Source organism: Megalopta genalis, chromosome 11, assembly GCF_051020955.1.
Source record: "Megalopta genalis isolate 19385.01 chromosome 11, iyMegGena1_principal, whole genome shotgun sequence".
NCBI classification, from domain to species: domain Eukaryota; kingdom Metazoa; phylum Arthropoda; class Insecta; order Hymenoptera; family Halictidae; genus Megalopta; species Megalopta genalis.
The window spans coordinates 2,978,260-3,050,348 of NC_135023.1; the positions used below are offsets into that span (position 1 = coordinate 2,978,260).

At 49.8% G+C, this 72,089-nt stretch overlaps 3 protein-coding genes across 3 annotated transcripts; 2 read left to right on the forward strand and 1 right to left on the reverse strand.

Moving 5' to 3' along the window:
• The first annotated feature begins 21,999 nt into the window (after positions 1–21,999).
• On the forward strand, positions 22,000–23,016 carry LOC143260291 (uncharacterized). The gene has a single exon (XM_076525304.1). The coding sequence runs from the start codon at positions 22,168–22,170 to the stop codon at positions 23,014–23,016; it is 849 nt and encodes a 282-aa protein (XP_076381419.1). The 5' UTR covers positions 22,000–22,167.
• Positions 23,017–23,171: 155 nt separating this feature from the next.
• Positions 23,172–24,130, forward strand: LOC143260259 (uncharacterized). Its single transcript, XM_076525174.1, has 2 exons — positions 23,172–23,307; positions 23,391–24,130. Exons 1-2 carry the CDS (start codon positions 23,243–23,245, stop codon positions 24,019–24,021), a joined length of 696 nt encoding a protein of 231 aa, XP_076381289.1. The 5' UTR covers positions 23,172–23,242; the 3' UTR covers positions 24,022–24,130.
• Positions 24,131–28,110: 3,980 nt separating this feature from the next.
• Positions 28,111–32,848, reverse strand: LOC143260258 (uncharacterized). The gene is made up of 2 exons (XM_076525173.1): positions 32,808–32,848; positions 28,111–32,739 (listed from the first exon to the last, which is right to left on the reverse strand). The coding sequence occupies exon 2, from the start codon at positions 29,279–29,281 to the stop codon at positions 28,112–28,114; it is 1,170 nt and encodes a 389-aa protein (XP_076381288.1). The 5' UTR covers positions 29,282–32,739; positions 32,808–32,848; the 3' UTR covers position 28,111.
• Positions 32,849–72,089: the final 39,241 nt, after the last annotated feature.

Sequence of the window (72,089 nt, forward strand, 5' to 3'; positions counted from 1 at the left end):
TCACCCCACGAGAAACGTTCAACGAGGAAGCGTGGATTAATTACCTTCACGAAGCCTCATTTTGGAAACAGCGGAGAAATAAAATCTATATCACCATCTCCGAACAGTTCACGCCGCGAGAGCAAGACCGCCTGTTTGCGATGCTGCAATTCACGGCTGAAGAAAAGAAGAAAACCGCTGTCCCAACCAAGCGAAACACAAGGCTCACATCAGAAGAAAAGCAACTGATCATCTCAGAAAATCATGGTACGCCGACAAGTGGACACTTTGGGGAAACAAGGACACTTCGAAGAATCAAAATGAACTACAATTGGAGAGGAATGGACGAGGACGTAAAGCGATACATTACGACCTGCGACGTGTGTCAACGCAACAAAACACAACGTACGCCATTCGCACATCCCGCCATTATTACAGATACACCACTACAACCTAATGACAAAATCGCTATGGATATATTCGGACCACTGCCAGTCACACAGAGAAACAACCGACATATCGTCAGCATCCAGGATAAGCTCACGAAATACCTCATACTCGTTCCCCTCACTGCGACCAGAGCAGAAGACGTGGTCAACAGGTTACTCGAAAACTATGTATACACATTTTCAACACCAAAAGCTATACTCACCGATCAAGGTGCAAACTTTATCGGCCAGGTAATGCAAGAGTTTGAGGAAAATCTCGGGATACAACATATCCAGACAACCTCTTGGCACCCACAAAGCAACGGATCGCTTGAACGAGCTCATGCAGTGATTCAAGATCTCCTAAAAACAGCCACAGCGGAGCACACAGAACTCGAATGAGACGAAGTTATAAAGCCCATCACACTCGCCTACAACACTAGTGTCCACGAATCTACCGGACGGACACCTTTCGAACTGACGTTTGGACGAACGGCTAACGTACCATCAGCAGTTAGCTCCACTCCAGGCACAACCTATGAAATCTTGGTAACCAAATGGAGGAAACGACACGACCAGTTGATTCAGGCCGCTAGAGAAAGATTAGAGGAGAGCAAGAGATGCAGTAAAGAACGTCATGATTCTAAGCGTGTACGTACACACCTGGTATACCGCCAGGGAGATCAAGTGTTGATCAAAGGCCATATGGCAAGAACAATAACGTCACCTTGGAAGTCAATGAACGATTACAGAAGGCACATACGGATAACATACGGCCTTACTTTTCTGTTTCAGATGCTACTAGCTCTGATTCAATTGACTAGCCTCTCCCTGGTAGAAGCCGAGATTCGTATCGAGTCACTGAACGACTCGACGATTTACGTAGAACTGCTGGGGCCGGCTAGAATATACCACGAGACATGGAATATCATCACGATATTTGACACCAACGAACTCAGAAAGGACTACGAGAAGGTAGAAGGCCAGCTATCATCACTAAGAACCAGATGCGGAAACTGTAAAGAGATGAGAGAACTCAATCAATTGAGGTAGATAGGCGAGCGCGTCCCTGGGGCTCTCCTGCCGCACTTCACCTCGTGGCGGGAGAGGCGGTTTGGCAGGCTCTCCTACCGTCCCCCCCGTGTCCGCTACCTTGTCGTGGTGGAGGGGCTTCGTGCCCTAATGATCCTCAAGGCTGTGCCGGCGGGGATTTTATTCCCTGGCAGGTTCTACCTAGCCGGAGTAGCTTGAGGTGAGGGGCCAACTAAAGTCGGACATATACCGTAAACCTGTGGTCATGTTTTACAGGAACGGGGGTCTTGCCTTAACCGGCCGGACCGCGAGGATGACAACCTCTCTGAAAAATCCCTAGCCCCAAGCAGTGTTGCGCGGTGAAGAGGGCGTAGCTGGAGTAAGCGCCAGCTATGGTTGGTGGGTGCACCAATCGTTAGCGGACAACCCCGGGGTACCTGGCGACCCCCCGGGCGTATTAGCCTTCCCCGGGTATGGCGGCTCTACCCGGGGTGACCTCCTTTCCGACCACACTCGTGGGATGAACTATGGATTCTTATTTTTCAAAACAACCGGGGAGGGGGGTAACGAGCGAGAGGGAGAGGCGTGCGAGCCAATCGTGCGCCTAGAACGATATGTAGAGCCGGTGTCGCGGAGGCTTTCTGCCACACGCGGCACAAAGAGGCCTGCGGAGGGCCTTGGCAACTGCGACGGGGGGGAGGAGTCGGACTTCTCCGTCTCCTCCCACCACTCGTCGCAGAGCGTCCCGGGCACCTCCAGGAGGAAACGGGGCCGGCCACCGACGACCGGGGAATACGTTGGCCTCCAAGAGGCCAAACGCAGACAGGCTGAGGCTGATAGAAGCCTCATAGCGGGCATTTTCGACCCGGCTGCCCCGGGGCCGAGGCCTGCGAGATCCAGCGACCCGCTGCCGGATGAGGTTGAGGTCGCTGCGGATTTCCGGGGCCGCCCGACGCGTGACGTTGCGGCAGCAGTAATGGAGTGCCTGGGCGATGTGGCCAGAATCTCCAGTGCTGCGACGGGACTGAAGGCCAGTGCGGTGCGGTCCCTCCGGGCGGCGGCCCTGAGCAGCCGGGTGGGCGTTGCGGAGCTGGCAGTTCGGTCGGCTCCCAGCGCCACCCGGCTGTTGGAAGCCGAGAATGCCCAATTCAGGGAGCAGTTGGCGGAGTTGCGGGCTGAAGTCGACCGACTCCGTCAAGCGGTGGAGGCGGGGCCGGCTGTTGCCGGGATGGCTCCGCCGCTGCCCTCTTGTGGGGGCAAGGGATTGCTGCCGGATATCGGCGCTCGGGGGCCCCAGTCCCCTGGGCGAGGAGGGTCCTCGCCCCCACCCGCGGCTGTGCCAGCAGATTTGCTGGCACAGATCGGCTCCCTTATCGATGCCAAATTGGCATCGTTCAGAAGGGAGCTGGTCCCGCGGGTGCGAGGCCCACGATCGGCGGCACCCGTGCCGTCCGCCCCACCCCTGCCGATGGACAGGAGGGGGGGAAAGAAAAAGGGTGGCAGTGGGGGAGGGACTGTGGTCGCTAAGGCGACACAAATGCAGCCCGCCCCTACTGTTGCGCCGCCCTCCACCACACCTCCAACTGAGGTGTGGTCAAAGGTAGTTGGCCGGAAGGCCAAAAGGGCGGCTGCCGCAGATAAACCTGCGGCAGCTGCCAAGGCTGCTTTGACCCAGAGGGCGGCGAGGCGGGTGGCACCGGCTGCTCCCAAAAGGGCTCCCCTGTCGCCGCGTCCGCCCCGCACTGCTGCCGTTACTCTAACGGTACCGGCCGGCGGGGCGATGAGTTACGCCGAGGCGATGGCCACTGCCAGTTCCAAAATAGACCTGGCAGAAATTGGCATCGTCTCGCTGAAGCCGAGGAGAGCGGTGACGGGGGCAATAATTTTAGAGGTCCCCGGAGCTGATGGAGCAGCCAAGGCCACTGCCCTGGCCTCTAAGATGGCTGATGCGCTGGCAGGGACCGGCGTGAAGGTCGCGCGCCCAATCAAAAAGGCCGACCTTAGGGTGCGCGGCCTGGTCGACTCGACCACGCCGGTGGAGGTCGCCGCAGCTGTCGCCCGTGTGGGAGGGTGCGACCGGGGGGATGTGAGGACCGGCGAAATCCGGTCTTCCCCCTCTGGTTTGGGCACCCTCTGGGTCCAGTGCCCTGCTGCGGCCGCACGCAAAGTTGCGATCGCCGGCAAACTGACAGTGGGCTGGACCCAGGCGACAGTGGAGGCCCTCAGCGCCCGGCCCTTGCAGTACTACCGCTGCTTTGGCTTAGGCCACACGAGGCAGCGGTGCACTGCGGCCGAGGATCGGTCCGGCTGCTGTTTCGGGTGCGGCAGTCAGGACCATAAGGTGGCTGGCTGCACTGAAAAGCCAAAGTGCCCGCTTTGCACGGGTGCTGGCAAGCCGGCCGGCCACCGCCTCGGCAGCCGGGCGTGCCCTGCCAGCGCGAGACGCGGCAGAGGAAGCAGGGGGAGGAGAACCACGACGGCCAAGGCGGCAGCCGCCGTGGCAGCTCCTAATAAAAAGGATTCGGCACCCAAGGATGCCACCGTCGCGCCCGCGGGGGCGGTTGGGGCTGATAAAACCCCAGACGCCACCGCTCCCGCGGCGGCGATGGAGATAGAGGCACCGGAGTAATGGGGCCTACTGGCCCTATTATTCAGGCCAACCTGAACCGCTCGGTCAGGGCACAAGACCTTTTTGTGCAATTCCTGGCCGAGCGGGGTGCCGGGTTGGCCGTAGCGGCGGAGCCGTACCGGGTCCCCGACCATCCACATTGGATGGGGGACTTGGACGGCTCCGCCGTTATAATATGGGCAGGCCGGCCGGGGTCCCCGGCGTGCTCCGTTATCGAGCGCGGCCGGGGATACCTGGCCGTTGACTGGGGCGGCACCGTGGTTGTGGCGATCTACGCACCTCCGAGGTGGTCCCTCGAGGAGTATGAACAGTATCTGGACGTGGTGGGGAGATGCGTCTCTCGCTGCCAGCCACGTCCGGTGCTGGTCCTGGGGGACTTCAACGCCAAGTCTTCAGCTTGGGGTTCCCCCAGGACGGACCCGAGGGGCCGGGAGGTGCTTGATTGGGCGGCGGGACTCGGGCTCTGTCTCCTAAACACGGGATCGGTCCATACGTGCGTGCGGTATAACGGGGGGTCCATCGTTGACCTGTCATGGGCAACGCCCCCGGCCGTGGGCCGTATTACGGGGTGGAGGGTGGCGGAGGAGGTCGAGACGCTGTCCGACCACAGATACATCGTTCTCGGCCTCTCCGCCGCCCCGACGTCGCCCCGCTGATGAGGGATCGCCTCAGCCGCGGTGGGCGCTGAAGCGCCTCGACCAGGACGCTCTGATGGCGGCAGCCCACGTCGTGGCCTGGCCGGCAACACCGGCCGGGCCAGTCGACGGGACAAGGGAGGCCCATTGGTTCCAGGGCGCAATGACGTCGATTTGCGACGTCGCCATGCCCCGGGCCAGGGTCTTCCCGAGGAAGGCGGTGTACTGGTGGTCGCGCGCGATAGCGGATTTACGCACAGAGTGCGTCCGCGCGCGACACCAGTACGCCCGCGCCCGTCGACGACGACGTTCCGACGTGGAGCTGGCTATCCAGCTGTATGGGCGATACAGGGAGAAGGTGGTCGCCCTGCAGCTGGCCATCAGGCAGGCGAAGAGCCAGGCCTGGCGCGACTTTCTCGGGTCTCTGAACCGAGATCCGTGGGGGCGCCCATACAAAATGGCGATGGGACGTTTACGTCCCTGGGCGCCCCCTCTGACGGAAAGCCTGGATCCGGGGATGCTCGGACGGGTCGTGGACGCGCTATTCCCCGTCAGCGGGGAGGCGTCCCGGCCCGTCCCTCAGCTAGAGGGACATGAGTGGTCCCCGGATCTGGAGGTCGCGCCGGAGGAAATGGCCGGGGTTGTCAAATGGCTTCGGGGCAAGAATACTGCCCCGGGGCCGGACGGTATCCCCGGCCGGGTCTGGTTGCTTGCCATGAGCGTCCTGGGCGGGAGGCTCAGAAGCTCCGGGGTGTTCCCGGACCTCTGGAGGAGAAGTCGGATGGTCCTATTAAGGAAGGATGGGAGGCCTGCGGATTCTCCCTCCGCGTACCGGCCCATTTGCCTCCTGGACGAGGTGGGCAAGATCTTTGAGAAGATCATTGCTGCCCGCCTCGCCAGGCACCTGTCCCGCGTTGGCCCCGATCTGGCGGACTGCCAGTTCGGCTTCCGGGAGGGACGATCGACGGTCGACGCAATCGACCGTCTAAAGTCCCTCTCGGACAATGCCGTGGCACGGGGCGGGGTGTGCTTGGCGGTGTCGATCGACATCGTCAATGCGTTCAACACCCTGCCCTGGTCCGCCATTAGGGAGGCCCTGGTTGAACACCAGGTGCCTCCCTATCTGAGGCGGGTGATCGGGGCCTACCTGCGGGACAGGTGGGTGGAATACCCGGGCCGGTACGGGACGATACGGAGGGAAGTGGACTGCGGGGTCCCACAGGGGTCCGTGTTAGGACCACTCCTGTGGGACCTGGGATATAACGCAGTCCTGGAGAAGGCCTCCCTGCCCGACGGTGCCACCCTTGTCTGCTATGCGGACGACACGTTGGTGGTCACCGTCGGGGACACCTTCGAGAGGACCATCCGACGAGCGGAGGTTGCGGTGGCAGCCGTCGTCGCGAAGATCCACGATCTGGGGCTGAAGATGGACCCGGAGAAGGCCGAGGCCGTCTGGTTTGGACGGCCTCGGTCGCGGCCACCGACCGGATCGTGGATCTGGGTTGGAGGAGCCTGCGTCGAGGTGAAGTCCGAGATCAAGTATCTCGGACTGATCCTCGACAGCCACTGGAGATTCGGGGCGCATTTCGGCCGCCTCGTCCCCCGGGTTGAGAGGGCGGCGGCCTCGCTCGGCCGCCTGTTGCCCAATCTCGGGGGACCGGATAACATGGTGCGTCGCCTATACCTAGGCGTGGTGCGGTCCATGGCCTTGTACGGCGCCCCGATCTGGGCGCCGTCCGCGAGGGCAAGCCGGCGCATCACTTTGTTGTTGCGCCGGCTTCAGAGGCAAATGGCCCTTCGCCTCATACGGGGTTACCGCACCAGGTCTACCGTGGCGGCGCTTGCTCTGGCGGGAGAAATTCCCTTCGAGCTGCAGGCGGCGATGCGCGCCTATGTTTATAGGCGCATATGCATCGCTGGCCGGGCTCGGTGGGACCCGCCGGAGCAGGAGGCGGTCCAGTGCTTCGAGCTCCAGGCTCGGGGACTTGCGCTCGCCAGATGGCATGCGGAGCTTTGTTCCCATGCCGGCAAGCGCGTCCCTGGGGCTCTCCTGCCGCACTTCACCTCGTGGCGGGAGAGGCGGTTTGGCAGGCTCTCCTACCGTGCGACGCAGGTATTCACCGGGCATGGCTGCTTCGGTGTCTACCTGTGTCGCATCGGTCGGGAAGCGACGACGGTGTGCCACCACTGTGGCGCGGAGGAGGACTCGGCGCAGCATACACTGGAGGTGTGCCTCACCTTTTCAGTGCTGCGCCGAGTCCTAAGACGGGAAGTTGGTCGCGACCTCGCTCTCTCCAGCTTAGTTGGGGCCATGCTGGAGAGCCCGAGAAAATGGGCGGCAGCCATCGCCTTTTGCGAAGAGGTGATGCTGCAGAAGGAGGCTGCCGAGCGGGGTCGCCGTGAGCGGGGGGTGCGGCGTGTGCGCCCACGCCTAGAGCCCCCCTCCCCGAGCAGATGAGAATAGGCGGGCGGCGGGTGTACCAAATTACTGGTTTAATTGCCCGCCGCCCGCCACCCCACCCCCCCCCCCAACTGAAGCTGTCCTCCCCATAGTGGGAGTGACGAGGCGGTGTGGGGTGCGGTCCCCGCACCGCCGAAGCAAGATGATTCATGGGGGGAGTGTTCTTTGAGAGTTCCCGTGGCTCCCCCGCTACTCGCCAGCGCCCTAGGCCGCCGTGGGGGTTTTAGCGGGTCGAACCCCGCACTACCCCCGTCCCACCCCCCCGGGCGCGACGGGGGTGTCTGACCAGCAGATTTCCCCCACGTTAATAAAAAAAAAAGATGGTGCGGGCCTTGGAAACCATGATTCCCATAACGCAAGGATTGCGAGACGACACCTCCACACTCCTGACTGCTATCACCATGGGTAAGCATGGAATCATAGATACGCAACTTTTAACACCTGAAATACTAGCGCAGGGTATCAACGGAGTTCAAAGCCAGAGACCTGGCGCCCCGATGCTGGACGACCGACGGGACTACGTGTTGCTGCTCGACATCGCCGACGTTGCGATTTCCTTAACGCGAGGGCATCTCATGTACCACCTCTCGATACCCATCATGGAGAAACCGATATTTCAGCTACAACACCTCATCGCCATTCCACAACGAATCGGAAAACATCATATTGTGATCATCCCCGAATCAGAATGGATCGCAATAGACGCAACCAAGCGCAGCTACTTACAGACCGAACAACAGTGGATAAGCAACTGTAAGACACACGCAAACACACGATACTGCAAACGCGCGCAACCCACTTACCTTATCAACACTATTGACACATGCGACAGCAAACTGATTAGAGAAAAGACAATTGATACAAACGACAAAATGTCGACCAATAGCTTATTCAAAATTCACGTTATAGCTATCATCGCGATAAAAGACGGATACATTCTTATACCAGAACGCGAACTCGTGTTACATGCAATATGCGATAAGAAGACCACACGCATCAAAATACGACGACCGACCATACACCGCTCTACACAAGACTACTCACTCCTGGGCGATCAGTTCTCACACCATTTGACAAAAACATACGAGTTCGAACAAACAGTAGTTTACAGACCCAACGTTACGTTACCATTTTCAACATCTGACATGCAGTTAATTCCTGACAAAATACCTACACTCCACGGCACACTAAACATCGACACATACAGAACACTCAGTACCAATTTAGACCAGATCGAACAAAATATCGAACAAGTTAAGCAGAACTATAGGCATAAGAGTTGGATTGAAATCGTAACAAAATCTACAAATTATTTAGGCTATACAGCTCTCACAATATGCATACTCTACATTTTTTACCGTTGTGGACTTTTTTCACTATTAGGCAAACTCGTTCCCAGAAACATATGTATCGAAATCTTCAGCCCCAAAATCACACACTGTGTAAATTTAGAACCCCAGGTACTTTATAACGCGAAGGCAACAGCTCAAGAACTGCTGAACGCGCCACCGGGATATGAACCACCCTCAAAAGAAAGGAACCCTACGGTAAAACTAACACCTCGCAGGAGCAAGCTGGGTCTAGGACGGGGGGTGTAACGATGATCCTTCCTCCCCCACTCTTAATCTCCAAAAGAGACAAGACACAGGTATTGTAACGATGACCGTTCCTCCCCCACTCTTAAAGAGATAAGACACAGGTATGTATAGGCCATTAATTATGCGTGCGGGCAGTGACATTCTTATAATCGGCCCGGAACATCGATCACAGTGTAAAAGTTCCCACTCTAAATGTATCAATTTTATGAAACTGTTATAAAATAAACATACGCTGAAAAGCCATAGCTTTCCAGCTCCTTTTAAAAAGCGAAGTCATTCAAATACTGCGTAACAACGGCGGCCGCACAAAGATGTTCCCAGGGCCACCGCCCTGAGCACGACGGCCGCCGGGGGGCGACGAGTCACCTCAAAGAAGAGGTGAGTCGTCACCACCCCCCCCCCAAATCCCAACACGGGAGGACCTCTTCTATCACTGAAACACTTCCGGTCCCGTTCACCCCGAGAAGTAAATGTTTCAGACTGTTAACCAAATTCAGGACAGTATGGTATGAAAGATCCAAAAGCAATCCTCAAATCCTTGCTCCAAAAGTACGTCGAAATTCAGATCAATGTGGACTTACTTTTCTTGTTGGTTACTTCCACAATAGCGCCATACAGTCTCCCAGAGAACCAGTCCTCTGGATATCTGTTGAACACTGACGTGAATCTTGACATGAAAACTGCATCACTCAATTTCCATGTTGATCCAATCGGTTTTTGTTGACAGTAAAAACCGTAAATCATCAAGCAAGCAAATTCCTGCTCTCTGTATTTCCACTTCAATACTTACTAGGAATCGTGCATTCTTGCTATTTTTTAATTGTGATTAATATTTGTTACCAGTTTACTAAGAATGTATACACTTTTTTTTTTTTTTTTTTTTTTTTTTTTTTTTTTTAACGTGGGGGAAATCTGCAGGTCAGACACCCCCGCTCCGCCCGAAGGGCGGAGGGGGGGTAGTGCGGGGTTCGACCCGCTAAAACCCCCACGGCGGCCTAGGGCGCTGGCGATTAACGGGGGAGCCACGGGAACTCTTCAAGAACACGACCGCAGCTCCCCCTCGCCTGGCCGGCCACCAGGATGGAGCGGTGGCCGGCCGCGTCCCGGGGGGAGATTAATCCTCCCCCCCATGAATCATCTTGATTCGGCGGTGCGGGGGACCGCACCCCACACCGCCTCTTCACGACGGCCGCACCAGCGGCCGTCGGGGGCGACGGTTTTGTCGCCCCCACTTTAAAATAGGGCATCCTCGGTTGGCGGGCGGCGGGCAATTAAACCGGCATGGTCCGGTACACCCGCCGCCCGCCTAGTATCAGCTACTCGGGGGGGGGGGGCTCTAGGCGTGGGCGCACACGCCGCACCCCCCGCTCACGGCGACCCCGCTCGGCAGCCTCCTTCTGCAACATTACCTGTTCGCAGAAGGCTATGGCTGCCGCCCATTTTGTCGGGCTCTCCAGCATGGCCCCAACTAAGCTGGAGAGAGCGAGGTCGCCACCAACTTCCCTAGTTAGGACTCGGCGCAGCACTGAAAAGGCGGGGCACACCTCCAGTGTATGCTGCGCCGAGTCCTCCTCCGCGCCACAGTGGTGGCACACCGTCGTCGCTTCCCGACCGATGCGACACAGGTAGACACCGAAGCAGCCATGCCCGGTGAATACCTGCGTCGCACGGTAGGAGAGCCTGCCAAACCGCCTCTCCCGCCACGTGGTGAAGTGCGGCAGGAGAGCCCCGGGGACGCGCTCGGCGGCATGGGAACAAAGCTCCGCATGCCACCTGGCGAGCGCTAGTCCCCGGGCCTGGAGCTCGAAGCCCTCGACCGCCTCTTGCTCCGGCGGGTCCCCCCGAGCCCGGCCAGCGATGCATATGCGCCTATAGACATAGGCGCGCATCGCCGCCTGCAGCTCGAAGGGAATTTCTCCCGCCAGAGCAAGCGCCGCCACGGTAGACGTGGTGCGGTACCCCCGTATGAGGCGAAGGGCCATTTGCCTCTGAAGCCGGCGCAACAACAATGTGCTGCGCCGGCTTGCCCTCACGGACGGCGCCCAAATCGGGGCGCCGTATAATACCATTGACCGCACCACGCCTAGGTATAGGCGGCGCACCATATCGCCCGGTCCCCCGATATTGGGCAACAGGCGGCCTAACGCGGCCGCCGCCCTCTCAACTCGGGGGACGAGGCGGCCGAAATGTGCTCCGAACCTCCAGTGGCTGTCGAGGATCAGTCCGAGATACTTGATCTCGGACTTCACCTCGACGCAGGCTCCTCCAACCCAGATCCACGATCTGGCCCGTGGCCGAGACCAAGGCCGTCCAAACCAGACGGCCTCGGCCTTCTCCGGGGCCACCTTCAGCCCCAGACCGTGGATCCTCGCGACGACGGCTGCCACCGCAACCTCCGCTCGTCGGATGGTCCTCTCGAAGGTGTCCCCGACGGCGACCACCAATGTGTCATCTGCATAGCAGATGAGGGTGGCACCGTCGGGTAGGGAGGCCTTCAGGACAGCGTTATATCCCAGGTCCCACAGGAGTGGTCCTAACACGGACCCCTGTGGGACCCCGCAGTCCACTTCCCTCCGTATCGTCCCGTACCGGCCCGGGTATTCCACCCACCTGCCCCGCAGGTAGGCCCCGATTACCCGCCTCAGATAGGGAGGCACCTTGTGTTCAACCAGGGCCTCCCTAATGGCGGACCAGGGCAGGGTGTTAAACGCATTGACGATGTCTATCGACACCGCCAAGCACACCCCGCCCCGTGCCACGGCATTGTCCGAGAGGGACTTTAGACGGTCGATTGCATCGACCGTCGATCGCCCCTCCCGGAAGCCGAACTGGCAGTCCGCCAGATCGGGGCCAACGCGGGACAGGTGCCTGGCGAGGCGGGCAGCAATGATCTTTTCAAAGATCTTGCCCACCTCGTCCAGGAGGCAAATGGGCCGGTACGCGGAGGGAGAATCCGCAGGCCTCCCATCCTTCCTTAAGAGGACCATCCGACTTCTCCTCCAGAGGTCCGGGAACACCCCGGACCTCAGGAGCCCGGAGTAGAGGCCTCTAAGCCTCTCGCCCAGGACGCCCATGGCAAGCAGCCAGACCCGGCCGGGGATACCGTCCGGCCCCGGGGCAGTATTCTTGCCCCGGAGCCATTTGACTACCCCGGCCATTTCCTCCGGCGCGACCTCCAGATCCGGGGACCACTCGTGTCCCTCTAGCTGAGGGACGGGCCGGGACGCCTCCCCGCTGACGGGGAATAGCGCGTCCACGACCCGTCCGAGCATCCCCGGATCCAGGCTCTCCGTCAGAGGGGGCGCCCAGGGACGTAATCGTCCCATCGCCATTTTATATGGGCGCCCCCATGGATCTCGGTTCATAGTGCCGAGGAGGTCGCGCCAGGCCTGGCTCTTTGCTTGCCTGATGGCCAGCTGCAGGGCGACCACCTTCTCCCTGTATCGCCCATACAGCTGGATAGCCAGCTCCACGTCGGAACGCCGTCGTCGACGGGCGCGGGCGTACTGGCGTCGCGCGCGAACGCACTCTGTGCGCAAATCCGCTATCGCGCGCGACCACCAGTACACCGCCTACCTCGGGAAAACCCTGGCCCGGGGCATGGCGACGTCGCAAATGGACGTCATTGCGCCCCGGAACCATTGGGCCTCCCTTGTCCGGTCGACTGGCCCGGCCGGTGTTGCTGGCCAGGCCACGACGTGGGCTGCCGCCATCAGGGCGTCCTGGTCGAGGCGCTTTAGCGCCCACCGCGGCTGAGGCGATCCCTCATCAGCGGGGCGACGTCGGGGTGTCGATGGGGCGGCGGAGAGGCCGAGAACAATGTACCTGTGGTCAGACAGTGTCTCGACCTCCTCCGCCACCCTCCACCCCGTAATACGGCGCGCGGCGGGGGGCGTTGCCCATGAAAGGTCAACGATGGACCCCCCATTATGCCGCACGCACGTATGGACCGAGCCCGTGTTTAAAAGACGGAGCTCGAGTCCCGCCGCCCAGTCAAGCACCTCCCGGCCCCTCGGGTTCGTCCTGGGGGAACCCCAAGCCGGCGACTTGGCGTTGAAGTCCCCCAGAACCAGCACCGGACGGGGCTGGCAGCGGGAGACGCATCTCCCCACCCCGTCCAGATACTGCACAAACTCCTCGAGGGACCACCTTGGAGGTGCATAGATCGCCACAACCGCGGTGCCGCCCCAGTCAACGGCCAGGTATCCCCGGCCGCGCTCGATAACGGAGCACGCCGGGGACCCCGGCCGGCCTACCCATATTATAACGGCGGAGCCGCTCAGGTCCCCCATCCAATGTGGATGATCGGGAATCCTGTACGGCTCCGCCGCTACGGCCAACCCGGCACCCCGCTCGGCCAGGAATTGCACCAGGAGGTCCTGTGCCCTGGCCGAGCGGTTCAGGTTGGCCTGTATTATAGGGCCCTTGGGCCCCATTACGGGCAGGCCTCCACCTCCATCGCCGCCGCGGGCGCGACGGTGGCACCTTTGGGTGCCACCTTTGGCTTAGTAGCCACGGTGGCCGTCGCCTTGGCCACCGCGGATTTTCTCCCCCTGCTGCCCCTGCCGCGTTTCGCGCTGGCGGGGCACGCCCGGCTACCGAGGCGGTGGCCGGCCGGCTTGCCCGCTCCCGCACAGAGCGGGCAGTTGGGCTTCGCCGTACAGCCGGCCACCTTGTGGTCCCGACTGCCGCACCCAAAGCAGCAGTCGGAACGATCCTCGGCCGCAGTGCATCGCTGAGTTGTGTGGCCTAGGCCAAGGCAGCGATAGCACTGCAGGGGCCGGGCGCTGAGGGCCTCCACCGTCGCCCGGGTCCAGCCGACCGTGAGCTTGCCCGCGACCGCAACTTTACGCGCGGCCGCAGCAGGGCACTGGACCCAGAGGGTGCCCAAACCGGAGGGGGAAGACCGGATTTCGCCGGTCTTAACATCCCCCCGGTCGCACCCTCCTACATGGGCGACGGCCACGGCAACCTCCTCCGGCGTTGTCGAGTCGACCAGGCCGCGCACCCTTAGATCGGCCTTCTTAATTGGGCGCGCGACCTTCACGCCGGTTCCCGCCAGCGCGTCCGCCATCTTCGCAGCTAGGGCAGTGGCCTTAGCTGCCCCATCAGCCCCGGGGACCTCCAAAATGATTCCCCCCGTCACCGCTCTCCTGGGCTTTAACGAGGCGATGCCAATCTCTGCCAGGTCAACCTTCGACCTGGCAGTGGCCATCGCCTCGGCGTACGTCATCGCCCCGCCGGCCGGTACCGTCATCGTAACGGCAGCCGTGCGGGGCGGACGCGGCGGCAGGGGAGCCCTCTTCGGGGCAGCCGGTGCCACCCGTTTCGCCGCCCTCCCGGCCGAAGAGGCCTTGGCAGCCGCCGCAGGTTTAGCTGCGGCAGCCGCCTTTTTGGCCCTTCGGCCAACTACCCTCGACCACAGCTCAGTAGGAGGTGTGGTGGAGGGCGGCACAACAGCAGAGGCAGCCCTCTGCTGTGGGGGCTGCATCTGCGCCGCCTTAGCGGACGCAGCCCCTCCTCCACTGCCACCCTTTCTCCCCCCTTTCTTGCCTATCGACGGGCTGGGGGCGGGCGGCACGGGCGGCACCGACCGCGGATCCTGCATCCGCGGGATCAGCTCCCTCCTGAACGATGCCAGCTTGGCATCGATCAGGGAGCCGATCTGTTGCAGCAAGTTTGCCGGCGCCGCTGCGGACGCCGGCAAGGGCTTCCCTCGCCCAGGGCGTTGGGGCCCTCGGGCGCCGGCGCCAACCAGCGGCCCCGTGCCCCCCTCAGGAGCCGGCGGCGGAGGCATCTCGGCTGCTGCCGGCTTCGCCTCCACCGCCTGACGGAGTCGGGCCACCTCGGTCCGCAACTCCGCCATCTGCTCTCTGAGGAGAGCGTTCTCTGCTTCCAACAGCCGGGTGGCGTCGGAAGCTGACCTCATGGCCAGCTCCGCAACGCCCGCCCGGCTGTTCAGGGCCGCCGCCTGCAGGACCCGCACCGTGACCGGCCGCAACTCCCTTGTTGCGCTGGAGATCCTGGCCACTTCGGCCAGGCTCTCCATTATTGACGCCGCCACGTCCCGCATCGGACGACTGCGAAGATTCGCGGCGACCTCCACCTCGTCCGGAAGTGGGTCGACCGATCTCCCGGGCTGCGGCCCCGGGGCCACCGGGTCGAAGATCGCCGCGATAAGGCCCTTGTTGGCCTCCGTCAACTTACGTTTGGCCTCATAGAGGCCAACGTACTGCCCAGTAGTTGGCGGCCTTCCCCGCTTCCTCCCTGTTGAGGAGCCAGGGGCGCTCTGCGAAGAGCGGTGAGAGGAGACCGAGTGGTCGGACTCCTCTCCCGCATCGCATTCGCCAAGGTCCAAAGCGTACCTCTCTCTGCCGCGTGTTGCGGGAAGTTCCCGCAACACCGACCCATCCATGCGCTCGAGGCGCACGCTAGCTACGCGCGCCTCCTCCTCCCTCTCGTTTCCCCCCTCCCCGGTTTTTTTATTTTGTGAACTATCCATGATAAATCCCACGAGTGTGGTCGGAAAGGAGGTCACCCCGGGTAGAGCCGCCATACCCGGGGAAGGCTAATACACCCGGCGGATCGCCAGGTACCCCGGGGTTGTCCGCTAACGATTGGTGCACCCACCAACCATAGCTGGCGCTGACTCCAGCTACGCCCTCTTCACCGCGCAACGCTGCTTGGGGCTAGGGATTTTTTAGAGAGGTTGTCATCCTCGCGGTCCAGCCGGCTAAGGCAAGACCCCCGTTCCTGTAAAACATGACCACAGGTTTACGGTATGTGTCCGACTTTAGTTGGCCCCTCACCTCAAGCCACTCCGGCTAGGTAGGACCTGCCAGGGAATAAAATCCCCGCCGGCACAGCCTTGAGGATCATTGGGGCACGAAGCCCCCCCACCACGACAAGGTAGCGGACACGGGGGGGAAGAATGTATACACTGCGGGTTAATTTTCTTGTTATGTACACTATTTGAAATTTTGTAACCCTGAATTAATCAGTAATTATTCCGAAATACTTTGGAAATTGAAGTCGATAGTTATGAAGTTAACTTATCATTCTTTGAAAATGGCTATAGTTGCCTTTAATTTATACTTAGGTAAGTATCGTTGTATCCAGCCATAGTTGTCTTCGACTACTGACACCAAGCAGCAGTAATATCATTAATGCATTTCCAATAATTTGGTTTCTATGAATAACCTAAGAGTGGGTGTTGCACTGCTTTTCTTCCTCCATATTATAACCATTACAGAAAAACATTTAGTTATTTCGGGCGCGTAGAGTACAAGAAATGTCCTGCAAACTACCAAGAATGCACAGCTCTGCAGTAATATAAAATGGAGTATTCTCAATCTGAATGTTCCATTTAATGCAACTCTTCATTTGTGGTGAATTTACATGTTGGCGATTCCATTGCTGATTCCGAATATTGGAAATTTGTCGAGCAACAACCCGACCCAACTATAAATTTTCCAATACAGATCAAGTACACTGGATGCCCCGTGTGTCTAAAATCAAATTGATCAATTTTAGATCGCCAGTCGATTACCTCCTCTTTACTGGTATCACTTGGATCGATGCATAAGAACTCTAGCGCGGCGTTAGTTTTTTTACATTAAGTCGAGCTCAGCTGTTCGAGCTCGACGCCGGTCCAAGTAGACAAACCGTACTAAACACATCAAACAGTCTTCTGTTTGTATCATTGCAATGTATTCATCACTTAGGTTATCCTTCCAATATTCACAATATCAAATCCATTATCTATTTTCCGTCGTCTCCCTTGCAGCGCTGTTCGTTATGACATTGCCGTCGTGCACTGTAACAAACGTTCAGTGCTTCTTTTAGTTTTCGATATTCACAACGAAATAAATAGGCCCTCACACCGCGACCATGGCTAGTTTTCATTTGTCATCAGTTATCAGCTACTGTTACGTAGATACATGTAGTTACGCTTGTAATACTTTTGCGCTTGCAGCCTAGCTTCGCTACAATCAATTGCGCTTGCAAATTTCGATATAGCTTTGTAGCCATAAATTGATCGCTTAATCGTATCATTCATGACCTTCACGACACATTATCACAATTCATCATTCAATTGTATATCATCTATAACCTCCTCTGTACGAATCTTATTGGTTAAAACGTATTTAGTGTTATTACACCAGCGTTTTTTACCATACAGTCCACTATCCAATTCATCCTTCCAATCCTTCCTCCAATTCAACCTTCCCAACGAAAAGATACATTTGCAACATATTTGGAAATTTGAGAAGAATAACAAACTAGTAATTTTGGAAATTGTCGAACATTTAACTTATTTCTGCACTTCATGAGCCTTCCCGGGTACTACATATTTCCAAAACTTCATCCTCCGGTTACGTAAACGTATATTGTGAGTCATGTACCCTCGAAAGGGTACAATGACGAATTTTCAGGGACCGAGGCAAGTACGGGCATTCCCATTACCGTTTTCCAAGAAAATTCGGGCCAGTTTCACGTCAGGTTCCAACGAAGTAACAGTTACAAGACTGAGTCTGATTCTCTTGCGAGCAACTCAACTGAGTACAAAAAGGATTTTCGTTAATATTCGAACAAGATACAAAACACAATAACTTTTTTAGAACTTGTCAAAACGACTTGAGTAGGTATATAGGTTTCGTTCTGCAATCAAGGGTGAGGGGAAGGCTGAGCCGGTGGGGTAAAGGGAAGGAAGCATCATCGTGAGCGGCACGCGTCGTGTGGAGGGGGGAAGTCACCGATAAGGAGTTTTGCGGTTTTGCATCCGGAGAGGTTCTCGGACGCCTTACCCGGAAGTTGCTTATCTTGCGAAGCGATATCGGGGATTTTGGTTTCGTTTATTAGATTTCTTAAAGTATGGTTTTTTTATCTCGGTTTATACCGAGATACAATACTATTATTGTAGCGAGCGAGCGAGAGAGAGAGAGGGGAGGATGCAGCGGTTGTTCTCTCTCTTGCAAAAACGATGCATGATTTTTCTCGCGCGACGCATTTATAGAAGTTTGTGGTTTTGTATCCGGAGAGACTCGCGGATGCTTTACCCGTGATTTTGGTCTCGTTGAGATTTCTTAAAGTAAGTTTTTTTATCTCGGTATAATATTGTAGCGAGCGAGAGAGAGAGAGAGGGGAGGATGCAGCGGTTGTTCTCTCTCTTGCAAAAACGATGCATGATTTTTCTCGCGCGACGCATTTATAGAAGTTTATGGTTTTGTATCCGGAGAGACTCGCGGATGCTTTACCCGCGCTTGCGAAGCGATATCGGGGATTTTGGTCTCATTAAGATTTCTTAAAGTAAGTTTTTTTTTATCTCGGTATAATATTATAGCGAGCGAGAGAGAGGGCTGTATTGCAGCGGTTGTTCTCTCTCTTGCAAATGATGCGGACAGAGAGAGAGAGATATTTTTTCTCTCTCTTTTACTGTTTTTTGCTTTTTCCCTTTGCAGCGAACATTTTATTCGCTACTGAGTTGAGTATTGGTATGGAAGTTGGTTCGTTGAACGTGCCATCGTTGCAATCGTTCGCAACGTCTAAGATATTTGAACACGGTGTTCATAATTTTTCGAGCATTGCTCGACGGATTTTTATCCGATATTGTGATGTTATTTTGTGCGACGTATACTGTGTTTTTCGTCGGAGATATCAATTCATATATCGATTCAAATCGCGAGACTTGCTCGATTACGTGATATACAATAGTATTGATGTTTTAAAAGTAATCGTTCCTTTGAGCACGCAATGTCGTTCGAAGAGATGGTTGAAGAGGATTATTTTTAAATACCGTGAAGAAACTGATTATGTTTGCGTCGAACCAGTGTTGATACCATTATCAAAATTTGAACGGAGTATGACCAGAGGTGATTTCCTCCCTCCATTGAACAAAGTAAAGAGAAGATTGGAATATTCATTGCACGACGACGACGATGATTGGGATATTCGTAAAATCAAATGGGACATTAATTTACCGACCGAGAAACTCAATGCTTCACGCGTGAAATTCATATCGAAGTATTTTTCATCGAGTGACGAAGATACGTCGTGAGATGATTCCTACATTACAGAATTTGGTTTGGGGATACGTCATAAACTTATACCTGAACGATCAATTTCTGCTCGAGTGGAAAACAGCGACGGAACGTCTAATGCGAAAAGATTTGACGAGTCGCGAGAGTTTCATCTACACGAAACGATTTAGCCAAATTATAGTGAAATGGCCCGCGATCGATTCACCGTCCGCGATACTACATATCATCGAGATGGAAGAGCATCGCGTGGTTGGTTGTATAGTGTAGTTACGTTCGTGAGAACTGGAAACTTAACCGACGACGTGAAATCAAAATTGAAAAAACTTCTTTTTAATAATTGATGTGAGTTAATATTTTCACAAGATGACGCAAGTTTGCAAGGACATGTTAAAATCGTTAACACATATGTCAAGGTTGATTCGAACTGTGGACGAGTATCGCGAATGGACGAAATCATGTATTGAATGTTTACAATGGTGTAGGAAATATATGAACATTGTGAAAAGAAACGAAGCATCCATAGGTGTAAAATCGAGTTTGCTGTCGATCATGTGTCGTATGAAAACTTTGAAGGTCTCGTTAGATCATCGGTTTTCATCACGCGTTGGTAGTGGTTTGTATGGAAACGTTGGCGCGAGATCATCGACTCTTCGTTGGGAGAACATCGAGTCGGCGTTTAAGAATCGTATATCGACCGGCGTTGTGATCAACGTCGAGCATGTCGATCCACGTAATTTCTTGCAACACGCGAAGCGAATAGTTACGAATCGTATTACAGAACTTTTGAACGTTCATTTGTCGTTAAAAGTGAACGTAGTATTGGAGGTGGAATTTGTGCTGCGCGACGAGGTTTCGGTGAAAAGTTTTAGCACGCGAAACGTCGCGCTCTTTCATTCGTCGAATCTACGTCGCTGGTATGCGAAAGATGTTGTGCCAACGCTTTTGACATCGATAGAAGAGTTTCAAGAACGAGACAGTGGATGGGCGTTATCGAAGATCCTGCATTTGATGGTGAATTCCAACAAATATCAACCGTTACAAGCAGGTTGTCAGGTATCCGTGCCTCGAACAGTGCAATTAAAGAAAGCAGTCTTCAATGTGTACAGTGACGACGATAATGCATGTTTCTATTGGGCAGTGGTGGCAAGCCTATATCCAGCTAAAAATAATTTGAATCGCACATCATCCTATCCGCATTACAGCGATGTGCTCCACACCGAGGGATTCCAATTGCCGATGTTGTTCAAGGACATACCAAAGTTCGAAAAAGCGAATGACGTTTCCGTGAACGTGTTCGAGTGAGGAGGGGAACAAGAAAGATGTCGGATGTTGCATTTGACCTCAAGGAAGCGGGAGAAACATGTAAATTTGCTGCTCATACACGACTCCGAAAACTTGCGCAATCATTATCTGTGTATTAGGAATTTATCTCGTCTGGTTTCATCTCAGATCAGCACGCAGCACTCAGATCCACACATGTAAATTTTTTTCTTTCTTCTGGATGATGGTGGTGGTGGTGGTGGTGGTGGGCGAGAAAAACTAAAATAAAAAATTATGTTTTTTTTGTCAGGTGTCTACAGTATTTCAAATCGCAGGAAAAATTGGGCATTCACGAGATCGACTGCAGTCGAATGAACGAATGTGCTTTAAAACTTCCGACGGAAGACGATAAATCGCTGAAGTTCAAGAATTATGCGTACAAGGAACCGACACCGTTCGTTATCTACGCAGACTTGGAATGCCTGCTGGAGAAACAGGAAGATCAAGGTCATGGAGCTTACTGTAGATATCAACATCACCATGCCTTCAGCGTAGGCTACTACCTCCATTGCCGATACGACAGTTCGTTGAGCGAGTATCAGACTTATCGTGATGAGAAAGGTTGTATCACATGGTTTGCATCGAAGTTGCACGAGTTGAGCTGTAAATTGCAGCCGGTGTTTGATCGAACGGTTCCAATGGCTCCGTTGACCGCCGCGCAAATCTCAACTTTTCGTACCGCCACGTATTGTCACGTGTGCGAAGAACCACTCGGTAATGACGACGTGCGAGTGCATGATCATTGTCATTTCACAGGTGCGTATCGGGATCCGGCGCACAGCCGTTGCAATCTGAGCTATCAATCCTCGTACGTGATACCGGTGGTTTTTCACAATTTGTCCGGCTACGACGCACACTTTTTCATCAAAGAATTGGCAAACGCGTTTGAAGGTAAAATAGATGCGTTACCGCTGACGAAAGAGAAGTACATTTCTTTCACGAAACACAGTAAGAGGAATAAAGATGCGATCAAAAAATCGTGGAAGAATTGCATAAAGTTTCGATTCATCGATTCGTTCAAGTTCTTGAATTCGAGTCTGGACAAGTTGTCGTCGTACTTGGACAAGAGCGACTTGCATATCGTGAGGAGCCAATTCAATCGTCTTTCGAACGATGATTTTCATCTTCTAACCAGGAAAGGCGTTTTCCCATACGACTATGTATCGACCTATGACAAATTAAGCGACACTTGTTTACCACCGCGCGAAGCATTTTATAATCAGTTATGCGACAGCGAGATATCCGACGTCGACTATTGTCACGCGAACGAAGTTTGGTCACGTTTCGGTATACAAACGTTAGGACAGTACAGCGACTTGTACTTGAAATTGGATGTGTTGTTGTTGGCCGACGTGTTTGAAAATTTTCGCGAAAAGTCGCTCGAGAATTATAAACTCGATCCAGCGCACTATTATACGTTGCCCGGTTTCGCGTGGGACGCGATGCTAAAATTGACGAAGATCAAGTTGGAATTGTTCACCGACGTTGACATGCTTTTGTTCGTGGAGCGGGGAATACGAGGTGGGTTGAGTCAATGTTCGCATCGTTACGCGCGCGCGAATAACAAGTATATGTCGACGTACGATTCGGCCGAACCGTCCAGCTATCTGATGTATTTCGATGTTAATAATTTGTATGGCTGGGCCATGTCGCAGCCTTTGCCGCACAGGGGTTTCCAATGGGTTGACGATACGAGTAATTTCAACATCGATTCCGTGCCGATCGACAGTCCCGTCGGGTACATTTTAGAGGTCGACTTAGAGTATCCTCAGGAAATTCATGATGCTCACGCGGATCTTCCATTTTGCCCGATTCACGAGGTTGGGGCGTTGCAAAAGAAACTGTTGACAACGCTTAGCCATAAGAATCGTTACGTTCTCCATTATCGATACCTCTAGCAATGTTTGAGGTATAATTTAAAATTAAAGAAAATTCATCGGATACTGAAGTTTGAACAATCATGTTGGTTACGCCGTTACATAGATTTAAATACGAGGTTGCGCGCCAACGCAAACAATGACTTCTCGAAGAATCTGTTCAAACTGATGAACAATGCAGTGTTTGGAAAAACGATGGAAAACGTTCGAAATCATGTAAACGTAAAGTTGCTCTCGCGATGGAGCGGTCGATACGGTGCTGGGCGTTTAATAGCTCGACCAAATTTCCATAGCTGTACTGTATTCTCCGAGGATTTTGTCGCAGTTCATATGAACCAGCTTTCTATTAAATTTTATAAACCTATTTACATAGGCATGTCAGTGTTGGACATATCTAAATTACATTTGTATGATTTTCATTATGGCTACATGCTTCCAAATTTTCAAGAAAGATGCAGGATTTTGTACACGGATACGGACAGTTTAATTTATCAGATTATTTGCGACGACGCGTACGAGATGATAAAACGTGACATTCACCGATACGATACTTCCAATTATGACAGAAATAACGTGTACGGCGTTCCGATCGCGAATAATAAAGTATTAGGATTAATGAAGGACGAGAACGGAGGTAAAATCATGACAGAGTTTGTGGGTCTTCGCTCGAAAATGTATGCTATTCGGGTACAAGACAAAGACGATGTAAAAAAGATTAAAGGAATTAAGACTAACGTGACGATTAAAAATATAACTTTCGACGACTATTTAGCATGCCTTCACGATCATTTAGAAAAATCAGTTTGCGTTAAATTGATAATGTCTATACAACATCAAGTGTATTCAGTATCACAGAGTAAATTAGCATTGAGTCCATACGATGATAAACGATACATTTTAAACAATTCGATCGAAACCCTTCCTTGGGAACATTATAAAATCGCGAAAGGGGGAGAGGGGGAGGCAGGAGGGAGAGGGAGTGGGGGGGAGTTAGAAAAAATAAAAGTGGTTATATAATTTCATCGATGTTTCGAATCCCGTGTTGCGCGCGCGCGTGTTCACTTTTATTTGTAAGCGGAAAAGGTGCGTATACGCTCCTTGTATTGTTATCTTGCGTGTAAGAAGGGGGGAAAATGGTAGGGGAATTGTATATGTAAGCTTTTGGCATTGCGTACAGCGAGTAGTGCGTTCTACAGATTACTTTCTTATAGCGCAGTTGTTCTTCAGTATTATAATATTCACAATGTCAAATCAAACCAATAATTTTTTACATAAAAATGGATCTCACAACGATTATAAAAATTATGGGTAAGTAAAAGAAAGTTTGAAGGGAATAAAATGTTCCTTTTATGAAAGAAGAAAAAAAATATTGTATGTTATTTCTTTTATAGATACTCCATTTCGATGATACGGTCGTTTCAACAGTCGCAACCCCAGTCGCAGCAGAAGCAGTTGCAGATACCGCGCAACGCACGAATCTTGGGTAGAAGATACTCCATAGCCGGCAATTATTTCAAGTTCCTTGAAATTTGTGTACGCGTGGATGAAAATTTGCGCGTCGAGTTTGTCTTGGGGGACAATCGTGGAACAGAGATTTCTTTTTCAATGGCTACGTGGAAACTGCTGGTGAAAACTAGAGATTATATTCACAATTACTTCGACGCGGACAAGAAGGAAAAACAAATTGATGAGACTTTATCGTTACAAATTGTTAATTTTAATGGAATGAGTCTAATCAAGTTGTTCGATTCTCAAGCATCGATTTATGTTACGAAAGAGACGATGGATAATTTGTACAAATTAGAGTTATGTATGGATCATATGTATTCATGGTTATTAGAAAATATTCCAGAAATTCAGGATAGATTAGCGAAGCTCGTTGACATTGTAAAAAACTCCAATAACGAGCAGAATTATGCGACCGTAATTTTTACAAACGAATTGTTCGAACGAAATTGTCTGATCGATTGCGAATTGTTAGCTTTATGTTTAGATCTAATCGTATCGAAAGCGAATCGTTGAACTTGTGTGCGTGTGGGGGGAATTAATTAGTATTAATGTAAAAAGCATTTATGTATTTTTTCATGTTTATTAGAGAAACAAAAATAAACATTACATTATACAATTAAAGTACAGATGATTTCTTTATCCAAGAGTTATGTGACGAATCCAGCCCCAACCATTTCACATATATTTCATTTCCTTTTCGACGCAATACTTTTTCTACTAAATACACGTCGGCATATTTGGTAGCGCGTATCTCGTATTCGTAAAATCCTCCAGCGATAGGTTTGTTCTGCAAATCAACCAAAAGATACGTGACGGGGTTCGTTCGTTTCACCGTCGCGATCTTAAATACTTCCGTTGACCAGTTCGGTGTGTATCCTTTGTCGAATACGGTTTTGAACTTGCTGATGCGCACATAGTCGCCAACTTTGAATTTCGCAGGACCGGCGATCTTGACGTTGCTGTACACGGTAGATAAAAGATACTTCTCATTTTTATGATTCACGTTTGCAGGTCGCATACGAATGGTGCGATGTTTTTGATTATTGTAGTCCTTAATCAACGTGGGTAGCTCGTCGATCCAACGATATTTTCTGCTCAACGAGAAAAATTTCCACATGTTGTTCTTCAATGTACGATTGAATCGTTCGACTATGGACGCTTTCATAGTGCTGAATGTGGAATAGTGGTTGATGTTACGTTTCTTCAGATATTCTTGAAAATCTTTATTGTAGAATTCTTTCCCCATATCGATTTGCAAATTGTTCGGTATTCGGCCATCTTTTTTCAACACCGACGCGAAAGCTTTGCACACATCGTCAGCATTTTTGCTTTTTAAAGGAACGGCCCAGGCATACTTGCTGAATGTATCGATTATCGTAAGAATATATCGATGTCTTCGATTCTCTCTTGCGTATGGTTGAACTTCAACGATATCAGCTTGTCAGAGATCGTCGAGTCCTCGCGTAACCACTCGCCTCCGTCGGAAGTAACGTCTCGCCGGAGCATGCAGTTCATTCACCAAGTTCACTTTATCGCCGCTCATGATTTCGCCTTGTCAGTCTGCGGTCGCTCGAAATTAAGATACGCTAATTTAATTATCCTTGCGTTGACCGCTGCCGCGCTCTCTTTTGCGTTATCGATGAATCTGCGGTCGCTTGAAATTAAGATACGCTAATTTAATTATCCTTGCGTTCTCGGAGTTTTTTCGATCGCTGTCGCGTCCTCTTTTGCGTTATCGATGGACTTTTCAGCTATTGACGTTTTTTGCGTTATCGGAATCTCTTCTGTGGTTGCTGCTACCGCTACAGTCAACAAGTCTCTGAAACGAAGTCTCATACGAGAATCCAATTCCTCGAAAGCGACGCGCACACTGTATTGCTGCTGTTCTTCGATACGTCGCATTTGTCCGTATATTTCGGTAAATTTCTCTAATAAAGATTTATGTAACTGTTCGAATTTCGCGACTATGTTCCCTTCTCCAGTCAGCTCGAGTAATCTCTTGTACATAGCAGTATTAAGCCTTTCGAACCTCTCATCCAATTCCTTGCCAGTTTCAAAACCGCCTACTGTAAATTTATTTTGCAGTTCGTCTACGAGTAATTCAAGTTGCGCCAACTTTCCCTGATTCGCTTTGCCAGTGCTCGTAATTTCCTCCAAGTTGCGGATTTTATTTGATATGTGATTTTCAAGGTTATCAATCTTTTTCGGCCAGTTGCTGTTAACTTTGTGTTCCACACTTGCAAGTTTGTGCTCGATGTTGCCAGCAAATTTCACAACGGCATTCAATTTTTCTCGATCCACGATACCCTCAGCTTTCATTATTTCGAACAACTTATCCTCGAGCTCGACAAATCTTTGACGTAGCTTTTCATTGATACTTTTATTATTCTGCTCGATGCACGTTTTAACATGTTTCTTCAGATTCTCGTGATTGGATTCGTCGTTTGTCACGAATTTTTGGAGAGTTTCGACCGCGCGTTTCATCGAGTGAACATCGTCGATAGTTTCATACAGGTCGTACGTAAATGTTTTTTTCAACGAATCGATCGCGTCGTCAACGTAACTTTTTGTTGCCGAGTCGCTGGCGAAAACCGGAGTTGCCAAATATCGAATAATTCGAGATTTTGCATCGAAAAATTCGTTGTCACTGTTCAAAATTACCGCCCTCTCGTTGATAACGTTGTCGACATACTTCTTCGTGTTAATAGGAACTTTTATACTTTCTATAGGTAGACCCAATGCATCGAACTCGTCATTCTCGTCCGATACGTGTAGAACGTATTTTCTTATCGTATTTATCAGATCGAACATAAATCTATTGAAACTCTTCGTGTTGATTGAATTGTCCTTGTGATGTTCATGTTTCGTGTCTATATTCGCAACGATGTCTTGAATAGTCTGCTTTAGCGAATCACGAGACGATGATTTCTTGCTGCTTCTGCTGCTGCTGTTACGCATCGTTGCTGCTGCTGTTGCTCCAATTTCTTTCGACAATCGATGTTTTACCACCGTAATCACCAGCAAAAATGATGCAATCGTTGCAAAAGCATGTTATTTATAGAACTTGAGGCATTCCTCGGCAACTAATTTCTTCATTTTACCACGAAAACTTTCCTCAAAGATTTGTAGTTGGTTACCGATTGAGCTGTCCGTTTCATCTTTCATATTCTGTTTTAACGCTTCAACCTTTTGCTCCAATACCGAAAATACGTTATCAATTTTCACATTAATTTCATCGTTATCTGAATCAATTGATTTAATTTTCTGATCACTGTCGTATTGAAAATTATATATTTTAGCCAGCACTTTATTCCTCCATTTTTCATTAGTCTGCTCCATATCTTTCGTTAGTTTCTCGTTAGCCGTTATTTTATCCATGAGTTCGGATTTCCATTTCGCACTAGTCTCTTTGGCATCCTTCGCCAACTTTTCGTTAGCCGTTATTTTACCCACGAGTTCGGATTTCCATTTCGCACTAGTCTGTTTAGCATCCTTCGCCAACTTTTCGTTAGCCGTTATTTTACCCACGAGTTCGGATTTCCACTTCGCACTAGTCTGTTTAGCATCCTTCGCCAACTTTTCGCTAGCCGTTATTTTACCCACGAGTTCGGAATGCATTTTAGGCTAGTCTGTTTGGCATCCTTCGCCAACTTTTCGCTAGCCGTTATTTTACCCACGAGTTCGGACTTGCATTTTAGGCTAGTCTGTTTGGCATCCTTCGCCAACTTTTCGTTAGCCGTTATTTTATCCATGAGTTCAGACTTGTATTTTACACCGGTCTGTTCGACACCCTTCGTCATTTTTTCATTAGCCGTTATTTTATCCATGAGTTCGGACTTGTATTTTACACCGGCCTGTTCGACACCCTTTGTCATTTTTTCGTTAGCTGTTATTTTTCTACGAAGCTCGTCGTCGCCTTTTTTCGATACATCGTCAACGTACGATCTAGTGGCCGCGTCATCGTTTTGAAGCGGTTCCGCCAAATGTTTGATCCTCTTGTTTCGAGCTGTGTACGATTCCGTTGAGAAGCACATCGCATTATTCTGCATGTACTCGTGAAGCGATGACGTGACTGTATCGTCGCCTATCTTTGAAACGCGATCGACGTACAGTTTGGTGGCCGCGTCATCGTTCGTCGTAGGATTTGCGACACGAGCGATCTTAGCGCCTCGCGCATCGTACAAATTGCCGATCGAGCATATGGCATTGTTGTGTACATAATTTTTACATATCGAATAAAAAGTTGAAATATCTGCCAATATTTTCGACTCAGGCGTACTATGTTTATACAACGTACCAAATTTATTAATTTTTTTCGTTTCTCGGTTTAGTTGTTTTCTTCTCCTTTGTTGTTGTTCTTCTTCTTCTTCTTTAACACCAACAACTCGAGTAGATCTTGCTGTTGCTCGATCTGTTGTATTTGTCGACAAATATCGTCGAGTCTGAACTCAATATTTTTAAATCTGTCCTCCCAATTTTCATCTACGGATAACGTTTGATTGGTTTCGCAGCAATTCCAACGGATACTCATTTTATCGAACCATTTGATAAATTTACCAACAGGCATTTCATTCGTCACTAACTTAATAAATATTCGAGCAATTTAATTTATTATCAATCCAGGTTCGCGAAGTTCTTCGATTATGGATGTTATTTCATTGTTGTGGTTGGTATGGCCAGCATTTTTCGATGCAATCAACAATTTCAAACGATCTACCAGCTCATTTGGGTCATCCCAATGCACATAATCGACCGGATTGTTGGTTACACGCATCATCGTCGTTGGAATATTTATACCTTTTCCACGTAATGCTGAGAACATTGGTCCTATAATAGTTTTGTACTTGTAGCCCTTGTTTCCCATTATCTGATTACCACGTCGGTGCGCATGCGTAGCGATGAGAATGTTTCTATAAATTTCCTTATCATTCTCGGTGTACAGGTTCTCGTTGGGTATTCTTTTAAATGTCAATTCGTAGAGACCTGGAGTTCCTCTGTACCTAATTTTATTAATAACAATATCATCGTTGCTTTCCACGTCGAACGCAACGTTTCCAAGCATCAGTTTGTTGTTATGAAAATACACTCCGTACACATTGTCCTGACTTTTCGGCGGCCCGCTAAAGAAATTTCTCAAGTATTCGCTCGCTAAAGGTCCAAGATTACTGAACAAATGCTCGTATTCGTCGCGATGCTTTTCAGGACTTCTCAAAATATTTCGCACCGATGATTTCAACGATGTTGCAGCCGTTGGAGATGATTCGAAAGCTACCTCCCGATGCATTGAAGGTGTTGGTTCGAGCACCATATTGGTGTTCGCATCATCGTCGTCGTCGTCGTCGTCGTCGTCGTCGTCGTCATCGTCAACATAGTCGGCGTCATCGCTGACACCGATGGGGGAATATACTTTATTCTTCTTCTTCTTGTTTTTCAAATGCATCCTTGGAGTTAATGCCGCTTCATCGTGTGTCCTCTTTTTCTTAATAAATTCTCTCTCCACTTTCTTCTTCTTCTTCTTCACAGAGAACAGCGACTGCTGTGTTTGCAAATCCAACGATCGGTCAGCATTTGATGTATTATCTTTCGCTTCCGTAGCTGTATCTTGAACCAGCTGTTTCAACGGTTCCACGATTGGACGTAAATTCGTCTCAATGTTAGACTGTACATCCATTTTCCCAACTTTCAAGGCTAAACTCTTTTTACGTATGACGTCACTGGTCTTAGCTATTTCCTTAACGATGGCAGCTCGCAGGTTTTTCTTTGACGGACGCATATCGAATGGGAGCACGATGTGACACCGACACCTCTTACCGTCCAAATGAGCTGGATCACAGCACGACGAATTCGTTAAATCCGCGTCTGTAACGTCCTCGGTTCACAGGGCTGTCTTTGTCGATTACAAGGAATTCATACTTGTTTCGCCAACACCTTGAACAAACTGCGTTGAAACTTTCGAACGACATATCAGTATTCACATGATCCTGATGAACGTGTCGCAGATTCATGGCATCTTGATTGAATAGAATCAATAGATTGGCATTGTCGCGAATCAAATGTTTGGGTATTCTCGCGTATGATTGCGACAGATAGAAACAATCGACGTGCGAATGTCTGCCCATCGCGAAATATTCTCTCATAACGTCCTGTTCATCACAAGCAACGTCGTCGAAGATAAATATCAAATTCGGTCGAGCATCCGCCGGGGGAATCACGTCCGCGTTGTCCGAATAGGCAAAGTAACCTACGTCCTTGCCCACGTGCGAGAACAAGTTGTTCAAGTATTGATATTTTGGTTGAATGGTAGCAATGGCCCATGCTTCCGAATTATCTCATCATGGTCATCGAACGTGCGGTAGGTCGGAACCCGGATATTCAAGGACTGTCGTACGAAACGCATGCTCTCTCTCGACTGTCTTTTGTTATGCTAAATTTTCTTCTCGAACGATAAGGTATTTATACGAGAACTCAAGCATCATAGATATCAGTCTTCTCGTATTCAAATGATAGAGCACATCTCCATGTAACTAACGCACGTACATTTTTTTTTGTTCATTATCAATCAAAGAATTTTTGACATAACAGCTTCATATACCGCTACAGACTGGCAAGAAACAGCTCTGTATACCGCTACAGACTGGTAAGAAACAGCTCTGTATACCGCTACAGACTGGTATAAACAGCTCTGTATACCGCTACAGACTGGTATAAACAGCTCTGTATACTGCTACAGACTGGTATAAACAGCTCTGTATACCGTTACGGACTGGTAAAAGACATTCCCTGACAAGATTAGGTATGGGTCTGATAAGGAAGAAGGGTCGACGAGCGGTTAAGGGGAAGAAGAAGAAGAAGAATTACAGTAGCTACAATATTGGAAGAATTCTACCAATTGCCAAACGGGGCATTGTCAGGCGGTACTGCTGCAGTGGCTAAAACGATAAACGAGGCGAAAGCTGCGAAGAAACAATTGGAAGAATTGGAACGACACAATCGTGCCATGGAGGGCCGTGGAGTGTATCTTGCACCATACAAGCGTGGGAAAGGAATAAAGAAAAAAAAAAGGAAGACGAAACGAAAAAAGTAGATAACTCAACGACGGATCTTGAATTGAAAATTGTCTGTAGAAAATTACCACATTTTCGCGGAGTTTTCATGCTTGATGCATTGCCCAATAAAATATGGATAAATGAACGAGGAATAGTCAATCTGGATAGCAGTCATGGTCCAGGAACACATTGGGTCGCATATATAAAGCAGAAGTCGCGAATCAGCTACTTCGATAGTTTTGGAAATCTTCAACCACCAATCGAATTAATTCGATACTTCGGACCGAACGTGGTAATCTCATACAATCGCAAGAATTATCAAAATTACAACGAAAGCGTATGTGGACAATTGTGTGTAAAATTTTTGCGAGAATCTCTGACATAGCATTTTTAATCATTCTACCGCCGCTGCAAGAATGTCCTACACATTCACGTTATCGGGAAGAAGTAGCGTCTTATCGTCCAAGTACTTCCCGCCTATAGATCTGAGCAATGCCAACTACGAACTGGGTCTGCTCGATTTGCAAACTTATTACACAATACCAAACATCAGTTCGAATATTGGAAACAATAAATTTTATTTCGACGACAAAGATGAAGAGATAAGCATCCCAGATGGTTCGTATGAACTGGAGGCGATCAACGCTTACTTGAGGCGCGAGATAAGCACGCGGTATCCTGCAGCCAAAGATAAGAGCGAATCTTGCGAGCGAACAACAATACTATGAAAAGCGAAATTAAAAGAGCATATAGGATAAATTTTACAAAGCCTAATAACGTGGGTCCTATTCTAGGATTCTCTATGAATCGTGTTTTATCGCCAAACACATGGCATATATCGGACACCCCCGTGAATATCATTAATACGAATATTATTCGAATAGAATGCAACGTAACCACCGGTTCGTACGATAACGGGAAACTGGTTCACACGATACACGAATTCGTGCCCAACGTGTCGCCAGGGTATAAAATATCGGAAACGCCGGCACGAGTCATTTACCTTCCGATCGTCACACGGTCAATGGATGATTTAACGATTCGCATTGTGGACCAGTCGGGACGTTTAATTGATTTTCGAAACGAAGAAATCACGATACGATTGCACGTTCGTCGAACCATCTCATAACCTCGGTAAAGAAACGTCATGCTAATTCACAATAATACGCCAAGCTTCAAAGACGGTGTATCGTTCCAAAATAATAATAATAATAACAATAATAATAAGGAGAAGAAGACGAGGAAATTAACTGCACGAAACGTTAAATATCTACAATCTTTGGGATTTGTCGTTAACAAGTAATCGCACGCACTCGCATCATGTCGTACGACATTTTGAACATCTCCGAAGCACCGACCTTCGACAATCGAATAACTAAGATCGAACTGCACACCTACAATCCGTACGCCAACACTACGTTTGGAAACAGCGATGAGATAAGAATACCCATTCAACATCAAGACTTGTACACTCTTCCGTGTAAAAGCTTCCTATACGTGGAGGGAAGACTCAGCCTACCGGGAGGATTGGCAAACGACGCGGTAGCTCTAGACAACAATGCGGTGGCGTTTATGTTCGACGAAATACGTTACGAACTGAACGGAGTGGAAATCGATCGGTCCAGAAATCCCGGTACAACGACGACCTTGAAGAATTATGCGAGTCTGAACATTACGAAGAACAACGCGCTTGATGACAATCGCAAGCCTCCTCCCCTCTCCTCCTCCTCCTCCTCCTCCTCTTCAGGATGACGCTCTTAATTAAAAAAAAAATCATTATTAAAAAATAAATTTTAATTTCTTTTAAAATAACATTTGTTATACATACATACCTCTTCTCATCCATGGTATAATCGTAGATTCCGCACTCGTCCACACCGCTTCTTGATGGTGACATTGAAATGATTGTGGGATGAGCATCGATCGGCACGTTGCCGCAATTTTCCCCCAGTACATATGGACAATTCCTCGACCAGAAGTGATGCTCCGACATGGCCCTGTCATTGTGTTGCCACCGATGCAATTCGATGTCGCATGCAAAACATGCGACAAAATCGTCCTGTCCCAGATAGTAAAATCCTGCGGCTGCAAGTTCCTCCGGTTGAATATATTCAATTGGCCAGAATTCGAAACTTCGAAGTCTATCCTCCTCGCGTCGATAATCAATCATCGTCATTATCTCTTTCTGCAAAGAAAAAGGTATCGTGGAAATGAAAAATAATAGTAACTAAAAAAAGGAAAAAAATACGTTACCTTCCATGAACTACTGACAAAAGACGCGCTCCTCACTGAGGACACAGTGATACTGAACCGTTGATGACAAACGTAAGCCTCCTCCTCCTCCTCCTCCTCCTCCTCCTCCTCCTCCTCCTCTTCAAGAAGACGCTGTTAATTAAAAAATAATCGTTATTAAAAAAATTAATTTTAATTTTTTAAATAACAATTATTATACATACCTCTTCTCATCCATCGTATCAACACCGATCGGCACGTTGTTACAATTTTTTCTCCCGAGGACATCACCTCGACCAAAAAAAGATTCGCACAGGCTTACGTCTTTCGCTCTATTTCTACAAAAAATGCACCATAAAAATAATTGTAAAAAGATAAAAAATAAAGAATAAAAAGAATTACCTTGTTGGTACCAATTGCGAAAGATTCGCACCTCGCTGAGGAGTGCACACAGGCTTACGTCTTTCGCTCTATTTCTACAAAAAATGCACCATAAAAATAATTGTAAAAAAATAAAAAATAAAAAAAATTACCTTGCTGGTACCAATTGTGAAAGATTTGCACCTCGCTGAGGAGTGCACACAGACTTACGTCTTTCGCTCTATTTCTACAAAAAATGCAGCATAAAAATAATTGTAAAAAAATAAAAAATAAAAAAATTACCTTGCTGGTACCAATTGCGAAAGACGCGCACCTCGGTGAGGGCACAGTGATACTGTACCCTCCGCTTTGATGTTGAACTAGGCGTCCAACAATGAAGCCTGCATGGTGGGTCCATTGGCCCATACTTCGGGTCCGCGGCTAAAATTTCGAATTTGGGGCAACTAAAAGATTCTAAATTAACATGTCGCACACCAATTTGGCTTAACAAATCCCTCTCAATATGACCCCCCTTATACGCGATTACGGGATCCTTAAAGCCGCGAATAAAAAGTTTAACTAATGTCGAAATATCTATCTGATTATAATTCTTTTGCCCCGAAAAATTTTTGAAAGGAATCCCATGAATGAAATTCGTGACGTACCATGCAGACTTTCTATCAGCTTCACTTAAATCGCTGTATTGGACGCCTAGCTCGAATTCATATAGAGACGCGAAGCCTGTGCGCACATTTACGATGGCTAGTTCTTTACAAAGAAACTGCTTATTTACGTTAAATCCGTCCATATCTATAATAAAGTCTATTCGCGATATGATTGATTTTTTAATATAATTATTAAGTTTTCACTAGCACACTGTTTTTCACTGTCACTTTGTCTTTTACAACAACGATTTGATTTGCTCCGCATTAGGCTTCGTCTATTTATTAACATGCACACATGCACTTCTCTCACATCGTTATAATCCATCTCACTCTCTCTCCAAAACGATAAAGTAGAAAAATACATCTCTCCATCCATATCGTTGCAAGATAGAGAAACTGCTGCAAAAGAGAATGCGGTGCAAGAGAAAAAACCGAGATTAGAAAACCTTACTTTAATAAATCTCAACGAGACCGAAATCCTGATATCGCTTCGCAAGCGACTTCCCGGGTAAAGCATCCGCGAGTCTCTCCGGATACAAAACCACAAACTTCTTCGACGTTGCGAACGATTGCAACAATGACACGTTCAAATTCCATATCAATTCCCAACTCAGTAGCGAATAAAATGTTCGCTGCAGAGGGAAAAGCAAATATGCAAAAACAGTAAACGAGAGAGAGAAAAAAATATCTCCCTCTCTCTGTCCACATCGTTACTGCAAAGAAAAAACCGGGGATAAGGAGACTTCCAAAATCACTAATCATGGAAAGGATGTGACAACAAACCGTTGCAAAGTGGAAAAAATATCTCTCTCTGTCCGCATCATTTGCAAGAGAGAGAACAACCGCTGCAATACAGCCCTCTCTCTCGCTCGCTACAATATTATACCGAGATAAAAAAAAAACTTACTTTAACACGTTGAGCGCCACGCGTTTTTCTAAAGCAATCCCGTTCAGGCCACGCGCGCCGCTTTTACGCGCTGGTATTGTAAGGCCGGTGTTTCCGATCGCAATAAAAGATAGTTTACGTTTGTATCGTGATACCTATAGGTATTGGTTCAACACGTTACGCGCCAAGTCTGTTTTGTTTTCTTTACCGTTTGGCCCGCTCAGATAAGATTTCTTTGAAAGAACACGTTACGCGTCAAGTCTGTTTTGATTTCTTTACCGTTTGGCCCGCTCAGATAAGATTTCTTTGAAAAAAAATTAACATTATCGAATTTCGGAAACAATTAGCAGTCCATCTTACAAGTTGTGACAAAGAAAACATTCCACCGAGCAGAATTGCAAGAAGATCCAGAAAAAAACACAAACTCGAAAGAAAATCGGGAAAAGTCTCTGAAGTTCGAAAGTACTGTAAATTGTGTTATGACAAAAATGTAAGAAAAGATGGTAGAGTGATGGCAAGGAGAAAGACCAAGCGTGTTGTAACATTTTGTAATACTTGTAAAGGAAAACCATTTTTATGTTTGCCATGTTACAATGAATCCCATTAATCCTGAAATGATACCAAATTAAGTAAATTTTAAATATAATTTCTGTAATTCCGTAAAATAGTGTAAAATTTTAGAGTTCTCATGTTACACGCTGTCAGCCATCGATGGTTGACGCGGCCTGAACGGAAAGTCCAGTGTCAGCCACCGATGGCTGACGCGGCCTGAACGGAAAGTCCAGTGTCAGCCACCGATGGCTGACGTGGCGCTCAACGTGTTAAGAAATCTTAATGAGACCAAAATCCCCGATATCGCTTCGCAAGCGCGGGTAAAGCATCCGCGAGTCTCTCCGGATACAAAACCACAAACTTCTATAAATGCGTCGCGCGAGAAAAATCATGCATCGTTTTTGCAAGAGAGAGAACAACCGCTGCATCCTCCCCTCTCTCTCTCTCTCGCTCGCTCGCTACAATATTATACCGAGATAAAAAAACCATACTTTAAGAAATCTAATAAACGAAACCAAAATCCCCGATATCGCTTCGCAAGATAAGCAACTTCCGGGTAAGGCGTCCGAGAACCTCTCCGGATGCAAAACCGCAAAACTCCTTATCGGTGACTTCCCCCCTCCACACGACGCGTGCCGCTCACGATGATGCTTCCTTCCCTTTACCCCCCCCCCGGCTCAGCCTTCCCCTCACCCTTGATTGCAGAACGCAACCTATATACCTACTGACTTGAATTTTTTTTTAAATCGTAAAATTGTAACGAAGTTATTGTTTAGTATACAGGGTGTCCTAAAATTATTGTATTTCCGGGAAGTGAGTGGTTCATGAGGTCTTTTGAAGCAACCTTTTCATCAGCAAAAATGCGATCCGCGGCTTCTCATTTACAAGTTATTAACGAAAAACAGTAATCAATGAGAGGCCAAGATCAGCTGACACGAGGCGACCGAGCCAATAAACGGAATTGGTTTTCGCGCCCTTGTTAGCTGCCCCGCCTCGCGTTAGCCGAGCTAGCTTCTCATTGGTCAGCGTTTTTCGTTAATTACTCGTTAACGATGCCTCGGAGAACATTTTTGTAAAGGAAAAAGTTACTTCAAATGATCTCAGGAATCCCACATTTCCCGGAAATACCATAATTTTGAGACACTCTGTACTGGTCCCTCTATAATCTAGAAGCAAGTTCAAATCGTTCATTCTAGTTTTAAAAAAGATATTGTGTTCTAAAAAGTGTCCGAGTATTAATGAGAGTCACTGCATATCCTTGCAAGGTTACGAGCCCCAGCCGACCAGTGAGATAAACTGAGAGCGCGATCTATGTAGAATCCGGGATACATTCACAAAGCAAAAAAAAGCTAGTCAGATATTATACACTAATGTCACAAACATTAACCAAACCTTTGGACAAAGAAATCAGGTTAATTGGCGTGAAGAACAGCAACAGAGTTTTCAAGATTTTCGAAACGAACTCTATGAAGCTGGAGTAGGAGCAGTATTAAGCCAAGGAGAAGTCGGTACAGAATTACTGATAGCTTATCCTCCACGTACTTTAAATTCGCCTAAGAATAATTATTCATCCACAGAAAAGGAGCGTCGAACATATCGTCGAAAACGTGGGAATTTAAGACAGCAGCAAATATTCTCAACAGGAATCACAACATCCTCTTCGCCGGTACCACACCAACTCATCCACAACCCGCATTCTTAATGAGCACCGAAGATCAAGATGAAAGTACCATAATCGCCGACCTAAGCAGCTTTTGCAAACGCAATAAAATAGATGAAACTGTGATAACAGCCAAGCCAAGAGTAAAAGAAACAATGATACAAACACCAGTCATCTACAATATCCCAGACGCCTCATCTACGCCATTTAATCTACCAATAATATCACCTGCCAAGATCAGTGAACCAAGTATAACTTAGTCTATACCTGATTACGAATCTTCATCCCAGGAGAACAGCAGTTCAACTGATGGAGACGAAACAGATATTAGCCCAGTTTTGCCACAACCTACGAACACGGATAAAATTGTCACATCAGCAGAACAAATTCGATGAAAATTAACAGAAGCTCGCAGTAGATTAATCGCAGGTCACAAGGGTGTAACGGAAACCTTAGATCGATTAAAGGAAAAATATTACTGCTCTGAGATGAGAAAAGATTCACTAGTACATATACAATTGTATTTAACCAAAACTTGTAATATACTATCTTTCACCAGTTTACTTTGGTTGCAAAATTCAATTATTCCGTTTCCTGATTCGAAACACAGTATTTGGTGCATATTTTTATTTTTTAAATCCCTCTACTTTCGAACATTCAACATGGGCACACATTTTCAGGTACCCATTGTGTGCAAAACTCAAGGGCCCACTGTAATTATATGGAATTACAAGTTTTTAAAAGTACTCTTTCTAAATGTGAACTAGTTCAACCAGGTAATCAACATTTTAAACGAATGTCGAATTGGGTGACGGCATAAGACGATACTACGACGCTTGTCTGTTTTTGAAACGATAATGGGCTCGCAACATAAGAAGGAGGGCTACAAAGCGTTCAACAGTGCTAGAGAATACGTCGTGAAGATTTCTAAAATGTATTTAACACAAGAACAGTACCAGATAATATTCGCGCAGTGCAAGGGAAATGCAGCTGCTACTGTGAGAAGATTGCGGGAAGAATACCCAAATTTTCGTACGTCCACAGAATATACTGTACGTTTGTTAGCACGGCGTTTCTATTATTATTTACTTTTTTTATTTTTATTATTATTTACTGTACGTACGTTACCGCGGCATCACGGCATCAAACGATAAGGGGGCCGGGAGATCATTTTCTGCGCGGACCCTCCGATCAGAAAATCGAGCGCAAACCCTTATAGAGGAGGACGGCACCGAGAATGTACGAGGAATCAGCCTCCGCTTAGAACAAGTCACGATTAAAATAACCATGATTTTTATTTGCCTAACAAGAAATGTTCATGATCTTTAAATGTTTATGCATTTGCATATATTTTTTTTCTTTCTAGTGTTAGCAGTACTACCGTACATCGCATCCTAAAAGACAACTTGAAGCACCCGCATAAATTCAAACGGGTGCAGAAATTGCAAGATTCTGACTTCGATCAACTGATCCAATATTCAAGATGGCTGCTGGGAGAAGTAGCGCGGAATCCATCATTCTGCAAATTCATTTTATGGACAGATGAAGCACTGTTCACAAGAGAAGAGTGTTTTAATGCCCATAGTTTGCACTTGTGGAGCGACGAGAATCCGCGTGCGCTTCGGTCACACCATGCACAGGTTTAACCCGATTTAAATCCGACGGATTTTTATTTCTGGGGTTATTTGAAACTAATTTTAGCAATGAACATTTTCAAATTATTATTGCATCTTTTTATTGTTCTTTTAAATCAATATTGTCTACTTCCAGGATACAGTATACAAAAAAGCAATAGAAAGCATTGATGATATAATAAGCCGAATTCACGGCGCTGTTGCAAAGATAACAACAGAAATGTTGGATAAAATACAACGACAAATTGTAAGCCGTACCGAGTGGTGTTCGGAGGTCGGCATTTTGAACAATATTATCGATAGCATTAGTCGGTCCTTTTCAGGGCCACCAATTTTTAATGAAGGATTAAACGATTCAATAGAAAACACACCACCCCTCCATAGGCTACCTCAACGATTTAAGATCTTCGGTGTGTGGCGACGACGACAACGGGCACGGCGCCATATTAAATAAACAAGATATGCAGGGATGTAAACTGCGGCTAACCCTCTTTCATCAACGGTACCCTGCGCTCTTAGAACGTAATTAACAGCCCTTCGAGGAAAATGGTATCGGGTGTCATTTTCTCGGACGGCCGAACGACGAAGGACAGGGGCCCACGGTCGAGGCTTGAATTTTTCGACAGTGAAACGTTGACTGCCGAACGAACGGGTCGAATAAACGATTATCTGCGAACGCGTCGTATAAACGATCAGCCGAGAACGCGTCTTAGTCATCTTTCGTAATATCCACAAGTGTTTCGGATTATCAGTAATTAATGAAGTGATCAGTGTTTGGTAACAGTGCATTGAAAGATCAGCTTTACGTTGTACGAGATCAATGCCTTTCGACATCGTGAGACACAATTCCAGCCAACAGAAGCATCCTCAACTAAATGGATAAGTTTCTTATTGATAATATATTTCATATTTCTCTAATAAACAGCTTGATGGCGGATTCCAAAGTGTGTGTGTCGGTGGTGGCCGGGGAGCGCACTGGATGAAGACATAGTACTAAGGATGGGTACTATCACAAAAACTACAAAAATAAAAAAAGCATTCAATGTCGACGGGACGAGCTTCCAGCAGGAGTGAAGCCGTCGCCAGAGGTGCTGAGGCTACCACAGCTACCCAAACCGCCGCGTCTGCGATTGACAAGCGGCCCGCGATCGTGTTGAACGTCGTCAACCCTCGTGTGGCTCTTGAGATGTGCGTGGCACACACGCGAGCGGTCTCGGTGATAACCGAGACCACGGTTGAAGGTACGCCGAAAATCGGTAACGTGGTGGCCCCACCCGCGTCGAGGGACTCTTTCGGCCGCAAGGCCGGGAAGAAACCCAAGATGGAGGGCAAAGTCCCAGCAGGTGACGGCTGGAAAATCGTCACCAAAAAATCAAAGCGAGCGAAGCCGGACGCACCCACCGGCAAAGCCCACGAAAACCAGGCCAGGAGGTCGAAGGGGGCGATCTCCGGGCGCAAGGGATTGCCTCTCGATCTCATTCGAGACGAACCCTTTGGGAGGGTATCCGAGATGCGAACCTTCTCCATTCGACCCGTGTCGATCTCCGTCCAGATCGAACATCCTATCCGAGGTTGAGGCACTCAACGAGCTGGTCCTGGAGCTGGTCCAAAGGAACAGCTTCGTCGAAAGGCAGCTCGCCGCGGTCAGGGCGGACCTAAAAGCGCGTCCTGCCGTAGTGAGTGCAATGCGAGACCTGGGCCGTCCAAGGGAACTCTTCCGAAGACGGTTTGCAATGCAGTGCAGCCGACCTACGCCCAAGTGGCTAAGGTCGACTGCAAGAGAGCTTCTCCGGAAGCGGTAAGGCCTCCACAACACGTGGTGCGCAACTCTCCGCCGGAGGACAAAGGGACAGAGTAGCGACGCAAATAAGCGGACTGTACTGTCCATCGTAAAACCAGCGAAGGAGGCCATCCGAGTCAAGTCAGTCCGACGCATCCACCCCAGTGGCATCACCGTCGAGAAGAAGGAAGACCTGAAGGCCTTCGTTGGGAATAAAAAGCTCAAGCATGCGGGGCTGTCCGCCACCCTACTCATCAAACGGGACCCGATGATCATAATCTACGACGTCCTGAAGAAGATGGGTAAGGAGGAAATTGCTTCCTGTCTATGGAAGCAAAATCTCTGCGAAATGACTCAAAAAGATGTGTCATCGGGGATAGAGTCAGCCACATGGCTGGCAAGACCCCGGAGACAGCTAACTGGGTTGTGGCCGTCAATCCGCAGATCCGTCTGCGACTGAAACAGAGAGGTGGCCGGGTGTACCTCGGATGGAGTTCCTGCCGCGTGCAGGACAACGTCTCGGTACTACGGTGCTATCGGTATCAGCGCTTCGGGCAAGCAAGCGCTGCAAGTTCAAAGAGGACGTATGCGGTCACTGCTCCGAAAAGGGGCATATCTTTGCGCTTGTAACAAGAAGATCAAACCTCTGGTTTGCTCTAAGGACAGAGGGCGAGACTACAAGCACAAGTCCCGGGACCCGGCTTGCGCCTCCTATCAGGAAGCGCTAGCTCTGGAGATATCCCGAACAAAATACGAATAATTAGTACAAACCACCGACTACGTTCACGAGTCATTCGAATCATGCAGCATAATATGCAGCGGGCTCGAAACATGGCCGACGAGGTTCGGACTGAAATCCATAAGAGAGGGACGGATGTGTTGCTCGCACAAGAGCCATATAGCTGGCGGGATGCAGTGCCCGGGCTAGGCTTGAGAACGAGGCTGATCACGGCAGGTAATCCGGTGATGGCTGCAATAGGGATCAGAAGCCCGGATCTAACCGTGGTTAAGGTGTCTAACTTTTGCGACACGCATATATCCTGTGCTAGCATTTCAGGCTCGTTTGGGAGTTTCTTTCTGATCAGCCAGTATTTCCAATGCTCTGAAGAAGTTGAATCCGGTCTGGCACGATTGGAGAGAGCTCTTAATGCACTGAGGCACAGCCGAGTCATTATCTCCGCCGACGTCAACACAAAAACAACCCTGTGGGGTAGCGCGAAGACGGACGCGAGAGGCCGTAAACTCGAAGAGTTTATCGTGAGCCATGGCTTGGTTGTCTTGAACGAGACTGGAAACGCTCAGCCGTTTTCCAGCCCTAGTGGACAGTCTTACATCGACGTCACACTAGCTACACTTGATGTATGCGACAAGGTGCGAGGTTGGAAAGTCCGCAAGGATCTGAAGACTAGTGATCACCAAGTGATAGTTTTCTTTGAAGATAGGCATTGACGAAACCGAGATACCGGCTCGAAAGCGCAAACAAGTCCGATAAGGCGCTGCTGTGATGCAAGAGGAATCTATCCCCAGTTCCACTGAATAGAGGGGAAGTCGAACATCTTGCATAGAAGATCAAAAGACGACCATCCAAGCGTGTAATTCCTCAATGCCAACCAAGCGATGGCACTCAAAATCCGTCCCATGTTGGACTGCAGACTTGACAAGACAGAAGAGGCGAGTCCGCAAACTTAGACGAGCCTCCCAGAATCTGGCATGTTCGGATAAGCAGAAGGTGGCCACGAGGACCGAGTATCTTAAACAGAGAAAGACCTACAAAGCCGCTATTAGAGCTACTAGAACCTTGCGTCGTTATGTATAAGATCACAAGGCAGAAGATGACCATTGGCGCAGTCGTCTCTAACATTCGTACTGCCCTGGGTTTCACGACAGACTGGGACTCCACCACTAATTCCAGACGACTCGACCGAGAACGACTCTCTGAATCATGTGCGCGTCAGGAGGAAAGCTGCTTCCGCGCCGGTAAGAGAGAACGCAACTCCTTTCACTCACTCGATGCTTAGCGCGGCGGTCAACCCGACTGAAGAGCGGAAAGTATCTGAACCTTCACCGAATTGAGCCGGAGGTTTCAAAACGCTCGAGTCGAATGATCCACCATGAACTCCTCCGACTCTACAATGGATGCCTAGAACACGGAATCTTTCCTGCTAGATGGAAATTTAGGTCCATTATTACGATACTGAAAGGGCCTGGCAGACCTAGGACGGAGTCCTACAGGACAATCTGCTTACTCTCGGTAGTAGGTGTTGTAAATAATGGATATTACAATGTCACCCACAATCATGTTTTGAATCACGCGCCATATAACATGTATGCACCGTGAAGTAGGGCTCCTCTTGCTTCCGACGGAGCACTGCACAAAGACAGTGTAAGAGCAGTCGTGGTCATGGGAGCCAAAAATACCAACGACGATATATCGTTGCGCCTCCATTAGAGTCTTATTATACTCATCACAAAAGATCTGTGTTTAAGTATAACTTCATAAAATGTTAAAATGGTTCATATTCGATGCAACACAAGTGAAAAAATGTTTATTAGATCAACTTTTTGTTATATCTTATGTTGTTTCGTGCCGAGGGTTTGTATATGTCAAAGTGATAAGGTAGAAACGGGACACGGGATATCCCTCGGATATCCGTCGACACGAGATACTTTCTCTGGACCGTAGTCGCAATCTTTACGATGTTTATGATAGTTATCAGAGAACTCAAATGGCACCAGTGTATCGAAGCTGCGAGCCTAAAATCTTTTTCACTCTTTCTTGATCCGTCGAACGTGCAGTCAGTGTTCCAAAGCCGTCATCGTTTTCATAGAAACACAACTAGCAGTAGAAAATTATGTCAGTTTTGTTGCTACCTTTTTGGAAAAATTATATCCTGTTACGAACATGGATGAGGCAGAATTAGTGCGAATTGTTAACGAGTTAGATATAGCTGAAGAAGGAGTTGACAGTGATGACGAATTATTCGCGCCAAGCCGTCGGTGTGATCGCATGCTATATAGCGATAGTGAATCCAGCGAAGAAGAATTGGAAGATGAGGATGACGAGAGTGGTAGTGTGGAATCTTTCACCAATTTCAGGGAAGTAAATGTGGAAAACGATAGCCAATATAACCCGCGCCCGTTATTTTCGGAAATACCCGGCCCTAAACATTTGCCACCGAACATATCCAAACCAATAGAATATTTCGATTTATTTTTTACGTACCAATTTCTAAGCATGTTGAGATTCGAAACATATCGGTACGCAGAACAGTTTTTCGAGAATGCTGGACCAGCAAATAGATCTACAACATTAAACTGGAAGAAAACGACAATCAAAGAGTTGAAAGCATTCATAGCCGTTTTGCTCGAAATGGGAATAACCCGTAGGCCAACATTTTTTTAGTTACTGGTCACGGAATTATCGGTATATCCCATGGTTTGGTCAAATGTTCAGCCGGAATAGATTTCAGTTACTAAGCAAATCTTTTCATATTGTGGACAATAGTACACTACCAGCACGTGATAGCAATGAATACGACCCAACAGCTAAGTTTGAACCTGTCGTTACTCATGCAAATAGCAAATTCAAATTTTATTATTCGCCAAATCAGCACTTGAGCGTGGATGAATCGTTAGTAGGCACCAAAAGTAGATCAGTACTGACCCAGTACTTGCCAAACAAAAAGCACCACAAATGGGGCATAAAGTTTTGGATGCTTACCGATGCGGTCTCACATTATTGTTTGTCATTTTTTTTGTTATCGGGGAGCCAAGGACCAACGCGACAAAAGGGAAATAAAAGAAAAAAGCCTCGCTCAAGTAGTAATAGAAAAATTACTCAGTATGAGTAACTTCTTTATGAAAGGATACCATGTAACTGTCGACAATTTTTTTACGAGCATCCCCTTAGCAAGATCTCTGTATGAGAAGAATACATTTTTATCCGGAACCATACGCGCGCGCGCGCAGTAACAGAAAACATATTCCATCGCAGCTCAAACAAAAATTGGAAGTGGGTGAATATAAGTACCTAAGAAATCGGGAAATACTTCTATTAGCGTACAGAGAAAAGAAATCACAGAAAAAAAAAATATACTACTGTTGTCAACGTAATGGAACAGCCGCAAATAAAACAACTGTAATTCGAAGACGGAATCAGGAAACGGAAGTTCAAAAACCAGAACTCGTCTGCGACTATAACAAATATATGGGAGGCATTGATGTCTCAGATATGATGGTCTACTCATATTTGGACGAAAGGAGAACGGTGAAATATTGGAAGAAAGTGGTATTTTCCATTTTCTCTCGCATGGTCTTGAATGCATACATATTATACAAACACAATCCAGAAGGAAAGGTTATGACTCGACTCGAATTTATAACCAGTATCATTCAGTCGATCACAGAAGAATGGATGGCTGAAAAAAATATGGATCCAGGAAGTTCATTGGGTCACACATCGAGAGATTCCACAGTCCCAGGTATCCGTAAACTTCCTGGAAGGAGGGAAAAGGTTTGCGTTGTGTGTAGTAGGGTGGATGGAGGGCCTGTGCGAAGATCGCGCACAATTTGCAATCATTGCAATAAAGGGGTGCATGGTGTATGCACAAGTAAGCATCAATGCGGATAAATGGCTTATGTAAGTAAAAATACGGAAACATTACACATTTTTAGTGGACAGAGAACTAACTATAAATATTTATAATAACATTTATATTTTTTTAGTGACGTATTACCAGCTGCACGATCCTCTTGGGTATTAGATTTGTCTGACGCTTGCTGTGCATCATATTCGATGATAACGAGGATAACGTGTTGCGTTATCCTTTCGTTTTGATATCCGACACCAGCTATTTCATTGCAAATGATTGCAAAATGCAATGTCTATACACCATACTACCATATATATATATATATATATATATATAAAGCGATGACCAAACGATGATTTTTTCTATATGCAATTACGTTTTGAAAAAGAGAAATTGCTTTGAACAATTTTCATTATGTCTTATACTTATGTTATTCTTATGATTTTTTTTTTTTTTTTTTTTTTTTTTTTTTTTTTTTTTTTTTTTTAACAAATATCGAAACTTCATTGGTATTGATTTATTCTCCACTCCTTTCGCAATATGCTGCTTTTTGAAATTTGTAAATATCACGCCTACTTTGGTTTTTACGAGCATTTTCGCAAACCTCTACAAATTCGCCGATTCGGCCCGGTATTCTTCGCCTAGGTACGCTTCTTTCGCTCGGTGCTAAAAGGGTTAAGCAACTAGAAATGTCCATGAAGAGACAACCTAATTGTATTCATCATATCTTATTAAATAATTATCAAAACAGATACCACGAGCCTCGATTCATTATAACAGTAGGTAAAGTCTTGGAGAAGCTGATCGTGATGCGATTAACTAACTTGTTCTGGCACCCAGACTACGCCTCCGATCAGCAATACGGATTCAGGCCGCAGCGATCCATGACTGATGCCGTGGTAAAGCTGAGGGAGCTTGTGTCCAGTCGTGAAGAAAAGTATGGCATGGGTCTGCTCTTCGACTTCGCTGAAGCCTTTGACAATGTCTGGTGGTCGAGCATACTCAACGCGTTGAGTAAGCGAGGCTGTCCAAAGAAACTGTTTCGTCGAATGATCGACTACTTCGACGGCTGCGTGGTGACTATGGTGTTTGATCGCGGTGCAATGAGGAAGAAAGTCAACAAAGGTTGTCCACAGGGATCGATTCTCGGTGCGAGCTATGGGAACTGAATCTTCGATAAGGTTTTGCATCTCCTATCGAACACCGGACTTGCTTGCGGGCTCGTAGCCTATGCAGACGATCTGCACGTCCTGGTCTACGCGAATAACAGCGCAGATCTAGAAAGCATTCTCCAATTGGTGGCGGACATCATTTCTCGCTGGTGCGACCAGCAAAAATTGTCAATGTCTGCAGCCTAAACCGAGGTGGTGTTCTTGAAAGGATAGTTCAATAGAGAAACGCCGCCTTTTGTAAAAGTAGGTGATCGGAGTATCGCCAAGAAAGATTCCGTTAGGTATCATAATGTGTACTTCGATTACGGACTGGAAATTCATTCCCATGTTGAGTACTTGAGTGCTAAGTCTGTGCGAACGCTGAATACGCTAGCAAAGATTGCCAAGTCGAACTGGGGATTGAGACATCGGGCCATGCGTACTATATATATGTACCGCAGACTGTCACAAAAAAAAAGGATGGTTGTAGGCTTAACATTTCCATATTGGCCAGGGTCATGAGAGTGACGAAAGAGAAAACAGGTGACGTGGTGACTATCGTCAATACAGCCAAAGCCTTTGATACCGTCCCCCATTCAGCTAAGGAGAATAGGCTGGTGCTTAAGGGCATTCCGGCAATCATCAGAAAGTATATTAGGGACATGTACGATGACTGGTCATGAACAGAGGGGTCAAGCAGACTTTTAGCATCATAGCCGACTCACATAATGAAGACCATAGACGAGACAACGGAGGGCGTTATGATGGGTGACGAAAATGTTTCTATCTTGACCTTTGCTGACGATTCGGTGCAGGTGGCCGAAGAAATCGAGGTAGTAAAAAAAAAAAAAAAAAAATACAGAATAAATAACTCCATAGCTACCAATGCGCAAATCAGTTGGAGGTATCAAGTGCAGCCACTAACATTAAGAGAATGGGACTTGAGTCCCATCAAAAAGTAAATTAATTCCCGCGGAAGACGGCGACTCCATCTGATTAGCACAGGTTTAGCCAAATTCGTCGTCATCGCATTAGTGTGGCGCATAAATGAATTAACGAGATTCCATCTGTCCCTATCTACTACAGCAGAGACGACGCAGGAGACCACAGAGGAGCCGAGCCGGGTCAACTCGGAGGGCGAGGACACGACCGTGGCAGCCCTCAGGGACAGCGCTGCAAAAATCTTCAGGCAGCTCACCAGCGAAATAACGCTGCCCAGCAACGACATCCCGTCCACTGTGGTGCACTCCCTGTGCGCTCAGGCCGCGAAATTTAACGACCTGCTTATCAAAGCCCTCGTTTTCAGCAGCAGACTCGAGGGACGTCTTGAGGCCGCCCAGGCCGAGTCCAAGGAGAGCAAGCGTTCCTGCCAGGCGCTCCAGGACAAAGCCGTCGCCGTCGCCGCCGCCGCAGCCGCCGCCCCCAAAAAGCCGACAACGTATGCCGAACGCGTCGGCGTCAGGTCCGCTACGGCAGCCAGGTCCACACAGAAGCAGGACCCCCCCAACGTGGTCATCATCACGCCGGCTGACACCAGCAAGTACGAGGACAGCTCGAAGACAAAGGAGGCGGTCTTCGAGCTGGTCTCGCCGAGAGCGGACGGCCTGCAAATTAGGGGCGTCCGCAGGGTGCAGGGTTCCGGAATCGCGCTGGTCACGTCGAAGAACACCGACGTGGCAACCTTAATGGCGCACCAAAAACTAAAAGCTGCCGGTTTTATCGTAGGAGCTCCGGCCAAGCGGAACCCGCGGATCATCGTCTTCGATGTCCCGCGGACCCAGGAGGACCCCAAGGAGACGACCGCAGCGATCCTGCAGCAGAACCTCAGCAAAGAGGAAGCGGCCAGCCTCTCCAAGGAGATTAACCTAGTGTACAGGAGCGGTGATAAAACCAGGGACCGCTGCAACCTGATATTCGAGGTCAGCAAGCGTGCCCGGGACCTCCTGGTCTCCAAGGAGAGGCTGTATGTGGGCTGGAGCTGCTGCAGGGTCCGGGACCACATCAGCGTGACCAGGTGCTACAAGTGCCAGGGATTCGGCCACCCCGCGAAGTTCTGCAAAGCAGAAAAAGAGACCTGCGGCCACTGCGCGGAGACGGGGCACGGAATCAAGACGTGCCCGAAAAAGGAGAAACCGGCCACCTGCGTCAACTGTGTCAGGGGTAAGAAACCCGCCTCCCACCTCGTGACAAGCAAGGACTGCCCCGCGTACATAGCTGCCATTAATCAGTCGCTCTCTCGAACTGATTATGGTTGTTAGGCCCCCACCCAATAATATCCCCGACATTAGGATACTGCAGCTGAACATGAGACGTTCGGCTGCAGTTAACGGAGAGGTCCGCGAGCTTATCGCCCAGAAGCGGCTAGACGTCCTGCTATTGCAGGAGGCATACGTCAGCCAACTGGGCGCGCGATATAAAATTAGCGGTCTAGGGTCCGGAGTGAGGTTGGCAGCAGCCGAACCACAACCCCCGTGGGCGGCTGTTGCGGTCTGCAACCCCAACTTCGATATGGTCTTCGTCTCGCAGCTCAGCAACTCCCACTGCGTCTGTGCGGAAGTGCTAGCACCCGGCTTTTCATTTTACGCGGTGTCGTGCTATTTTCAGCACAGCGACGAAATTGAAAAGCACCTCAGCCACCTCGAGAAGGTGTTCTGCGCACTGAGGGGGGAGAGACTCATAGTTTCTACAGACGCTAACGCGCAATCCTCGCTCTGGAGCCCCCGGGGCACAGACGAGAAAGGAGCTCAATTCGAGACTCTGATTGCGGCGTTTAGCATGGACGTTGTGAACGACGCAGCTCAGCCACCTACCTTCTGGACGCCAACGGGGTCGTCATACATCGACGTAACCCTGGCGTCGCCTTCCATGTCTCCGTTCATCAGGAGCTGGAACGTAAGGTGTGCGTGGACGACCAGCGACCACAACGCCGTTGACATCAGGCTGCGGGCACCCAGAGCCGCGACGGGGAATCGCGGAGCCGCGAACTCTCGGTTCGACACTCGTCGAGCCGACTGGGAGCGATTCTCCGAGACCCTGTCCGATCTCTCACGATCGAGGCTCGAAGTCCTGAGCCTGGAGTCAGCGGAGGATACGATAGGAATGGCAGAAACGCTCACAGACATCATACAAGATGCCTGCACCGCGTCAATGCCGAGAAAGCGTAGATTTAGGAAGTCCAATCCGTGGTGGACGAAAGAGCTGACGGGCATGAAGAAGGCTGTCTACCGAAAGAGGCGTGCCTTCCAGAAGGAAAGAAATGAGTCCTCACGCCTCCTAAAACTGCTGGAGTACCGCACTTCGTTGCGGAACTACAGCAGAGAGGTGAAGAGGGCGAAATTCGAGAGTTGGCGAAACTTTGTGTCGTCGCACGGGAACACGGAGCCTTGGGGCATCGTGTACAAGCTGCAAGCGAACAAGTTCCGTGTCGAGAGGGTGCTCAGCACCCTCCGGCGAGCTAACGACAACACTATGAGCGCGGTAGAAACAGCCAACACCCTTCTGGAAGCACACGTCCCGGACGACCGGACAGAAGACGACACGCCCGCGCAGCAAGTAGTTAGGGAGAACGTGCGAATCGCGCCAAACACCGCGGACGCCTCTCCGCTTTCACCGGACGAGGTCGCGGATGCGATTCACACGTTTGGAAACGACAAGGCACCAGGGCCGGACCTCATCGAGGTCCGAGCGCTGAAGGCCGCCGCGAAAATAGTGTTAGGACAATTAGTTCGCCTCTTCAACGGGTGCCTTCGTTGGGGCGTCTTTCCCCCCACCTGGAAGGAGGGCTCCCTCAGAGTGCTCCTGAAGGGAGAGGGCAAGGACGTGAAGGACCCGAAGTCCTACCAACCGATCTGTCTCCTCTCCGTCGTAGGGAAAACCTTCGAGAAGCTCCTTAAGAGCCGACTCGAACAGACGGCGATGGCAACGGGACGCATCTCCAGCAGACAGTACGGCTTCATGCGCGGAAAGTCGACTGAAGATGCAATTGTCGAGCTGCGCCGCATGGTTGATGCCATGGAGCATCGGCATGTGATAGCGCTGCTATTCGACATTTCCGGAGCCTTCGATAACGTCTGGTGGCCCTTAGTTTTGAAGAGTCTTAGGGATCGAGGCTGCCCGCGCAACGTCTTCGAAGTGGTCTCCAACTACTTCGAGGACCGCAAAGTCAGTATCACCGTCGGAACGGAAAGAGTCTCCAAGCGCGCGACGAGGGGGTGCCCACAAGGCTCCGTCCTCGGTCCGGCGTGTTGGAACCTGATGTTCGACGATCTCCTGAGGTCTCTCGAGGCCTCAGTTGAGAATAGATTCGTCGCCTACGCGGACGACCTCATCGTCCTCGTGGGCGGAAACTGCCGTAGAGACCTAGAGATCGAGGGTCATCGAGTTGTTGACCTGATCCTAAGTTGGTGCAGATCAGCAAAATTAAAGATCTCCGAGAAGAAATCCGAGGCAATTGTCCTACGCAGCGGATATATTCAGAGAGACAAAATAGGCCGACGGGGAGGATCGCGCCCAGACCGTAAACGCACGGCAGTCCGCGCTTCAAAATTAGACCTAGTTAAAAGGCCACCGACCATTCGGATCGGAAGTAAGCCCTTAAGTTTCAAACCCTTCGTCAAATACCTCGGCGTTCACTTTGATAGGGGCATGGGTGTTCGAACCCACTGCAACTACATAAGTGACAAGGTCGGCTCGCTCTTCGCGAAGCTGGGTAGACTGGCGAGGCGTGAATGGGGGCTCCGCTTTGGAGCGCTCTCCGCCGTGTACCGCGGGGTTTTTATCCCGGTGGCAACGTACGCTGCTGCCGGGTGGGCCGACCGGTGCACGGAGGGGGAGCTCAAAGTGCTGAGAGCCGCACAGCGCCGCGCTCTCATCGCGATGACCGGCGCATATCGCCGATCATCGTGGGACAGCGTGTGCGTGGTGGCCGGTGCTGTACCCATTGACGTTAAGCTCAGGCAAACCAAAGCCTTGTACGAGACGCGTAAAGGTAAAGACGCCAGATTAGGTAGCATCGTCGTTCCGGCGGGGGCCGACGATGCAAAACATAGGCTAGCGGTCGAGGCGTACAAGGTGTGGCAATCCATGTGGAATTCCTCCCACAAGGGCCGCACCACCTACGCCTTCTTCAAAAGCATAGAGGAGAGAGTGGCGGCCAAGTGGACGAAACCGAACCACTACACCACGCAAGTCCTCACCGGCCACGGACACTTCCGATCGCGCCTACACGCGTACGGAGTTTCCGACGGTGAGGAGTGCGTGTGTGGTCACGGATCGGACACGGTCGATCACTTCCTCCTCGACTGCCCCAATTTCGAACCGCAGAGAGAAGCCCTCCGCGATGTAGTTCCAACCGGAGACTGGAAATGGCCGGAAGCGGCACAACACTTCGTGTCGTCTCCAGAGGCATTCCAGGTTTTCTCCGACTTCTGTAGGGAAGCCCTTTGGCTAAAGGGCTTCACATAGGTACCTCCACACACCTGCACCTCCCAGGACCCAGAAGGGGACGATTCACGTCCCCACCAATTAATTACCCCAAACCCCTACCCATCCCTCCCAACTCCCATCCTTTCTCCTAGGTCTTCGCTTTGGTGGACGCGAGGCGTCGCGTCACGAGTTCGCCTCCCCGTGGTTCCCCGTGGGCGCTAGCGAAAGGGGGTAAAACCATAATTTCGCTAGCGGCTAAAGAACTCGTCCATTGCAAACGTCTCAATGGCACGTGCGGATTTTTCCTTGGCCTGTCTCCATGACAATGGTTGGACTGGGGGTAGATGGTAATTTGGCTGTGTATGCCCGTAAGGGCGAGGAAACATATCCGTGTCACCTTCGCGGCGACCGGATTCACACTAGATGTCCCTATCTACCGCAAGTCCTCACCGGCCACGGACACTTCCGATCGCGCCTACACGCGTACGGAGTTTCCGACGGTGAGGAGTGCGTGTGTGGTCACGGATCGGACACGGTCGATCACTTCCTCCTCGACTGCCCCAATTTCGAACCGCAGAGAGAAGCCCTCCGCGATGTAGTTCCAACCGGAGACTGGAAATGGCCGGAAGCGGCACAACACTTCGTGTCGTCTCCAGAGGCATTCCAGGTTTTCTCCGACTTCTGTAGGGAAGCCCTTTGGCTAAAGGGCTTCACATAGGTACCTCCAAACACCTGCACCTCCCAGGACCCAGAAGGGGACGACTCACGTCCCCACCAATTAATTACCCCAAACCCCTACCCATCCCTCCCAACTCCCATCCTTTCTCCTAGGTCTTCGCTTAGTGGACGCGAGGCGTCGCGTCACGAGTTCGCCTCCCCGTGGTTCCCCGTGGGCGCTAGCGAAAGGGGGTAAAACCATAATTTCGCTAGCGGCTAAAGAACTCGTCCATTGCAAACGTCTCAATGGCACGCGCGGATTTTTCCTTGGCCTGTCTCCATGACAGTGGTTGGACTGGGGGTAGATGGTAATTTGGCTGTGTATGCCCGCAAGGGCGAGGAAACATATCCGTGTCACCTTCGCGGCGACCGGATTCACACTAGATGTCCCTATCTACTGGGCTTCTCCGCTAGGCGGCGAACTGAGAGGACACGTGCCCGCGTCGCTCCGTCTTGGAATCCGTATAAAAGTGGAAAAGTGCCGGAAAAGTACGAGTGTAGTGTTTACAAGTGAAGAGCAGATACAGACGTTCATTTTGTGACATTAATTGTGATAACTGATAAACAATTGTGCAAGATATCGCAGTGAGAAGTCTGACGGCCACGTGTCTCGACACGTTGAGGTTCAGGCTACTCAAGACCGGATTCCTCCGGGAATTAGTGATTGGAGTGCAGTGCGACAAACGCTAAAATTAATTGCCGGCGAAGGCGGTTAATTTGACCTATCGTGAGTGAGAATCGCATAAGAATTGCAAAAGTTAAAAATTGATCAAATAGATCGAAAGAATAAGTGTAGTCACCTCGAGCTTAGAGACGCCACCGCTGGCGTGAGGTAGCGCGGCGTTCGGTGGTTATTGATTTCTGTTAAGACTGAGTTATAGTGCAGTCGATAATTGGTGGAGATCAGTTACCGACAGCGGGTGGTGGTAACTTACCGACAGTCGGTGGTCGGTAATTGTTGGTGTTGGATAATTCCTGACGTTGATAATGGATTGTGACGATTACCCTCCGGGGAAAAAGAACTCTAGGAAACGAAAAGAGGATAATGACATAAGCTCTGATGGAAGTGTTAGATCAAGAAAGAAGAAGCATTTTATCAGTTCATCTGAGGAAGAAGAGGGAAACAATAAAGACCTTCCTCAGCATCAAGTAATCGAGCTGCTGTCCTACTGTAAGCAACTTGGCGCCTATGTTTCTAGTAATGATATGAAAATAATTTGTAAAAAACTCAAAAAGCTTAATAAATCGGTGAAAATTATGCAAGAAGAAAATAATCGTTTGAAATTTGGCCTTGCGGAGAAATCAAACTTTTCAGACAAATTAGTTCAATTATCTGCTACTGTTTCTGGAGCCGTTGCAGCCATATCAGAAATCAAAACACAAATGGAAATAGCTAGCCAACCCAAACTGACCTATGCTGAAAGGGTTAAACTTCGATCAAGTATTGTCCCCCAGAAATCGATTCTACCTCCTCGAAATATTATTACAGTTCATCCTGGAGAAAATAGCAGTATTAAAACAAGTGATGAAACCAAAGAAAGAGTTTTTTCGTCAATTGCCCCGATCAAGGAGAAACTTCAAATACGTAATCTCCGCAAAATTGGAAATAATGGAGTGATTATTGAAACACATACAAGAGAAGCTCTTAATATAGTCCTGAAAAATTCTAATTTAGAGAAGGCAGGATTAAAGGCTACACTTCCATTAAAGAAAAAGCCTAGGATGATTATATACGGAGTACCCAGAGACATTGTAGAAGAAGATATAATAGCGGCGATAACTCAGCAAAATTTAAGCAATTTAAAAAACCCTAAGGCCAAAGATGATTTGAAACTTCTTTTCAAAACAGGAAATAAAAATAGAGATACAATTAATTGGGTGGTTGAAGTCTCCCCAGAAATCCGAGATATTTTCAAAAAAGAAGGGCGTGTCTTTATGGAATGGCACTCTTGCTTTGTACAGGACTTTACTATGGTCAGCAGATGTTATAAATGTCAGAGCTTTGGGCATGTTTCAAAGTACTGCAGAGCCCAAATGGACACATGTGGTCACTGTGCAAAGGAGGGCCATACATACAAGGAGTGTAATTTTAAATCTCAGGACCCAGCCTGTGCAAACTGCAAGAGATTTGGTAAGCAACATAACCATTCTTCACGTTCCAAAGAATGCCCGGCCTTTCTGTACGCAAGTAAAGTACATATTTCAAAAATAGATTATGGTGAACAAGTCTAAAAAGAATAGAATCCAGCACTGCAAATCCCCTATCTATATAGCACAGTTAAATGCTCAGAACTCAAGGACGGTCCTAGACGATTTGAGAAAACGCGCGCACGAAAACAGTATAGACATTATTGCAATCCAAGAACCTTACAATATGAATAATAAAGTTATAGGACTTGGTTTAGCGACCAGAATAGTCTCTGATAACAAAATTTTTACACAGAAAATTTTATCAAAAAACATCAAATCTGCAATAGCCATTCTTAATCCAAATTTTACCATTCTAAAACTCGAAAACTTTTGCAACACGCATTGCACATGCATTGAAGTCACAACTACCTCCTATCGATTCTATCTGATAAACATGTACTTACAATATTGTGATAGAATTGAACCTTACCTGAACCATTTAGACAAGATAATCAGTTGCCTCAGAGGAGAACATATTATCATTCTTATGGATGCAAATGCAAAATCACCTCTTTGGCATAGTGACACGTTGGATGAGAGAGGAGAAGCTCTAGAACTCCTCATTGCTCAGAACAGCCTTTTCATTATAAATACCCCCTCAAATGAATACACCTTTAACAACACGCATGGGCGTTCAAATATTGATGTAACGCTAGCTTCCGGTTCGTGTTACAACGCAATCTCCAAATGGAAAATAATTCCTGACTTCACAACGAGTGATCACAACACCATCACCTTCCTAGTAAATCCTCCGGAGGACACCTTTACCACGCAATATGGCCCCAGTCGATATAACCTCAAGAGAGCGGACTGGTCCTACTTTGAGGAAGAATTGACTACCTCTGTGACTACCCTCTGCGAGCAGCAAGACTCAGTACAGACTGCAGAGCATCTCTGCTGGGAAATAGAACAGGTCATTACTAAGGCATCTGACGCTTCCATTCCCAGGAAAACACGTTTTCAAAAGTCTGTTCCATGGTGGAACAGAAATCTCACTGCACTTCGCAAAGAAATCCGAACCGCTCACCGCAAATACCTACACACTGGAGACCCAATCCTTCGTAACCTCCGTAAATCAGATTATAGGCAACTTAGAAATAAGTACAAGTCTCTAATCAGGAAATCTAAATTAGACAGCTGGACAAAATTTTTAAACGACAAAGGAAATGCCGACCCCTGGGGCCTTCCATACAAGATCCAGGCGGGAAAATTAAAAATAGAACAAGTCTGTAGCAACGTTAAAATAGACGGCACACATACAACTACCTGGGAAGAAACGTATAGCGCACTATTAAATGCACTGATACCTGACGACTGCACTGATAAAGAAACACCCTGGCAAAAAACTCTGCGCACATCCGTGGCTGATCCTCCATCCACAGATGACGCTCCACCTTTTAGCACAGATGAAGTCAAAGCGGCCATAGTTTCCCTTAAAAATAGAAAAGCCCCTGGTTATGATCTTTTGGAAGCTGAAATTATTAAAAATGCTTGGCATCTACTTGGCCCAAGTATCACTAACCTATTAAACTTGTGTTTGAGGACTGGCTCCTTCCCTCGTAGATGGAAGAGAGGGATTATCCGCGTTCTTATCAAGGGACAGGACAAAGACAGGACTGAACTTCGATCATACAGACCAATTTGTCTCCTTCCTGTAATGAGTAAAGTAGCCGAAAAACTCATACTTAAGAGGATTTGTGATCTTATTACCAACCACCCACTCTCAGCTGTATCTCAATTTGGATTTAGGAAGGGACGCTCTACAGAGGATGCAATAGTTATGTTCAGAGACAAGATAAAGCAAACTACTGAAAAATACTCTATAGCACTGTTCTTTGACATAACAGGTGCGTTTGATAATGTTTGGTGGCCATCAATTTTATCAAACCTTAAGACACGAAATTGTCCACAGAACCTCTATAAACTCATACAAAGTTACTTAAGCGAAAGGACCATTGAAATCTCAGGAGCCAAAATAACAATTAAAAAGCAGGTAAACAGAGGCTGCCCGCAGGGGTCAGTTCTTGGCCCCTATTTCTGGAACCTGGTTTTTGATGACGCCATAAACTCTTTAAATAGTAACAATTTCTGTACAATTGCTTATGCAGATGATCTCGCAGTAATTATTCAGGGAAATACTAGAAGGCAAATTGAAATCCAAGCAAATTGTGTAACTGATATTTTATCCAAGTGGTGTGACCGTTACAAATTGAAACTCTCCACAGCAAAATCGGAGATGCTGCTGGTTAAAGGCTTCTTTGACATAAAAAGACCTCCCGTAGTTAAGATAAACGGTCATTCAATAAGGATGACAAAAGTTGCAAAGTATTTGGGAATCAGTTTCGGCACTAGACTTAATATCACTCCACATGTCAACTACATTGCAGATAAAGCTAAAATACTCTTTAACAAGTTAACAGTAATAGCCAAGGCAAACTGGGGACTAAATCAAAAAAGTATGAACACTATATACAAAGGAACCTTCATCCCCATCATTACATATGCTGCCACAGGATGGGTTGATAAGTTAAATACGCATCACATCAGACGCCTCTTCCAATCTCAGAGACATGCTCTTCTGAGAGTCTCTAAGGCCTATCGTACTATTTCCTCAGATGCTCTAAATATTATTAATGCTGCCATCCCAGTTGACCTTCTCTTGGAAAGACATAAATGTTACTATCTGCTCCGAACAAATAAGGAATTCTCAATAGGAGAGCTGCACATTATCCCCCCAACAGAACTGTCAGATAAAAAATATATTTCTAAAATTAAACAATTAATCGGGACACAGGTATTACATCTCTGGCAAGCACGATGGGAAGCATCCGCCAATGGAAGAACCACTTTCCGTTTCATAGACAACATTTCTGACAGAATCTCATCTTCATGGATATCTCTAAACTATTATTCTACTCAACTAATCTCTGGACATGGCATCATTGGAAACACAATGAAAAAACATAAAATTACTAAAGATGATATATGTGAATGTGGACAAAGGGACTCTGTAGACCACATAATTTTCGAATGCAGTAAACTACATCATCACCGGACTACTCTCATTAGCACCTTGACGGAAAAGCAGATAGCCTGGCCATGCCAATTGAAATGTCTCCTGTCTCAGGATGCGTTTGAAGGTTTCAGAATTTTTGCAATAGCTGTTATGAAACACCGAGAAACAATAGATAGGAGAAGGCAGGATGCATTGTTAAGACCCAGACTTGGGAGACCACCTGGAAGAGCGCTCCCAATACAACTCAGGGGACTCAGTACACGCTCCCGCACAAGGGTGTGACTTCTTCTTTCCATGTGCATCCACCCCACCCCCCTCAAACCTCCAAACCTCCTTTCCTTCCCCCTCCCCTCCTCATCCCTTCCTTTTCTTTCCCTCCCTCCTACCCTTCCTCAAAACCCATCTGTGACGACGCGGGTTGCAGTAACCCCTTGGGTAACTGTAATTGTCCAGGTGAGTGGTGACTTATGTCACCAAACTCTCGTTTCTACGAGCCCGCAAGGGACCGAGCTTTTGCTGGCGACCTCGCCTCCACGTGGCCCCCGCTGTCAACGCGGCGTGCGGGATTCTACCTCACCTGAGGGGGATCGCGGACGCCGCGGCTAAGTGGGTTGCTTCCCTCACGGGACGGTCCTCCCTCTGAATGATCCCTCACGGGTGACAGGGGGGTTTTTCCAAGTCCTCTCTCCCCTCGCAGCTGTTTCTGCACCGAGCATCGGTACCTATCTACTGACTTCTCCGCTAGGTGGCGAATAGAGAAGACGTGTGGTTACGTCGCTCCGTTTACCGGACGCAAAAACGCTGGGAAAAGTGCTAGGAAAATTGAATAGTGCAGTTCACCGTCGTGCGCGATTTACTTGGAGCAGACGAAGACATAATTTGTGAAATTCGGACCAAAATTGACGAAAATAAGTGAAGTGAAAGCTCGGCATACCGATCGCCACGTGCTCCGGCACGCCGAAGTTTCGGACCGAATTTCTCCGGAACCCGGGGCCGCAGAGCCAAACGGTTTACGCCAAAACCATTTGCTCGCGAAACCGGTTAAATCGACATACTGTGTGTGAAAATTGAGTGAAAATTGGAAAAGTTTTAAATTCGGCCAATACATCGAAAACCAGCGTGCCTCCACCTGGAGCTTCGGGACGCCACCGTCGGCGTGGGCTGGCGCTGCCGCCGCGGCGTCGCGCATTCCCATTGGCTCCCGGCGAACCAGCAGCCATCATCGAGTTCACCCTCTAGTGTGAATCGACCAGTGCAGTCAACTTGGACAAATTTTGAAGGGTTGGCAGCGACGGAACTTCCCGCGCAGCGGTGTTACTACGAGTTTCCACTCTAGTGGCCGCCATAGTGGACAAATTTCCGAGCGGCAAGTTTGAACCGGCAGAAGGGCAACATACAGCAAACACGCAACTGTTTAAACATTTGCTTTTAACAATTTGTTTAAACAATCACGAAGAACTCCTTGGACTCTTTCGGGACGTTTTACAATTTATACAAATTAATTAATAATAATTAATAACAACCTTTTTTTTTTTTTTTTTTTTGGTTGCTTACTATTTTCTTTTTAAGAAAGTACGGAGCGAGCGGCAACAGGCTGGGCAGCCATGGAGGTCGAAGGCGACTGGAAGGTCGCCCAATCCAGGGCCGCTAAAAAGCTCAGCGAGGCCATCAACAGGAACAGTAAGAGAAAGGCTGACTCTGAAGAACCAGAACAGGACAACAAGAGGAGTAACAAGGACGCAGGAACATCCGAGCCATCACCGCTACTCCTTCTGCTGACATTTAGCTCAGAACTTGCCGACAGCCTGCCTGCCGAGGATGCCAAGCACCTCAAAAGCCTCATCAAGGGGGCTTTCGCGTACACGGAACAGATCCTGGAAGAGAACAGGGCCCTGAAACGAAAAGCGAAGGACGACGACTCCATTGAGGCTAAGCTCGAGAACCTCACCAACATCGTCGAAAACGTTGTTCAATCGATGAACAAAATTAACGCGACCCACCCGAAACCGCCAGCAAACAATACCGGAACCTCCTACGCAGCAAAAGTACGCTCCGCGCCCGCTCCCGCAGCACCCATCAAACGGCCACTACCCCCGCGTTACGTTGCAACGGTCTTCCCGGCAACTAACACGGACGCCTGCAGCAGCGAGGAGACCAAACAGGCGATAATTAAACACATCGCCCCGAACAGGGACAACATCAAGGTCAGGAATGTCCGAAAAATAAGAGACAACGGAGTCCTGATAGAAACAGAGACCAAGGAGGACCTCGAAAAAATCCTCCGAAATAAAAAAATAGCCGAAGCTGGGCTCATAGCCGACCTACCTCCAAAGAGGAGGCCCCGGACCATCGTGTACGCGGTCCCCAACGAGGTCACCGAAGCAACCCTCCTGGCAGCCCTCCACAAACAAAATCTAGAGCACCTCACCAGCGAAGACTTCACGCAGCGAACCAAGATTCTATTCAGAACAGGGGACAGGACAAAGGACACCATGAACTGGGTCCTGGAAGTGTCACCCGACACAAGGGAGCATCTAAATGCAGCAGGAAGAGTATTCATCGGATGGCACTCCTGCGCCTTGAAGGACTATAACGCAGTAAGCAGGTGCTTCAAATGCCAAGCCTTTGGCCACATAGCTAAGTACTGCAAAGCCTCCGCAGAGACGTGTGGCCACTGTGCTGAAGACGGGCACGGGCTTGCCAAATGCCCAAATAAGGAGAAGAGCCCTGCTTGCGCGAATTGTAAGAGAGTCAAGCGGCCACATAACCACTCCTCCAGATCCAAGGACTGCCCAGCCTACTGCCAAGCAACGGAGGTGCTTAAATCTAAGATTGATTATGGTGAGTAAGCCCTTACCGCTTAGAATCGCAGGAATCACTGGAGGGAACACACAGCAACACGGTAGGGTTCGTATCCCAGATATTACACTTGCGCAAATTAACGCAAATAACTGCAAAACGGCCATGGATGAGCTAAGACTGATAGTTTCGAAGAAGAAGCTAGATGTCTTAGCGATCCAGGAGCCATATTTGCACTACAACACCAAACACCCGAACACCATGGGCATGAGCATGCAACTAATAATAGATGATAAACCGTTTTCTAACAATGTTTCCAGAAATAAAATCAAAAGCGCCCTAGTCGTCTGCAATCCGGTGATCACGGCATTGAAGCTCGAGCACCTGTGTAACACGCACTTCACCTGCGCGGAGCTTACTGCAGGGGATCTAAGCTTCTATGTCGTGTGCGCCTACTTCCAGTGCTCGGACTCCATCACCGGGTACATCGACCACTTGGATAAAATACTGTCCAGTCTCCGGGGCAGGGGCAGGAGCGTCTTTGTCCTCGCCGACGTGAACGCCAAGTCGACACTGTGGCACAATGCAGACACGGATATCAGAGGAGAAGCCGTGGAGGAGTTAATCTCCCACCACAACCTTCTAGTCGCAAATAGGCCGTCCAGCCTATGGACTTTCGACAATAGCAGAGGTAAATCTAACATCGACGTGTCCCTGGCTGCCGGCCCGCTGGCTAACAGGGTGCATCGATGGAAGATTCTGGACAACCAAACCGCAAGCGACCACAATTTGATCACAATGTCCATAGAAAATACCTCATCTTGCGCTCCCAGTTTCGCGTCGAACAGGTTTAACCTGAAAAGAGCTAACTGGGAGAAGTTTGAAAGAGCACTACTCGCGGATTCCCGACTTGCACAGGAAACGGCTGCATTGTGCGACGGTGACGCCAACAGGCTCGCTGAGGAGATCGAGAGCAGGATAGCTCGCGCCTGCGAGGCGGCAATCCCCAGGAAGACCTGCTTCGCCAAGTCGGTCCCCTGGTGGAGTGCTGAACTGGACAGTTTGAAGAAGAAGGTCCGAAGGCTTAGGAGGCAGTGTCAGAACACCAGAAACCCAACACAGCTACAGCAGCTAACCACACAATACAAGCAAACGAGAAACAGGTACCATGCTTGCGTTAGAAAGGCGAAACTCCTCAGCTGGCACTCCTTCGTGACAGCTGAGGGGAACAAGGACCCCTGGGGAATAGTCTACAGACTACAAACCAGGAAAGTCCACGCCGCTAAAGCTTGCAACAATCTTATACATAACAACACACACACAATGACATGGCAGGACACTACTGCACTGCTTCTGAGTAGCCTAGTACCTGACGATGAAACGAGCACTGAGTCGCAACGGCACAGGCGACTTCGGTCCACCGTCTTAGAATCGCCCAACACCACTGACACCACTCCATTCTCCATTCCAGAGATCGGCACGGCCATTCGAAAAATGAGAAGGGGGAAGGCCCCAGGCATTGACGCAATGGAACCGGAAGTAGTGCAGAGGGCTTGGCCCATACTACACGCGGAAATAACACACTTGTACAACACGTGTCTCACTACGGCGACATTCCCGGTAAGGTGGAAGCGCGGGGACATCAAAGCTCTTTTAAAGAACGATGAGAAGGACCCCGCTAACCCCAAATCTTACAGGCCGGTATGCCTCTTCCCGGTCCTTAGCAAGGTCCTGGAGAGGCTGATAGCAGGCAGATTGAATGATATTTTCGAAAACCATCCACATACCTCTGACCAGCAATTCGGCTTCCGCCCAGCCAGATCCACGGAGGAAGCAATTGTGAGAGTCAGGCGGATCACAGCACAAAGCCAAGAGAGATACGTGATCGGAGTACTGTTCGACATAGCTGGCGCATTCGACAATGTCTGGTGGCCTTCAATCCTGGATAGCCTGAAGAAGCGCGACTGTCCAGCGAATCTGTACAGACTTATCCAGAGCTATCTCTCGGAGAGGTCTGTGCAGATCAAGAATAACAGCAACACCGTAGAGAAAGGGGTAACAAAAGGCTGCCCACAGGGCTCAGTCCTGGGTCCGAGGTTCTGGAACCTAGTATTCGACGGTCTCCTAAACACATTGACTCGCAGCAACATAATTAGCATTGCATATGCCGATGACCTCCTGGTCCTAATCCCTGGCGACTCCAGGAGGGAGCTCGAGGTCAGAGGCAACGCTGCCACGAAAATCATAGCCGTCTGGTGCAATCAACATAAACTGCACTTGTCGGACTCCAAAACTGAGATGATCCTCCTCAAGGGTCTTCTCGACATCAGACGCCCTCCCACGATCAAGATCGGGAGTGCGTCAATAGCAATGAAGAGTACCGTCAGATACCTGGGTGTCAGCTTCGGCCCAAGGTTTAACATCACCCCACACGTCAAGGAGATCTCTCGGAGAAGCAAGGCCGTATTTCAGGGCCTCGCGAGAGTTTGTAAAGCGAAGTGGGGTCTCAACTACGGCACCACCCTTAGACTCTATAAGGGTGTCTTCGTGCCGGTGGTAACCTACGCAGCTGCCGGGTGGTCGGACAAGACCACTTTCCACCACCTGAGAACCCTGCAGAGTGCTCAGAGAAATGCTCTCCTAAGAGTAACGAGGGCCTACAGAACAATATCAAACGACGCCCTGAGGATACTGGCCCCGGCTAAACCGATTGATCTAATTCTTCAGGAAAGAATGGCCCTGTACTGTTTCAGGAAGGGGGAAGAAGTGAAGATAGGGGATACGACCCTCTCTGCAGATCCACCAACACAACATGACGACAATGACAACACAACAGAACAAATACAACGTAAAATAAGGGAACACACCCTAGATATCTGGCAAGGAAGATGGGATTCCTCCCCTAAGGGCCGAATCACCTACGAATTCTTCCCAGATATTAGGACAAGACTTGCGATGAGGTTGGTGCCGGACTTCTACGTCTCGCAGCTGCTGTCGGGGCATGGCAAGTCCAACTCCAAGTTAAAGGAGCTGACCTTGGCAGACTCCGACGCCTGTGACTGCGGGGAGGTCGACACTGTAGCTCACGTTCTATTCCACTGCCCAAGACACGAGACGCACCGACAGACGCTACGCACACAGGCGGACAAACTCCACCTCCTGTGGCCCTGCAGCCTAAGGGGGCTTACTCAGCCAATCATGATAAAGCACCTTCTGAGGTTCGCTACACTCGCCATGAAGGCGCGGGAATAAACCCCGGAGCTCCCGGCCGATCCTCGGCCCCGCAGGCATCTTGCGCAAGCAAGATGAGCCGAATCGGCCGTAATTACTCATGTATTGCACTTTCGCATGAGCCTGCAAGGGACTGAACATATGCCTGTGCATATGCTGACAACCCCGCCTCCCCGTGGCCCCCGCTGGAAACACTGCTCCACTCACCTCCAAGCGAGGCTTGCACAGTGGAGCAGTGGCTAAGTGGGTTGTCTCCTGAAAAGGACAGTCCACCTTCCAGATGATCCCCACCATAGGTGATGGAAGGGTTTTTCACAGCACGCTCCCCTCGTACTGGTTTCGCTAACTAACATCGCTAGTATAAGCTGCAACGCAGCTTCGGTATAGCTGAGCCGGCTCAGGCCCTTAACGCTCGTCAGGTAGACAATCAATGTCCCTATCTACTGCCGTCGCCGCCGCCGCCGCTGCCGTCACCGCCAAGAAGCCGACCACGTACGCCGAACGCGTCGGCGTCAGGTCCGCCGCGGCAGCCAGGTCCACGCAGAAGCAGGACCCCCCGAAAGTGGTGATCATCACGCCGATGGACACCACAAAATACGAGGACAGCTCGAAGACAAAGGAGGCGGTCTTCGAGCTGGTCTCGCCAAGAGCGGACGGCCTGCAGATCAGGGGCGTCCGCAGGGTTCAGGGCTCGGGTATCGCGCTGGTCACGTCGAAAAACACCGACGTGACATCATTAATGGCGAATCAAAAGCTAAAAGCAGCTGGTTTCACCGTAGGTGCTCCGGCCAAACGGAACCCGCGAATCATCGTTTTCGATGTCCCGCGGGTCCAGGAGGATCCCAAGGAGACAACGGCAGCGATCCTGCAGCAAAATCTCACCAAGGAGGAAGCGGCCAGCCTCTCCAAGGAGCTAAACCTCGTATACAGGAGCGGCGACAAGAATAGAGACCGCTGCAACCTCATCTTTGAGGTTTCCAAACGTGCTCGGGACCTCCTAGTGGCTAAGGAGAGGCTGTATGTGGGCTGGAGCTGCTGCAGGGTCCGGGACCACATCAGCGTGACCAGGTGCTACAAGTGCCAGGGATTCGGCCACCCCGCGAAGTTCTGCAAAGCGGAAAAAGAGACCTGCGGCCACTGCGCGGAGACGGGGCACGGAATCAAGACGTGCCCGAAAAAGGAGAAACCGGCCACCTGCGTCAACTGTGTCAGGGGTAAGAAACCCGCCTCCCACCTCGTGACAAGCAAGGACTGCCCCGCGTACATAGCTGCCATTAATCAGTCGCTCTCTCGAACTGATTATGGTTGTTAGGCCCCCACCCAATAATATCCCCGACATTAGGATACTGCAGCTGAACATGAGACGTTCGGCTGCAGTTACCGGAGAAGTACGCGAGCTTATTGCCCAGAAGCGGCTAGACGTCCTGCTATTGCAGGAGGCATACGTCAGCCAGCTGGGCACGCGACATAAGATTAGTGGACTAGGGTCCGGAGTGAGGGTGGCGGCAGCCGAACCACAACCCCCGTGGGCGGCTGTTGCCGTCTGCAACCCCAACTTCGACATGATCTTCGTCTCGCAGCTCAGCAACTCCCACTGCGTCTGTGCGGAAGTGCTAGCACCCGGCTTTTCCTTCTACGCGGTGTCGTGCTATTTCCAGCACCGCGACGAAATAGAAAAGCACCTCAGCCACCTTGAGAAGGTGTTCTGCGCACTGAGGGGGGAGAGACTCATAGTTTCTACAGACGCTAACGCGCAATCCTCGCTCTGGAGCCCCCGGGGCACAGACGAGAAAGGAGCTCAATTCGAGACTCTGATTGCGGCGTTTAGCATGGACGTTGTGAACGACGCAGCTCAGCCACCTACCTTCTGGACGCCAACGGGGTCGTCATACATCGACGTAACCCTGGCGTCGCCTTCCATGTCTCCGTTCATCAGGAGCTGGAACGTAAGGTGTGCGTGGACGACCAGCGACCACAACGCCGTTGACATCAGGCTGCGGGCACCCAGAGCCGCGACGGGGAATCGCGGAGCCGCGAACTCTCGGTTCGACACTCGTCGAGCCGACTGGGAGCGATTCTCCGAGACCCTGTCCGATCTCTCACGATCGAGGCTCGAAGTCCTGAGCCTGGAGTCAGCGGAGGATACGATAGGAATGGCAGAAACGCTCACAGACATCATACAAGATGCCTGCACCGCGTCAATGCCGAGAAAGCGTAGATTCAGGAAGTCCAATCCGTGGTGGACTAAAGAACTGACAATCATGAAGAAGGCTGTCTACCGACAGAGGCGTGCCTTCCAGAAGGAAAGAAATGAGTCCTCGCGCCTCATAAAACTGCTGGAGTACCGTACTTCGTTGCGGAACTACAGCAGAGAGGTGAAGAGGGCGAAACTCCAGAGTTGGCGAAACTTTGTGTCGTCGCACGGGAACACGGAGCCTTGGGGCATCGTGTACAAGCTGCAAGCGAACAAGCTCCGTGTCGAGAGGGTGCTCAGCACCCTCCGGCGAGTTAACAATAGTAACATGAGCGCGGTAGAGACAGCCAACACACTTCTGGAAACACACGCCCCGGACGACCGGCCGGAAGATGACACGCCCGCGCAGCTAGAGATTAGGGAGAACGTGCGGATAGCGCCAAGCACCGCGGACGCCTCTCCGTTTTCACCGGACGAGGTCGTGAATGCGATTCGCACGTTCGAAAACGACAAGGCACCAGGGCCGGACCTTATCGAGGTCCGAGCGCTGAAGGCCGCCGCGAAAGCAATATTAGGACAATTAGTTCGCCTATTCAACGGGTGCCTTCGTTGGGGCGTCTTTCCCCCCACCTGGAAGGAGGGCTCCCTCAGAGTGCTCCTGAAGGGAGAGGGCAAGGACGTGAAGGACCCGAAGTCCTACCGACCGATCTGTCTCCTCTCCGTCGTAGGAAAAACCTTCGAGAAGCTCCTTAAGAGCCGACTCGACCAGACGGCGATGGCAACGGGACGCATCTCCAGCAGACAGTACGGCTTCATGCGCGGAAAGTCGACTGAAGATGCAATTGTCGAGCTGCGCCGCATGGTTGATGCCTCAGAGCATCGGCATGTGATAGCGCTGCTATTCGACATTTCCGGAGCCTTCGACAACGTCTGGTGGCCCTTAGTGTTGAAGAGTCTTAGGGACCGAGACTGCCCACGCAACGTCTTCGAGGTAGTCTCCAACTACTTCGAGGACCGCAAAGTCAGCCTCACCGTCGGAACGGAAGGAGTCTCCAAGCGCGCGACGAGGGGGTGCCCACAAGGCTCCGTCCTCGGCCCGGCGTGTTGGAACCTGATGTTCGACGATCTCCTGAGGTCTCTCGAGGCCTCAGTCGAGAATAGATTCGTCGCCTACGCGGACGACCTCATCGTCCTCGTGGGCGGAAACTACCGTAGAGACCTAGAGATCGAAGGTCAACGAGTTGTTGACCTGATCCTAGGTTGGTGCAAATCAGCTAAGTTAGAGATCTCCGAGAAAAAATCCGAGGCGATTGTCCTGCGCAGCGGATACATCGAGAGAGATAGGATAGGCCGACGGGGAGGATCGCGCCCAGACCGAAAACGCAAGGCAGTTCGCGCTTCCAAACTAGATCTAACAAAAAGGCCACCGACCATTCGGATCGGAAATAAGCCCCTAGGATTCAAACCTTCCGTCAAGTACCTCGGCGTCCACTTTGATAGAGGCATGGGTGTTCGAACCCATTGCAACTACATAAGTGACAAGGTCGGCTCGCTCTTCGCGAAGCTGGGTAGACTGGCAAGATGTGGATGGGGGCTCCGCTTCGGAGCACTCTCCGCCGTGTATCGCGGGGTTTTCATCCCGGTGGCAACGTACGCTGCTGCCGGGTGGGCCGACCGGTGCACGGGGGGGGGGGAGCTCAGAGTGCTGAGAGCTGCACAACGCCACGCTCTCATCGCGATGACCGGCGCATACCGCAGGTCATCGTGGGACAGCGTGTGCGTGGTAGCCGGCGCCATACCCATCGACGTCAAGCTCAGGCAAACCAAAGCCTTGTACGAGACGCGTAAAGGTAAAGACGCCAGATTAGGTAGCATTGTCGTTCCGGCGGGGGCCGACGATGCAAAACATAGGCTAACGGTCGAGGCGTACAAGATGTGGCAATCCATGTGGAACTCTTCCCACAAGGGCCGCACCACCTACGCCTTCTTCAAGAACATAGAGGAGAGGGTGGCGGCCAAGTGGACGAAACCGAGCCACTACATCACGCAAGTCCTCACCGGCCACGGACACTTCCGCTCGCGCCTACGCGAGTACGGAGTTTCCGACGGTGAGGAGTGCGTGTGTGGTCACGGATCGGACACGGTCGATCATTTTCTCCTCGACTGTCCGAATTTCGACCCGCAGAGAGAAGCCCTCCGCGATATAGTTCCAACCGGAGACTGGAAATGGCCGGAGGCGGCACAACACTTCGTGTCGTCCCCAGAGGCCTTCCAGCTCTTCTCCGAATTTTGTAGAGAAGCTCTTTGGCTAAAGGGCTTCACGTAGATAGGCAACCTCGCGCACCCGCAATCCCCAGGACCCCAAAGGGGACATTTCACGTCCCCAAACACCCACCCATCCCTCCTAACACCCATCCTTCTTCCTAGGTCTTCGCTTAAGTGGACGCGAGGCGTCGCGTCACGAGTTCGCCTCCCCGTGGTTCCCCGTGGGCGCCAGCAGATGGAAGGAAACGGAAATCTGCTGGCGGCTAAAGAACTCGTCCATTGTAAACGGCTCAATGGCACGTGCGGATTTTTCCTCGGCCCGTTTCCTTGACAGCGGTTTGAACCGGGAGTAGATGGTAATCTTTACCGTGTATGCCCGGAAGGGCGAGGTAACACATCCGTGTCACCTTCGTGGTGACCGGATTTACATTAGATGTCCCTATCTACTTCGCCCCCGCCCCAAGCCCCGCCCCGTGCTGCGACAACCCAGCCGCAGCCGCCCCTGTACCCGACCCCACCGCGAACGACCTTCGGCTCAAGTCCGAGAAGGTCACCATGGCCCTGATGAGATTTCTCATGGACCAGGACAATGGTCTCTACCCGGACGCCTCCCAGTTTATCGCATCCAAGGTAGCCAAGCTACAGAGCATCCTCGGCGAGTCCTTGCTCCGCTGCAGCAACCTAGAAGGCCAAATAAAGGCTATAAGGTCCGAGAACAGACAACAGCGCAAAACGCTCGAGTCTGTAACCGAGCACTGTCAGGCCCCGAAGGAACCCTCTCGGCCCACCACCTACGCCGAGAGAGTCGGGGTCCGTTCCAAGACAGCCGCAATCTCGAACCTTAAGCAGAACCCCCCCAGTGCCATCACCATCCTGCCGCAGGACCCGAAATCCTTCGAGTCCAGCGACAAAACGAAGGAAACGCTCCTGAAATTAGTTTCTCCCTCGGAGTGCAAACTCCAAATCAGAAGTATCAGGAAGATCCAGGGGAACGGCATCCTGGTCGAGTCCCCTCAGGACTCCGACCTCGCCACCCTCAGAAACAACCCCCAGCTCAAAGCTGCCGGCCTCATCGTCGGCGCCCCCCTCAAACGCAACCCCAGAGTAATCCTCTACGACGTTCCAAAGCTGGAAAGTGACGAGGCCACCCTTCGAGCCATAGTCAGCCAGAATTTGGACGCCTCAGAAAAAGCCCTCTCCCAGCAAATTAAGCTCGCGTTCAAGTCCGGGGACAAGAACAAGGATAAGAGCAACTGGATACTCGAGGTATCCAGGCAGGCCCGCGACGTCCTAATAAAGAAAGAGCGCGTGTATGTCGGATGGAGTTGTTGCCGGGTCAACGACTACATCGCGGCCACCCGGTGTTACAAGTGCCATAGCTTCGGCCACACCACTAAATTCTGCCGCGCCGAAAAAGATATCTGTGGCCACTGCGCCGAGCAGGGCCACTCTTTCAAGACCTGCCCAAATAAGTCTAAACCAGCCCGCTGTCACAATTGCCACAAGACCGGCAACCCCTCTGCCCACCCTGTCACCGATAGGCAATGCCCTGCCTACGTTACGGCCATAAATCAGGTTCTATCACGAACGGATTATGGTCTGTAAACCTTACCCTTCCCAACCCAAGCCCTTTGTTAAGATAGGCCAGGTCAACGCACAGAACTCCAGATCGGCTCTCGAGGAACTAAAAGTCTGCGCCTTTGAGGAAGGAATCGACATTCTTGCGATCCAGGAGCCCTACTCCTTTAACAACGCCCTTAGTAGCTTCGGCCCGAACTCCCGGATAGTCACCGATAGCAAAAGGTTCTCCAGCCTCTCGGTTCCTGGTCTTCCCAAGGCGGCACTGGTTATCAGAAACCCCAATATAACCGTCCTCAAAATAGACTGGCAGTGCAATACTCATTGCACATGCGTAGAAATCACCCTCCATGACCTGAAATTCATCGTCGTCAACCTGTACTTCCAGTACAGTGACGACATCCAGCCCTTCCTCCACCACATGGAAACCATCCTGCATTCCATCCAAAACCGCAACATCCTGTTCGTTGCCGATTGCAACGCCAAGTCGCCGCTTTGGTACAACCAAACCACCGACGAAAGAGGCGAAACAATGGAGGACTTCCTTGCTCAATCCCGATTGATCGTAATGAACGAACCCTCCAGCACCCCCACCTTCGATAACGCCCACAGTCGATCCAATATCGACCTAACGCTTGCCACAAACGCCCTCTCCAGCCATATCTCTACGTGGACTGTCCATCCAGACAGGTCCACCAGCGATCACAACCTGATCACCTTCTCTATTAGCGTCCCAACGCCCACTGCCACCGACCCCCCCAAAACCCGCTACAACATCAAGAGAGCCGACTGGGATGAATTCGACAGAATTATCCCAGCTCTCACAGCGGAATACCCCCCCCCCCCTCCCGGACGACCCCTACGCCGTTGACCCCGATATCCTTAGCATGGATATTCAAAACATAATCACTGCAGCTTCCAATACCGCAATCCCGAAGAAGACCAGATTCCCGAGATCAGTCCCGTGGTGGACCCCTCAGCTCACATCCCTCAGATCCGAGGTCCGCCACACGAAAAGAAATTACCAATCAGAATCCAACTCCGCTCGTAAAGCAATCCTGAAAGCCCAGTACAGGCAACTCAGGAATAGATACACCGCCACCATCCGCAAATCCAAACTTCAAAGCTGGAGAGATTTTGTCACCAAGCAGGGAAATGCCAACCCTTGGGGCATCCCGTATAGATCAGTTACTGGCAATGTCCGCGCTGAGGATATCCCGGTCTCAATCTCCACCGGAAACGCGCAAACCTCCTCCTGGGAGGAATCGAGTAGGGCTCTCCTCCACGCGCTGATACCCGACGACTCTCCGCAGTCGGACTCCGCCTACCACGCGGAAGTCCGACAACTCGCGAACACCATCCCCGACACCCCCAATGCCCCCTTCTTCGAGATGGAAGAGGTTTCACGCGCAATCAAGCGAATTAAGAATAACAAAGCCCCCGGTCAGGACCTCATGGAGGCGGTCGTCCTCAAGCGTGCTTGGGGCCACCTCCATCGGGAGATTACCCTACTTTTTAATAGCTGCCTAGCCCACGGCAAATTCCCTACGATCTGGAAGACAGGAATTGTGAAGGTTCTCCGTAAGAGCACCGAGAAGCCCAGAACCGACCCAAAATCCTACAGGCCTATCTGCCTTCTTCCCATCATCAGCAAGACCCTTGAGCGGCTCATCGCCGACAGACTGTCGAACGTTTTCAACAGTCACCCCCTAGCTTCTACCTCTCAGTTCGGGTTTAAAACTGGGCTCTCCACTGAACACGCCATCCTTCGACTACGCGAGTCCACCCTCAATAGTAACGAAAAGTACGCGATCGCCCTCCTGTTCGACATCAGCGGTGCCTTCGACAACGTCTGGTGGCCCGCCATCCTCCAGCAACTCAAAGCGAGAAGCTGCCCAAGCAACCTCTACAGGTTAATCCGGAACTACCTGTCTGACAGATCCGCCATGATCACTTCAAACAGCTCCGTCTCCTCCAAGATAGTCACCAGGGGCTGCCCGCAAGGCTCAGTCCTTGGTCCCTATCTTTGGAACCTTGTCTTCGACGACCTCCTCTCCGCCATTCACCGTTGCGGCTATGACGCAACGGCCTACGCCGACGACCTTGCGGTCGTCGTCTCCGGCAACAGTAGGAAAGAAATCGAAACTAGATCCTCCGTCATCACGGACATCATATCCGCATGGTGTCTCAGGAACAAACTTGAGCTGTCAAAAGCCAAGTCGGAAATCTTCCTCGCGAAAGGCTTCCTCGACACCCGTAGACCCCCCACTATCCGCATCGACAATTGCTCGCTTAAGATGCCGGCCTCAATCCGGTATCTGGGCGTACACTTCGGTCCCCGCTTCAACGTCACCCCGCACGTCAACCACGTGGCGGACAGAAGCAAGACCTTGTTCAACCAGCTTTCTCGTATTGCCAAGACCCACTGGGGTCTTAATCAGAATAGCATGAGGACACTATACAAAGGCCTCTACGTCCCCATCGTCTCGTACGCGGCCGCTAGCTGGGCCGATAGGCTCAACAAGTGGCATGTCAAGAAGCTGCGACAATCCCAAAGGTTCGTCCTCATCCGCACCACTCGCGCCTACCGCACTACTTCTCTCGACGCC

Bases quoted from the DNA above. Each gene is read 5' to 3' on its own strand.
- LOC143260291 (XM_076525304.1), top strand. From the start codon at position 22,168: ATGAACAATGCAGTGTTTGGAAAAACGATGGAAAACGTTCGAAATCAT.
- LOC143260259 (XM_076525174.1), top strand. From the start codon at position 23,243: ATGTCAAATCAAACCAATAATTTTTTACATAAAAATGGATCTCACAAC. The intron at 23,308-23,390 runs GTAAGTAAAAGA...TTTCTTTTATAG, and splicing joins AACGATTATAAAAATTATGG to ATACTCCATTTCGATGATAC.
- LOC143260258 (XM_076525173.1), bottom strand. From the start codon at position 29,281: ATGCGTCCGTCAAAGAAAAACCTGCGAGCTGCCATCGTTAAGGAAATA.